General features: G+C 36.2%; 1 protein-coding gene across 2 annotated transcripts; it reads left to right on the top strand.

Moving 5' to 3' along the window:
- Positions 1-36,680: 36,680 nt before the first annotated feature.
- Positions 36,681-71,459, top strand: LOC131150619 (uncharacterized). 2 transcript variants are annotated; one of them, XM_058101457.1, is made up of 8 exons: positions 36,681-37,117; positions 47,372-47,449; positions 52,366-52,433; positions 52,528-52,668; positions 56,081-56,122; positions 70,339-70,484; positions 70,866-70,967; positions 71,062-71,459. In XM_058101457.1, the coding sequence occupies exons 2-8, from the start codon at positions 47,373-47,375 to the stop codon at positions 71,188-71,190; spliced, it is 705 nt and encodes a 234-aa protein (XP_057957440.1). In that variant the 5' UTR covers positions 36,681-37,117; position 47,372; the 3' UTR covers positions 71,191-71,459. The 2 variants fall into 2 exon arrangements, with proteins under 2 accessions (XP_057957440.1, XP_057957450.1); XM_058101467.1 differs by lacking the exon at positions 56,081-56,122.
- The last annotated feature ends 630 nt before the right edge of the window (positions 71,460-72,089 follow it).

The raw sequence follows: 72,089 nt of genomic DNA, 5'->3' as shown, positions 1-72,089 counted from the left end.
GACTTGAACCTGCGATCACATGGATGCTTGGCCGGTTCCTCACTACTAGGCCACCCACCCAAGTGGTGACTTGAGTATGAAATTAATTATAGTTAAAACATTAATAAAGATGTAGAAACATGAACAGGACCTTGAGTCCACAAATTTTGCAATATGCGTCGCTCGCACGATTTTCGCAGCATACGTCACTCTCTCTCGATTTCCGCGACACATATTGCTCTCCCTCGATTTTTGAAAAAAGCATCACTTGAGGTACGTGTTGCTCTTTCTCAATTCGCGACACACATCGTTCTCCCTCAATTTTTGCAAAATGCGTTGCTCGATATCGGTGACACGCATCACTTTCTCTCGATTCTCGTGGCACACGTCGCTCTCCCTCGATTTTTGGAAAATGAGTCGCTCGATATCCGTGACACGCGTCGCTCTCTCTCGATTCTCATGGCACGCGTCGCTCTCACTCGATTTTCACAACACGAGGTCATTCCCCTATAAAAAGGGTTTGCCCTCCTCAAATTCTAAACATCACAACTATGACGACCTCCTTAATTTTCACATTATATATATATATATATATAATAAAATCAATATTACAAATCTCAGCAGATCATAATCCACCTGGACCCGTGGGTACTAGGAATACATCATAAACACATCACGGAAGCCTTTGCAGCAGGAAACATAAATCATAAACACCTCATTATACCATACATCACAATACTAGAGTTACTACAATCACTGTATATATATGTACACAATACACAACCCAAAAGATATCTAGCGCCATCTCACAAAATACATCCGACCTTATCAAAACACTTACCCTTTTGGAAGAGCAGACCAATCGTACTAGATCAGCGAGGCTTTACCCGCTCTCCTATCAGGGGCTCTTAAAATGTTTATAAAATTCGGGTTGAGACACCTCTCAGTAAGGGAAATAAACTAATACTAGTGTGTGGCAACATGAGTATTCTGTGTTAACATATACCATACAGAACATATTCAGTAAACTGTTATGTCAAATTTGGAAAAACATATATATCATCAAAATATGGCAGAATATACTGCATTTTCATAAACATATATCATCTTATATAATAATAATACAAAAACATTCCTGGTAGGTTAGCTAACTGTTGTCATGTATAACCCCCACATGATTGAGTTGTGTGGCCCGAAGGCGGGACATGACAATGGTTGGCCAACCACTGCCAAGTCAAAGTACAGTCTATAAGTCTGATGGGTCTGCTAGACCTAGTCTGTACACCAGGGGCGTTAACACACTTCTTAAAAACCACATCGACCATCCAATCTCACACCACTTCGTATAGCAGCGTTAATACAAATATCATGATCATGATAACCATGGACACATAGCAACGGTACTGTGCAAGTGCTAGCCTAGACCAAGCCAACCAGGTTCTGATATCATATAGCATATACTGAAACTGTGATACATGAATATTTCATACCATTAATTATCAAATCATTCATATCATTTTTTTAATATATACGTATATCATGAAAATCATCGGCCCGTACGCCGGTATTTCACATTTTACCATAACTCGACCTGTACGCCGGCAAATCATATCATAGCACAGTCCGTACACTGGCAAATCATTTCCATAGCTCGGCCTGTATGTCGGCAAATAATTTCCATAGCATAGCCCGTATGCTGGCAAATCATATCAATAGCTCGACCCGTATGCCGGCAAACTTATCAAAATCTCGGCTCGTATACCGGTTTTCCATTATAAAAATTCATATCATTAACACATTCCCAGAAAACAGTATTTCGTAACAATTTCTTCTCATGCCACACCAAACAGGGTTTTTTGTATATTTAACATATCATCATTTTCAACAGTATTTTCCCAAATATAAAGTATATATAAATATATTTATTTTCCTAAAATCAAATGCTATAATAATATACATATTTTTCATAAAATACTAGCTTTGTTTATCCCCTTACCTGATTCTGAAGAGCCCATAAGAGAAATACGCCTTCACCCGCAGGGTTCCCCGTTCAACACCTTGAAAACAACATTCCCCAAGACTAAAGTTCAGTATTTCTATGCGTACAACACTTTCTACAACTGTCAAATAGCCAAATACTGAGTAGAAAACCTTACCCTAGATTTGGGATTGTTTTCAACTCAGCCCCGCCTACGATCTGCTCCGGCAGACGTTCAAAGAACTTTCCTAGGAGCATCGTGGTGGCTTCAGATCGTCGAACTAGTAGAAAATTGGCCCGAGATCTTAGAGAGAAGGGTAGGGAACCGTATAAGGAGAGAGAGAGAGAGAGAGATTTTGTACAGGAAAATGAAGTGAAAAATCATGTTTAACCCTATTTGTACTGCGGGATTTGTCGACGAGCCACGTCACCTCGTCGACGAGTCTTATAGAAAGTTCGTCCACGAATTTCAACCCTTGTCGACGAATTTTAGGCTTCCAAAAATCCTTTCTCGGTATCTTCTCGTCGACGAAAACTCTGTGTTTGTCGATGAGGCTTGGAGAATTTCCCGGGATCATCCCATCCAAAATGCAACATCGTCAACTGCCTCCTTCTGTTCCTATTTCCATTTCCCTTTTCTTTTTATTATTTAAATACCATTATTCTTCAGGTTGTTACATTCTCCCCTCATAAAATTTTGACCTTAAAATTTACTATTCACATAACTCGTCATCCCTTAACAAGAAAAGGGTCTACTTATTTTATTACTTACCCTCACTTATGGCAGAGGAATGTCGTGGTTACATTCCGGGTCTTGGGAGATTACATATACAAAAGAAAAATTCTCCCAAAACTAAAATACTACACTAATTAAACCATTATAGGTACCTGCAAAAGAAATACTACCTAACTACTTACATTTTACCTATTTAGACTCCTTGGAATAGGTGCGGATACTTCTGCTTCATTCGTTCCTCGGATTCCCAATAAGCCTCTTTAATTGTATGATTCCTCCACAAAACTTTTACCTAAGGAATCTCCTTGTTACGTAACTCCTGTACTTTCCTATCCAGAATCTATACTGGTACCTCCTTATGCACCAGCGAATCACTGAGCTCTAATTCATCATAACTGATGATGTGAGAAGGATCTAGGGCGTATTTCCTCAACATAGCAACATAGAATACGTCGTGGATCCTGGACAACACAGGTGGCAAAGCTAGCCTGTAGGCTACCGGTCCCACTTTATCTAGAATCTCAAATGGACCGATAAACCTAGGACTAAGTTTACCCTTCTTCCCAAATCGCATAACCCCTTTCAACAGAGCTATCTTCAAAAACACATGATTACCCACATTAAATTCTAGATTCCTGTAGCGATTATCAGCATAACTTTTCTGTCGGCTCTAAGCTGCACTAATCCTGTCTCTAATAAGCCGAACCTTATCACGCGCTTGCTGCACAAGCTCTAGCCCCACTACTCGCCGTTCACCCATCTCATCCCAAAATAAAGGAGAACAACATCTCTTACCATATAGAGCCTCAAATGGTGCCATGCCAATGCTGGTTTGATAACCGTTATTATATGCAAATTCTACAAATGGCATGAACTGAGTCCAACTACCCCCAAAATCCAATACGCACGCTCGGAGCATATCCTCTAACGTATGTATCGTCCTCTCAGTCTGCCCATCTAACTGAGGATGGAATGCCATGCTAAACGATAACTGAGACCTTAGAGCTTCCTGCAAGCTCTTCTAGAAACATGATGTAAAACGCGGGTCTCGATCTGACACAATCGATACTGACACCCCATGAGAACGAACTATCTCTTGAATGTAGATCTCCGCTAAACGGTTAAGGGAGTAGTTGATCTTGATATGTAAAAAGTGGGCGGTCTTAGTCAAAAGATCAACAATCACCCAGATGACATTCTGGCCATGTAACGTCGTCGGTAGTCCTGACACGAAGTCCATGGATATATGATCCCACTTCCACTATAGGATAAATAATGGCTGCAACTGCCCTGCCGGCCGCCTCTAGTGTTCAGCTTTTACCTGCTGGCACGTCAGACACTAGGCTACATACTCGCCAATCTCTCTCTTTATACCACTCCACCAGTACGACTCTCGCAGATCTCTGTACATCTTTGTACTGCCGGGATGAACTGAATACAAAGATCTGTGAGCCTCCTCTAGAATAATTTTCTTGATCTCAGTATCGGTAGGAACGCATAACTTGGAACAGAACCGCAAAGCTCCGTCGTTTGCAATACTGAATTCCTACCCCTGACCATTTTGCACTCTATCCATCACCTCTGCTAATTCTGGGTCTTCCTTCTGAGTGGCTTTAATTTGTTCTTGCAGAGTAGGTTGTACTACTAAGCTGACAATATACACAGGAGGATCACTCTCTACCAACTCTATGTCGAGTCTCTCCAAATCCATCATGATCGGATATTGGATCTCCATAATTGCCAATACTGATTCCCTGGACTTGCTGCTCAACGCATCAACTACCAAGTTTGCTTTCCCTGGGTAATTATTGATGGTACAATCAAAATCCTTAAATAGTTCCAACCACCTTCTCTGCCTCATATTTAGTTCCTTTTGAGTGAAAAAGTACTTCAAACTTTTATGGTCGGAGAAGATCTCACACCGCTCACCGTACAGATAATGCCTCCAAATCTTCAAGGTGTGTACTACTGCAGTCAATTCAAGATCATGTGTAGGGTAGTTCTTTTCATATTCTTTCAACTGCCTGGACGCATATGCCACCACCCTACCATGCTGCATCAATACACAGCCAAGTCCCTTCAAGGACGCATCACTGAAAATGACATAACCCTCATCCCCTGACGGGATGACCAACACTGGTGCTGTGACTAATCTTTGCTTCGGTTCTTGAAAAATCTACTCACAGCTGTCGTCCCACTCAAATCTGACATTCTTTCTTGTCAGTCGTGTCAAAGGCCCTAATAATGCTGAGAATCCCTCCACAAAATGACGGTAATACCCAGCTAGCCCTAAGAAACTCCTGATCTCCTGGACATTCCTCGGTCTAGCCTAATTCACTACAGCCTCAACTTTACCAGGATCCATAGAAATACCATCTCCAGATACAACATGCCCCAAGAACACAACCTTCTCAATCTAGAATTCACATTTACTAAACTTGGCGTACAACTTCTCTTCCCAAAGCATTTGCAGAACCTGCCTTAAGTGCGTCTCATGCTTCTTATAGCTCCTCGAATAGACCAGTATATCATTAATAAAAACGACAACAAACTGGTCTAAGTATGGATGAAAAATCCTATTCATCAAATCCATAAATATAGCAGGAGCATTCGTCAAACCAAATGGCATAACAAGAAACTCATAATGCCCGTACCTGGTCCTAAAGGCCGTCTTTGAGACGTCTGCTGCTTTCACCTTTACCTAATGGTAGCTTAACCTAAGATCGATCTTGGAATACATCCGTGTACCCTGGAGCTGGTCAAACAAATCATCGATACGGGGTAGAGGATATTTATTCTTGATGGTCACTTTATTAATATCCCTGTAATCTATGCACATCCTCATAGACCCATCTTTCTTCTTCACAAATAGAATTGGAGCTCCCCACGGTGATACACTAGGTCGTATAAAGCCCTTATCAAGCAAATCCTGTAACTAATCTTTTAGTTTTGCCAACTCTGCTGGCACCATTCGGTACGGTGCTTTAGAGATCGGCATTGTACCTGAAAGTAGATCAATAGAAAAATCTACCCTATGATCACGTGGCAAACCCAACAATTCATCTGGGAACACATCAGTAAACTCCTTTACTACTGGCGTATTGATGAGCTTCACTTCATTCCCTATTGTTTCCTTCACGAAGGCCACGAATCCCTGACAACCACTCAACAGTAGTCTTTTTGCCTGGATAGTTGAAACTAGCTGAGGTGGGGATTGCACCTGCGATCCTACAAACTTGAATTCTGCTTTCCCTGAAGGTCTAAATATTACTTCCCATGCTCAGCAATCTACGCTAGCAAAATTAGCTGCTAGCCAATCCATGTCGAATATAACATCAAACCCGTGCATATCTAGCATTATCAGATCAGCAAACAGAATTTCCCCTTGAATATCAACTAAACAATCCCGGAGTACTTTACTACATCTCACTACAGATCCAGTCGATGTAGACGCTAATAGTTCAGTATTCAAAAACTGTGTTTCTACCCTACATAGTTTAACACACCCCAATGACACAAACGAGTGCGTAGCTCCTGAATCAAACAATGTAATAATTTTAAAAGAAAGCATAATAACCATACCTGTCACCATGTCACCTGTCGTCTCAACCTCACCCGGCGTTAGAGTAAACACCCTGGCTAGAGTCGTATTCCTCTGTTGGCCCCCACGTGGTGCCTGATAACCTCCTCGGTATGGTCTGGGAGCTGGAACTACATCTGGTGGGGTAGGGTAATCTCGCACCATGTGCCCCGATTTACCCCTCCTGCTCGACACTCTCCCCAGTGTCTCCTACCACAAGTCAGACAGACTGGAGGACGCTGCCCTGCCTGCACCTTGCGTCCTCCCGTATCCTGCCTCTGCCCTCTGCCATGATTACCTCTCATCCACTGATTCTGTCTAGGACCCTGCGGGTAGCCCGTAAATGCAGATCTCTTCTTCTATCCCTGCTCCTCTACATCGACATGCTCACCAATCTCTGTCAAGGCTGTCCTGTCGACTAACTCAGCAAAGTCCTGGATCCGTAGCACCACCACCTGCTTGAATATACTCCATCTTAAGCCTCTCTCAAACTGCCTCGCCTTCTTCACTTCATTAGGAACAATATACGGGGCAAAACGAGAGAGCTCGATGAAACGCGCCGCATACTGCTGGACTGATAGTTGTCCCTATTTCATACTCAGGAACTCTTCCACTTTAGCCTCCCTAACAGTAACTGGAAAATATCTATCAAAGAACAATTCTTTAAACCGGTCACATGTCATGGCTATCGAAGTCACCCTCTGCTGCTCCAGTAGTCTCACCACAGTCCACCACCTCTCGGCCTCTCCTGTCAATCTATAGGTGGCAAAGAGGACCCTCTGTTCCTCAGTACACTGCAATACAGTCAAGACTTTCTCGGTCTCCTGCATCCAGTTCTCAGTGGTTGCAGGATCAACTCCCCCTAAGAATTCCGGAGGATTCATCTTTGTAAACTTTTCTATAGTGCACCCATGGCTTGTAGATGGAACACCCTGCTCCCTCAAGCTCCTAGTGATCTCAGCCATAACCTGCTGAGCCATGCTACATAGTATCACGTCAGAGTCAGTCCCAGCTGCACCTGATGGCCCTGCTCCATCACTGCCACTCGCATAGGCACTACTTCCTCCTAAATCCATCTTGAAAACAATAAACACAACTTAGAAATCCTATCCTTATAATTTACCCGCTTAACCTAGTCTCTTATCTCAATACTCTCAACTTATTTCTAATCCCTAGTCCTCTATTCTAGGAACATAACCCGACAATAGCTTACTATGGTTTTCCTGAAATTGTCACCCCAGGAAAAACACAGAAACTACCACGAAATTCCTGCCTCTAGACTATAGAAAAACACCTTAAATCATTTCCTATACTCTGGTATTGTTTCCGCTGCATTCTAAAGTCTACAGAACCTAGCAACCTATGCTCTGATACCAAACTGTGACGACCTGCTTAATTTTCAAATTTTTTTATATATAATAAAATCATTATCACAAATCTCAGCAAATCATAATCCACCTGGACCCGTGGGTACTAGGGATATATCAGAAACACATCACGGAAGCCTATGCAGCAGGAAATATAAATCATAAACACCTCATTATACCATACATCACAATACCAGAGTTACTACAATCACTGTATATATATGCACACAATACACAACCCAAAAGAAATCTAGCGCCATCCCATAAAATACATCCGACCCTATCAAAACACTTACCCTTCTGGAAGGGCAGACCAACCGTACTAGATCAACGGGGCTTTACTCGCTCTCCTATCGGGGGCTCTTGAAATGTTTATAAAATTCGATGTGAGACCCCTCTCAGTAAGAGAAATAAACTAATACTAGTGTGTGGCAACATGAGTATTCGGTGTTATACATATACCATACAGAACATATTCAGTAAACTCTTATGTCAAATCTGGAAAAACATATATATCATCAAAACATGGCAGAATATACTGCATTTTCATAAACATATATCATCTTATATAATAATAATATAAAAACATTCCTGGTAGGTTAGCTGGCTGTTGTCATGTATTAACCCCACATGACTGGGTTGTGTGGCCCGAAGGTGGGACCTGACAATGGTTGGCCGACCACTGCCAAGTCAAAGTATAGTCTGTAAGTCTGATGGGTCTGCCAGACATGGTCTGTACACCAGGGGCGCTCACACACTTCTTAAAAACCACATCGACCATCCAATCTCACACCACTCCCTGTAGCGGCGTTAACACAAATATCATGATCATGATAACCATGGACACATAGCAACGGTGTCGTGCAAGTGCTAGCCTAGACCAAGCCAACCAGGTTCTGATATCATATAGCATATACTGAAACTATGATACATGAATATTTCATACCATTAATTATCAAATCATTCATATCATTTTTTTCATATATACGTATATCATGAAAATCATCGACCTGTACGCCCACATTTTACCATAACTCAGCCCGTACACTAGCAAATCATATCATAGCACAGCCCGTACACTAGAAAATCATTTCCATAGCTCGTCCCGTACGCCAATAAATAATTTCCATAGCACAGCCCCATATTCTGGCAAATCATATCCATAGCTCGGCCCGTACGTCGATAAATCATACACATTTCTCGGCCCGTACGCCGACAAACTTATCAAAATTTCGGCTTGTACGCCGGTTTTCCATTGTAAAAATTTGTATCATTAACACATTCCCAGAAAATAGTATTTCATAACAATTTCTACTCATGCCACACTAAACAGGTTTTTCATATATTTAACATATCATCATTTTCAACAATATTTTCCTAAATATAAAGCATATATAAATATATTTATTTTTCTGAAATCAAATGCTATAACAATATACATATTTTTCATAAAATACTAGCTTAGTTTATCCCCTTATCTGATTTTGATTTTGAAAAGCCCATAAGAGAAATACCCCTTCACCCGCAGGGTTCCCCGTTCAACACCCTGAAAACAACATTCCCTAGGACTAAAGTTCAGTATTTCTACACGTGCAACATTTTATACAACTGTCAAATAGCCAAATACTGAGTAGAAAACCTTACCCTGGATTTGGGATGGTTTTCAACTCAGCCCTGCTGACGATCCGCTCTAGTAGACGTGCAGAGAACTTTCCCAGGAGCGTCGTGGTGGCTTTAGATCGTCGAACTAGCAAAAAATTAGCCCGAGATCTACAGAGAAGGGTAGGGATTCGTATAAGGAGAGAGATAGAGATTCTGCGCCAGAAAATGAAGTGAAAAATCACGTTTAACCCTATTTATACTACGGGATTCATCGACGAGCCATGTCACCTCGTCGACGAGTCCTGTAGAAAGTTCATCGACGAACTTCAACCCTCGTCAATGAATTTTAGGCTTCCAAAAATTCTCTCTTGGTATCTTCTCGTCGACGAGACGGGACTTCGTTGACGAGATCCTGAAGAACCCTCGTTGACGAAACCCTTGTGTTCATCGATGAGGCCTGGAAAATTTCTCAGGATTATCCCATCCAAAATGCAACGTTGTTAACTACCTCATTCTGTTCCTGTTTCCATTTCCCTTTTCTTTTTATTATTTAAATACCATTATTCTTCGGGTCGTTACAACAACTTTCTACCATCTTGAACAACCACATTTCGGTTTGCAGATATTAGCTCTTCCCAACTTTTCTCTTGGTTGTCTTATTACTCAAAAATGTTGCCAAATCACCCAACTCCCCAAGTTGCTGAAAGCAGCACTAGATCATCAATCCAAAGATGGAAACCCAGCAAGGCACAGCCGGAGATTTTAGAGGAGGCCTTTCGCAGCAGTCAAAGGGAACTCCCTTCTGTGGAGCAGGCTATCTTGCTTGCAGCATGACTTCGACGGTATGGTCCAATTGAGCTGAGAAATGTACGCTTTTTGTTTGAGAACCGTAGGCATAAGCGGGGATCAATTGAAGAAACCACTATTTCAACTATTGCCCCACCGATTATCCATCTTACCTTCTCCGCCACTACCGCCCCGAGCAGTACCCCTGCCATTTTCCCAACCACTTGTACCTTCATCCTTATCGACAATATTCCATCTATGAAACTTACAACTTACATCATACCAATGAACCCTAACCCTTACAATGGCAGCATCGCAGTCGCCACACTAAGGGTTTGTGATAATGTTGGCCTACTCCACCATTGCCAAGAGGTTCAAAATGCGTTGAAACTCATGTATGGGCCACCAATGGCTCGTTATGAGCATCTCCACCAAAGGCCACAAAGGGAAGATGGCAGCTCTTTCTCCCTTATCAAATAAATGGGCGTTCTCTCCCTTTTTCCAACCCAAGCCGGCAACATTACAAGAGGTCAACTCCGCCAATAAAGAACCTAGGCAGTTAGCAGTGACACCGTTAGCACTTCGATAGATTTTGACGTTGAGTTAAGGCTCTAAAGGCCAGATTTCGTTTCGTTTCGTTTTATATATATATTGTTTTAATTTATAAGACATGTATAATATATATATATATATATATGTATATATATATATATATAATTATCCTTTTCCACATGTTTTGAATTTCTTTTCCATTTCAACCCCTATTAGATCGACGATTCACACTTCAGTTCTCAAAATAAAATATTTCATCAAATTGACCCTTAATCTATTATAAGACGTAGCCAAATCGTCCATCAATTTACTCTTTCAAATAGCGCAACCAATTATATAGTACTCTTTTTAAATTAGCAAATTTTGAAGACGAAATTTTTATGAGGGGAGAATGTGATGACCCAAAAATATATATACGATTAAAGCATAATAATAATAAGAATAATAATAATAATAATAATAATAATAATAATAATAATAAAAAAAATGGTCTTTAAGTTAATACCAATACAGAAGTGCTTTTCTGTAGGATCCTTGATTCCATGTTTGAAGCCTAAGAAAGACCTTATTTTAGCGAGAGCTCAGAGACCATTGCAGCTCAGTCACTCCTTAGAGGTCGGCCTGGTCAAAATAGAATTTTATAGGATAAACAGGATAATAATAACGATTTTTAAAAAAATAAAAAAATAAAAAATTAATTAATTAATTAATTAAATGGGAGCGTTGGCAAACACTCCTATTTCTCCCACATGATCTCCATCCTCATCCCATACCTAACCCATCTATGCCCATTCCTTAATTTTAAAAAATTATAATTTCACCCCCTCCCCACACTTTTATAAATTTAATTTTTTCCCCAAAATTTTCCTATAAATAGGAAGCTCTAGACATTCATTTTTCACAAAAACATTTCCAAAGGAAGAGAAGGATTAGTGAGTGTAATGACCCGAAAATTTAAATTAATTAGAAAATATAATAAATGAAATGGATTAATGGATGATAAGGGAAAAAAGAAGGATTTTTAGAAGAAATAATAGGCCTCGTCGACAAATGTCCTATCCTCGTCGATGAGTGTCCTTCTAAAGCTCGTCGATGAACTCCAATTCCTTGTTGACGAAGAAATCCCGAGAGAGATTTTGAAACTCTGAAATTAGTCGACGAACCCGTCGACGAACCCACGTGTCTCGTCAACGAAGTCCTGCCTATAAATTGGTTGTTTTTCATTTTCAACGTAAAACTCGCAAACTCTCTCTCCTCACTCTCTCCAAAATGGTTTTTCCACCTTCTCTCCTCGGTTTGGGGCCGAATTTGACCCAATTTGACGATCCGAAACCACCATGAGGTTCGTAGGATCGTTCTTTGCAAAGTTGTAGGAACTGATCGTTAGATTGAGGGTTTTGGGAAACATCCCAGAATCAGGGTAAGTGAATTATTTTGGGATTTATTTAATGAATAATGTTGTATGAAGCCTAGGAAGTTGTAAATAAGTGTTTTTCTTAAAAGTTGAGTTATGTGGAATTTATTTAATTAAACTAAGATTTTTAGATTCAGGGTCCAAGTGAACGTTGCGAGTATCGGTTCGGGGATCCTGCCAGCGTAGTTTGAAGTTAGGTAAAGGGGAAATTATATTTTTTCAAATCAAGTTTTCATGAATTAAAATGGATTATGTGTTACTTATTTATATATGTATTTATGTGAGTTTAAAGTGCCAGCCATGTAAAACCATATTTTCTGAGCTTAGGAATGTTTATATAGCTATGTATATGTGAAAGTAAATGAATGAAAGTAAAAGGTATTTTCTGAGGAATTATATAAGAAATGAAATGTATTTTCAACATATAAATGTTAAATGTGGGTTGACCTATTTTACAGGAATATGTATGAATTTTACTGTTAAATTGTGTGGCATGAGATTCAGTGCAAATATATGTTAAGTGTATGAAATGAAGGTTAAACAAGTAAAGTATTATGAATAAAATATGATAGGGACAATGTTGCTTGTGTATGTTAAATGCAACCATGCAAATGTATGACAACTGAAAGACAGCTTTGTTAGCAGATTCTAGCGTATTTCTATGTGGACTAACTGTAGCAAATTCTAGCACATTTCTCTGTGAACTAACAAATGATGGCTAAAGACCAACTGTAGTATGAAGGAATGAAATGAGAATGTTATGCAATGAAATGACAATGGAATGACCATGAAATGAAATGATAAATGTGAACGAAGTAAATGGGAAAGAGTTACTTAAAGTGAAACGAAATGTAAAGTTTAAGTTATGAACATTAACAGATGTGTATGAATGAATAACGACGGAAAGAAATAAAGTATTATGATATTAGAAGTATTTATGTCTGTAAAACATGTTACGATTGGGTGAGGCAAACTTTTCGCCTGAGGGCTTACTGAGAAAGGCGAGTGCACTAGTAGTTTCAGATGTGGCAGTAGCTGCATAATGTATTAGGGTAGAGGGAACATATTTGTATGGGCGGGTAGATTTTCCTATCCTTAGGGTCTTTGTCGGTAAACTATTGTTGAATGCGTGAGTACGAGATCAAGTTAATACTTGAGGGCTTACTGAGTAAGGTGAGTGTCCTGGTATGCTTTAGTTGTGACCTCAGGGTTGCCTAAGTATCAGAGCAGAGGGGTGCTACTTGTATGGGTGGGTAATCACCCCTATCCTTGGGTAATTTTGTGGGTTAAATCCTTTGCATGTGTTTGATTAGGTTCAGAGAATATTTTCAATGTTATGTGATGATTTGCAAATGTAATTAAAATGATATCTATTTACCTCATGTTGGCCACACGCTGCTTTAATATGTATGTTTCTTCCCTTATTGAGATGTGTCTCACCCGAATATGATTATTTCTTTTTCAAGACTTCCTCAAGGTCGAGCTTAGGGAGCTCGAGGGTATTTAGTCTTTTGAGGAATATTAAGAAATAGGGCATATGTTGATGACATTTTGGATGTAAATATTTATGTTTTATGTTTTATGTCGTTATGTTTTAAGGATGTTGTAATAAAAATGGTTGTGAATATACTGAAATATGTTGGAGATGTATGCATCTATAGAAATGTAGGTGATGGATGAATTTTATGGATTATAGTTAGAAATAGTAAACTCTAGTATTACGGAATTATGGTATAATGTTATATGGAGATTATGTTTATGTTTTCCGCTGCATATGTTATGAATTATGGAATATCAGGATTTTATCAGGTATAACGCACCAGACCCGGGTTAAGGGTCCGGGGTGTTGCAGTGAGTGAAAGAATTAGTGGTGAAGGGAGAATTTTTGTTCTAATTAAAATTCTCACTCACCACTCTTTTCAATCTCACTTTTTTAAAAATATTCGCTGTGATCGTAGCACAATATTAAGTAAGAGGTAAGTAAATTTAATTATGTTAGACTTTTATTAAAATTCATACTCGAGTTTATTTGTAAGTAAATTTAATTATCTTAGATTTTTATTTAAAATTTATACCCAAGTTTATTTGTAAGTAAATTTTGATTATTTTTATCTGTCGTGTAATATTTAGCCAAAAGACCATATCGTCTCCTCAGGGAATGCGGTTTACTCTTAAATTTTACGTATTTCCAATCGAAAATAAAAAGTCACTGAACTCAATTCAGATTCGGGATTTTCAGGATTGTTTGAGATTTCTTTTGACAAATTAAACATACATGCAATTTAAACCCTAATCCTAGCATGCACTGAATTTAATAACGAGAAACAAAAATCCTACGTCTAATCAGCAAGAATTGAAACACACATAACAATAATTAAACGTGGTAAAAAAATCAGACTTGAATAAAACTAAACTCCAACTAAAGGAACCCATCACAACTTAATTCTAGAACCAAGAAACAAATTTGAATCCTAAAGAAGGTATTTTTCTTTTTGTATTTATTCTTTTTTTTTTTAGAAATCAAACCGAACTTAAATCAAACATAAATTAATTCAAGCAAAAAAATTAAATCTAATTATAATACCAAATAAGAAAATGAAGACAATAAATAAGCCTCAATGAAAATACCCAAACAGGATTAAAAATTAAAACTTTAATTAGAATTCTACCAAAACAAATATCAATTATCCAACCCTTAAAAAAAAGCAATGAAAAAAAGAGAACAAGAACTAAAGTACAAAGAAGAAAGAGAGAGAGAGAGAGAGAAAGAGAGAGAGAGAGAGAGAGAGAAGGTCGTGCTGTGTGACAGCTAGTGTTGTAAGTGGCCGCAGGGCTTTAGGTGTGGCTGGTGGCTGGCCAAGCGGATGGGGAAGAACCGTGGATGTGGCTACGATGCAGCGGCAGCTGAGGGAGGCTCCGGAGTCAGCAAGTCCTCGGGTCTTCTGAGCTGCAGTCAAGAGGATGACTGGTAGCAGGGGCTCGAGATGGCAGCAGTAGAGTTTTGAGGGAGCTCTCAGGTTTCCTTGGGCAGCTACAGCAGCAGCAGCAGGTCCTCTGGTTCGTCTTTCGACGGCAACATGGGGTAGTGGGTGCTATGGCCACGGTAAGACAGCAGCGGCTGGGATGCAACAACACAGAAAGAAAGAAAGAAGAGAAAGGAAAGGAAGGAAAATAGGAAAAGGAAGGAAGAGAAGGGAAATGGAGAAAGAGAGGGGAAGATAAGAGGAAGGAGAAAAGAGTGACCTTAGGACACTCACCTTTGCACTTGCATGTATTAGGAACTTGAATAGGGTGAATGTGTATTGAAACGGAACCGAAATGCACACTTTGTGCACTTTCAATCGATCGGCCAAGGCAGTTTATTCTTCCCCGGTCGATCGAAATAGTCCTGGGTCAATAGTTGACCAAGGTCTTAGTCGACCGAACTAGTATAGTTCAAAACCCTCTGATCGACCGAAACCCCCTGAGATCAACAAATTGACCATTTGGTCGACCGAGGGTCCTCGGGAAAAATCTCGACCTTCTGGTTGACCGAACCAGCCCATTCAAAATGGCCCAATTGACCGAACCTCGGAGAAATGGGAAATCACCCACTTTCGGTCAACCGAGCCTTTAGTTCAAAAACCTCCTGGTCGACTGAACCATATGAACTCTAGTCAACCGAAACTGTTATGGTCGACCGGACCTCTCGGGTTGCCCTGATTTTTACCGCAATTAAATATTTTTTAAACAGAATTAAAATATTTAAAATATCATTAAACTTTTCTAATAATTCCTAATAGGTCCCCAACGGTCAAAAATCATGTGATGTTTATATATACCCCTTCATTTGGGAAAATTAGGAAGTTGATTAAGAAAACAAATTCAAATTTTTTCTCTCAAGAAAAATACCCTCTACTACTCATACTCTTTCTACAAACACTCTAACTTACCTTCAAAAGTTACTAAATTATCTGTAAGTGTTCTTGAGTGTTTAAATAGGAAGGTTTGCTTTTTCATTATTGTGAGATTGATTCATTTTTATTGAGAGCCAAAGCAAAAGGATTCTTAGGTGACTTTGCTAATAAGTTCATCCTAAAAAGACTTTATTAGAACTTCTGAGATTGCATATTTGTTGCAACATCTTGAGAAGCTCTTATTTGCTTTTGGTTGTGAAATATTTTCAAAATCATTTACAAATATCTATTGTGCTTTATCTTGAAAACCATTTGAAGAGATATTTTTGTTTGAGGTGAAACATCTTTGTTGCAATATTTATTCACTCACATATTATTTGCTGAATACAAAGATTATATATTTTGCCATCCAAGCGTATACATATTCACGTGATTGAGATATTTCGCTGATTGATATTCTTGAGGCTTGCTTGATATTTTGTGTGAACACGTTTGATTGAATATTTTGAAATACACAGATTGTTGTTGATACTCTCACGTACTCACTACACTGATAGAAAATACATTTGAGAGTTTAACTATTTAGAGCACACTGAGCTTACATATTAAATCATCTGTGGTGTATGTGATTGAACAGTACAAATCTACTTTACTTGAAAGAACTTTTATATTGTACAATTTGATTGTAATCTGAATGATTCCAGGCGTGGCCTGAGGGGGCAGTAATCTAGTTCGGTAAGGATTGTTGTAAAGGTTGAGGTCAGCCCTATGCTAATTGACCTGGTTTGTATAGGTGTCGCTCCACCCGGTTAAGTGAGCAAGTGATAGTGATAATCCTTGTACTTGTTAGCCAAGGGGGGGACATAGGCAGTTGGTCGAACCTCAATAACATATCTGTGTGTCACCCTCTCTTTACTGCTTGCTAGTGCTTGTGTGATTGATTAAACTGCTTTATTTAATTTCTGATGTATTTATATTATTTGCACTAGATTAACCATAGGGTTGTGAACATACTGTTGTTGGGAGGAATACGTAGGGGTTAAATTTTAAAAATACCAATTCACCCCCCCTTTTGGGATCACAGTAAAGCTAACAAGAAGGAGAATGAGAAGGGGTCTACGGGGGCTGCTGTGTGAAGGAAGAGAAAAAGAAAATTTATAAAAGGGAGGAGGGCTGCGACCTACCCAATGAGGATACCCAACCCGGCTGCATGGCTGGGTCACATCAAATATATATATTTTATTATTATTTTTTTCTTTTCCTTCTTTCTTCTTCTTTTTATTTCTTAGAGAACTAGCCCCATTTTGACTCTCCTAGAGCCCATTTATCTCAAAGCTAAAAACACAAAAAATTGTAGATAATCTTTTTATCTTTCTCTAGGGTTTCGAATTGTCTCTATCAGAGCTTGGACGGGAAAGTTATGCACAAATTACGAATTGGTACCAATTTTAGCTCTCAAAAATTTTCCTGTGATAAAAAAATGCCAAAAATTTATAAATTGCTCAATAAAACCCAAATATTACAATTAGGACATCGTGTTAAAATATTGAGTGTAATTAGGTATTTAATTAAAAATATAAGCCCAATGCATGAATTAAAGTACCTAATTACGCAGTTTAAGCGCGTAATCATACCCCCCAACTAATATTTTACTTGTCACTAGCAACTAACGTGAATGATTTCAAGGCGGTATCCACAATTACTAACTCAAGCAAACATGAAATTAATGTCCATGCAACACAACCATATCGTTTCACATATAAGAATATGACTGAATTTCACACAAGCTCGTTCATATTCAATGCACACAACTCCGAAGCACGTCACTTATGTAAGTTTCATCATTATATAGCATTTAAGAACAATATACTCACATGAAGTTAACCAGCAGTACAATTTAGAGTTAATGTGGTCATATAATTTCGAGTATAAATAGGTGAAATATTGAGGTGTGTGTGATGTTTGTGAATCATTACACATAAGATACCAATGGACACCTACAGAATGATTGTTTTGATTTGGCCTAACTGGTATACCCTAAAAAACACTAAAAAAAAATAGGTTCACTCGTCATATGTAAGGAGTGTCGCGATCAAACATCCCACATATTGCAATGAACAAACGCTAAGTATATGGAGTGGACTAGTCTGAAAAGGATTTAACCTATTTGTAAGGTGTCAGGTCCTTTACCCTAGCATCTTCTCACCTACTTGCCATGTCCAACTGATACCACCCTAGATCAACTTATTCACAAACTTGGCGTGAATACATCCGAGACATTAAACGGTTGAAGAATCTTTATATGTGGAGAACATGTGTCGTGTCCTTGACTTTTTTTGGTATTTCTATGGAGCTGACATTGACATTTTATTTCATGTGCATTTCTATTTCTTATTCTTTCTTCTGCTCATTCTTCAATGTTTGTCTTTTTATTGTCACTTAGGACAATCATTACACTTCTTTTGTTGTCTTCATACCATCAATAGGAATTAAGCTCGAACAGTGGTCCATGAACCAAGTCTAACTCTGATTTGATGTTTACACTCAAAATGATGATACATGGCTCAAGGATATCTCACAAGGTGTCATAGTCGCCACGGGTGTTCTCTCAGTGCTCACAAGGAACCCTAAGTGCAATGAACCACGTGAATGTGTCTATTCAGTCTCATGAGATACCGTGTAAATACAAGAGTTAATATAGCTAGATTAACACGAGTGTACTACCAATCAATTCTTCATAGAGTTACAAAATTATATAAAGAGAAACTACACACAAGTGACTCAAGTGTGTAATTCTTAGGTTATATGCAAGTATGTGAAGGGTATAAGTCAGTGTTCATTGTGGCATAATCGTTTATCTTCAATGCTTTTTTTTTTTTTTTTTTGTTTTATGTTTTTTTTTTCAAATTATTATATAAAACCCAACAAGTATATGTGCACAGTGTCACATGCAAATGCTCACCCCCCCCCCAAACTAAAGTGGAATATTGTCCTCAATGTGAATGCATAGGGGAAATAGAAAAACTATGCACGAGAGAAGTAGGGCATACATAGGTGGAGAAGTAATGGAAAAGAGAAACTGAACTACAAGAAAATGTACCTGCAAATTAACTAAAAATAAAATAAGGTAGAACAAAATGAAAATAAGGGAAAGAAAAACATCACAGTTGTTTGGTGGAGGCTCTGGAGGAATTTCGTTTGGTGGGTGCAGGTTTATAAATTGAACAAGCGAGTCTCCAAATTTGAGCCGCCACAATGAATCGAGATTCATACCTACACGAAAGTTAGCCTCAAATGAATTAATACGTTTCAAAATACTAGAAAATACATGTGTAGATTGACTTTTTGTTGTAACAAGAAAAGATCTTTATTTAGCATATTTTTAAGGAAATTTACTTCTTCACGAACTCGTTTTGGAGGAAGAGTTGTTGGAACAGTTATTTTTAGTTATTTAGAAGCATTAGCATTAAAAGTTTTACCTGGTTCCTTAGAAGTTAGACATTCACCATTCTGCTCATTCTCTTTATCGGGTGTACCAATCATCTTACCACTGTAGGAATTGCTTCAGCATTGGGCTTCTTGACATTTATTCCAGTCGGGAGTGACGGTTCCACGGCTGCCAAACTTTGAGGATAAGGTACCACAGATTGGTACTCTTTATTAGTATCAGCCTCCTTATTAACTGACTGCTTCACTTCTAGGCCCACTTCCTCTGGTTTTTCTCTGACTTCATCTGTTTCAGTCGTAACTTCAAGTGTTGGGACAACTGGTTGTCTAATAAGCATCTCAGGTTGGGAAACTTCTTTCCCGCTTCTCGAAGTGATGGCGGCCTCCGCCGTTTCAACAGAAACATTATGTAATTGTTGTTGTTGTTGTTGTTGTTGGTATTCTTGAGGACTAGGCTGAGGTTCCATAGGAAATTCTTCTTTTTCTAAGATATCCAACCGCGTGCTTACGCATTAGCGGCGTCCCACAATTCATTTATGTCTTGAGTATACTGATTGATTTGAATTTGCATGAACTGTTGGAAGACATCCTCAAGAGACATCCCCGGTGGAGCAGGCGTTGCATTAGATGGAAATCCTGATGGCGCACAGCTCTGAGGGATTTGTTGTGGTTGATATGGAGGCGGAAGAGTGTCTGGATAATATGTTGGCTCATATGTATCTCCACCACTGATTGTGCTGATAGGTTATACTGTCATGGGTGCTTGATTGTATCGTGTATTTCATTGTGGGACACTTTCAGCTAGGTGATCAAATAATGATAGTGCCTGATCTGGTTCCTCGCTGAAGAGTTCTCCATTGCACATGGTCTGGACAAAGTGCTTGCAATCAGGAGTAAAAGTTGTATATAAACAATTAACTAACCTCCATGATTCACACCAGTGATGTGGACAAGTACTTAACAGATCCTTGAATCTCTCCTAGCAACCCCAAAAAGTCTCATCACCCTTCTGCATAAACTGAATGATCTGTTCTTGCAAAAATTGAGTTTTCTGTGAGGGACAAAATCTATGCAGAAATTCACGCTCCACATCAGACCAATTAGAGGTAGAGTGAGGTCTCAAAGAATCAAACCACATTTGCGCCCTATCCTTTAAAAAGGCAAGAAATAAACGCAATCTAATGGATTCATCAGTTCTAACACGAGAAAAAAAAATTGCAAATCAACTCGAACTCCGTTAGGTGCCGATAAGGGTACTCAGAGTCCGTCCCGTAGAACTGAGGTAGTAACGACTTCCTCCCGTGCTACATCATGAAATTAACTTCGTCATTAGGTAAAGTAGTGTAAGATGGTGTAGTGGTGCATTAAAACTGCAAAAAATCCATAAGCATGCGTGGTGCAGGTGTAACCATAATTTTTTTCAAAGCTCAATTCCTTATTTTTTTTCTTTTTCATGAGACTAATTAAAATTACGGGAAAAACACTAATTTGAGACTAAGATTGACATTCCTTGGCAACGGCGCCGAAAACTTGACTCACTCAAAAAATGAATAGCTCAGCAGCTATCCAAGTATAGGAGTTATGTCGTGTAATATTCAGCCCAAAGGCCAGATCGTCTCCTCAGGGAATGTGGTTTAGTCTTAAATTTTACGTATTTTCAATCGAAAATAAAAAGTCACCGAACTCAGTTCAAATTCGGGGTTTTCAGGATTATTTGAGATTTCTTTTGACAAATTAAACAAACATGCAATTTAAACCCTAATCTAGCATGCACTAAATTTAATAACGAGAAACGAAAATCCTACGTCTAATCAGCAAGAATTGAAACACACATGAACTTTGGAAAGCACTAAAAACGATAACTTAACACACAAACTTAAACATGCAATTAAGAAATTCAATCGAACACAAACTCAACCAAGAAAAAAAACAAATCTTTGCAATCAAGGACTTAAACAAAAATTAAAACTTTAACACTAAACAATAATTAAAAGTGGTAAAAAAATCAGACTTGAATAGAACTAAACTCCAACTAAAGGAACCCATCACAACTTAATTATAGAACAAAGAAACAGATTTGAATCCTAAAGAAGGTATCTTTCTTTTTGTATTTATTATTATTTTTTTTAGAAATCAAACTGAACTTAAATCAAACATAAATTAATTCAAGCAAAAAAATTAAATTAAATGATAATACCAAATAAGAAAATGAAGGCAATAAATAAACCTCAATGAAAATACCCAAATAAGATTAAAAATTAAAACTTTAATTAGAATTCTACCAAAACAAATATCAATTATCCAACCTTAAAAAAAGTAAGGACAAAAAGAGAACAAGAACTAGAGTACAAAGAAGAGAGAGAGAGAGAGAAGGTCATGGTGTGTGACAGCTGGTATTGCAAGTGACCGCAGGGCTTTATGTGTGGCTGGTGGCTGGCTAAGTGGCTGGGGAAGAACCGTGGGTATGGCTGAGATGCAGCAGCAGCTGAGGGAGGCTTCAGAGTCAGTAGGTCTTTGGGTCTTCTCGAGCAGCAGCCGAGAGAATGACTGGCAGCAGCTGGGAGGATGACTGGTAGTAGCGGCTCGGGATGGCAACAACAGAGTCTTGAGGGAGCTCTCGGGCTTCCTTGGGTAGCTACAGTAGCAGTGGAAGCAGCAAATCATTTGGTTCATCTTCTGGTGGCAACACGAGGTAGCGGGTGCTATGGCCACGACAAGACTGCAGTGGTTGGGATGCAACAATAGAGAGAGAAAGAAAGAAGAGAAAGGAAAGGAAAAAGAGCATGAAAGAGGAAGGAAGAGAAAGGAAAGGGAGAAAGAGAGGGAAAGAAAAGAGGAAGGAGAAGAGAGTGAGGGAGCAAGAGAAGATGAGGGAAGCAAGGAGGGGTGCGGGACTGGCAGGGAGAAGAGGGAGAGAAGGGAGAATGAGAAGGAAAGAGAAGGAGAAGGAGAAGGGGTCTGCGGGGGCTGTTGTGTGAAGGAAGAGAAAAAGAAAATTTATAAGAGGGAGGAGGGCTGCGACCTACCCAGTGAGGATACCCGACCCGGCTACATGATCGGGTCACATCAAATATATATATATATTTTTTTTTTCTTTTCCTTCTTTCTTCTTCTTTTTTATTATTTTTTTTCTTTTCCTTCTTTCTTCTTCTTTTTATTTCTCCTACCATATTTATGAATTTTATGGATAGAGTATTTCTTCAGTATTTAGACCAGTTTGTTGTGATTTTCATTGATGACATACTAGTCTACTCGAGCAGTTTTGAGGAGCATGAGACCCATTTAAAGCTGGTACTTCAGATGCTCAGGGAAAATAAGTTGTATGCCAAGTTTAGAAAATGTGAATTCTGGTTAGAGAAAGTTGCATTTCTGGGGCATGTTATATCAGAGGATGAAATTTCAGTGGATCCCAGCAAAATAGAGGCAGTGATGAATTGGGCAAGGCCGAAGAACGTTTAGGAGATCAGGAGTTTCTTGGGACTAGCGGGATATTACCATTGGTTTGTAGAGGGATTCTTAGGATTATCTAGGCCTTTAACGCGACTAACCAGGAAGAATGCCAGGTTTGAATGGAATGACGATTGTGAGCAGAGCTTCCAAGAATTGAAGCAGAGGCTTGTTACTACTCCAGTATTGACCATTGCATCAGGAGGTGATGACTATGTGATCTACAATGACGCATCCTTGAAAAGGCTCGGATGTGTGTTGATGCAGTAGGGCGGAGTTGTAGCATATACCTCCAGACAATTGAAATAATATGAAAAAAATTATCCTACCTATGATCTAGAATTGGCTAGAGTGGTTTATGGATTGAAAATTTGGAGGCATTATTTGTACGAAGAGAGATGTGAAATATTTTCAGACCATAAAAGTTTAAAGTATTTTTTCATGCAGAAGGAGTTGAATTTGAGGCAGAGGAGATGGTTGGAACTTATTAAGGATTATGACTACACCATCAGTTACCACCCAGGGAAGGAAAATGTGGCAGCTGATGTTCTAAGCCAGAAATCAGGAGGAGCAGCATAGTTAGTAGCAGTAATTCAACACCCGATTCAGTTGGACTTGGAGAGGCTCGGTGTGGAGTTAGTAGAGTGATCACCAGGCATTTATTGCCAACTTGGTGGTGCAACCTATCCTATAGGAAAGGATTAAAGTTGCTCAGAGGGATGACGCGTAATTAGTAGAGCTGATAGCTAAAGTGCATGATGGATAAGGAGAGGAATTTAGTATTTTAGATGACGGAGCTTTAAGGTTTCATACCAGGCTGTGCGTGCCTGCAGATGTTGATATCAGAAGGATGATCCTTGAGGAGGCTCACAGGTCCCTGTACACGGTACATCTAGGCAGCACTAAAATGTATAGGGATCTTTGAAAGTCTTTCTAATGGAGCGACATGAAGAGGGAGATTGCCAAATTTGTGTTGTTTGACATGCCAGCAGGTTAAGGCTGAACACCAGAGGCCGACGGGACAGTTGCAGCCACTTTACATCCCGGAGTGGAAGTGAGATCATATTTCTATGGACTTTTTTACGGGGCTACCGCCAGCATTGCATGGATAGAACGTGATTTGGGTGATCATAGATCGACTGGCAAAGATCATCCATTTTCTCCCTATTAAAGTCAACTACTCAATGGACCGATTAGCAAAGTTATACATTGAGGAGGTAGTACGCTCCCATGGTGTGCCGGTCTCTATAGTATCAGACTGAGACCCATATTTCACGTCACGACTTTGGAAGAGCTTGCAGGAGGCTCTGGGGTCTCAATTATCATTCAACACGACATTTCATCCTCAGACTAATGGGCAGACAGAGAAGACGATTCAGATATTAGAGGATATGCTACAAGCATATGTGTTGGATTTTGGGGGTAGTTGGACCCAGTATATGCTACTGGTGAAGTTTGCATATAATAACAACTATCATGTCAACATTGGGATGGTACCTTATGAGGCATTAAATGGTAGAAGGTGTCGTTCTCCATTATACTTGGATAAGATGGGTGAGCAGCAAATTTTGGGACCCGAGTTAGTGCAGCAGGGGTACGATAATGTCCGACTGATTAAAGACAGGATCAGTGCAGCTTAGAGTCGGCAAAAGAGCTATGTAAATACTCACCGCAAAAAGTTGGAATTCGAAGTAGGAGATCATGTGTTTTTTAAAATAGCACCGCTAAAAGGAGCCATGAGGATTGGGAGTAAAGGTAAGCTGAGCCCTAGGTTTATTAGCCCATTTGAGATACTTGAGAGAGTGGGTGCAGTCGCCTACAGGCTAGCTTTACTGTAACGACCTGAAGAATAATGTTGTTTAAATAATAAAATGAAAGGGAAATGGAAACTGGAAATAGAAGGAGGCAGTCAACTTCGTTGATGACATTGCACTTTGGAAGGAATGACTGAGGGGAATTATCAGGGCCTCATTGACGAAGGGAAGATTTGTCGACAAAGGCAAGATTCGTCAACGAGGAAATACCGAGAGAGGTTTTGAGCAATTTGAATTTCGTCGACGAGGAGTGGGTTTCGTCGACGAAATTATTAAAGGACTCGATGACGAGATAACGTGGTTTATTGACAAATCGAGTCCTATAAATATCAAAAGTTTAGATTTTTACTTCAAAATTAAGAAACCTCTCACTCTCTCTCTCTCTCTCTCTCTCTCTCTCTCCCTACGGTTTCTCTCTCTTTTCTCTTCGATTTCGGGCTGGATTTCCTTCGGTTCGATGATCTGAAGCCACCACGACGCTTCTGGGAAAGTTCTCTGCAAATTTTCAGGAGCGGATTGTTGGTGGGGTTGAGTTGGAAATCATCCCAAATCCAGGGTAAGACTTTCTACTCAGTATTTGGTTATTTGATAGTTGTAGGAAGTGTTATGTGTAGAAATACTGAACTTTAGTTATGGGGAATGCTGTTTCCAGGGTGTTGAGTTGGGAACCCTGCGGGTGCGGGACATATTTTCTTAGGGGCTTTGACTTGGCAATGGTCGGCCAACCATTGTCAGGTCTCGCCTTCGGGCCATACAACCCAGTCATGTGGGGGTAATACATGACAACAGCCAGCTAACCTACCAGGAATGTTTTTGTATTATTATTATATGAGATGAAATAAGTTGATAAAAATGCAGTATGTTCTACCGTGTTTTGATGATATATATATGTTTTCCCAGATTTAATAAAATAGTTACTGAATATGTTTTGTATGGTATATGTATAACACAGAATACTTATGTTGTCACACATTGGTATTAGTTTATTCCCCTTACTAGGAGATGTCTCACCCCAAAATTTTATAAACTTTTCAGGAGCCCTTGATAGGAGAGCGGGTAAAGCACCACTAATATAGTATAGTAGATCTGCCCTTCCAAAAGGGTAAGTATTTTGATAGGGTCGGTTGTATTTTATGGAAATTGTCCTAAGACATCTTTTTGGGTTGAGTGTTGTGTATATATATATATATAGTGAATGTAGTAACTCTGGTATTATGATGTATGGAATAATGAGATGTAGATGATTGTATGTTTCCTGCTGCTTAGGCTTCTGCTATATGTTCTGATATATCCCTGGTACCAACGGGTCCAGGTGGGCTATGATCTGCCAAACTTTGTGATATTGTATTTATTGTAAAAAAAATATGGAAATTAAGCAGGTCGTCACATTTACCACACATTTTATCTAGAATAAATGATGTATTTCATGTTTCGATGTTGAGGAATACGTCCTAGATCCCTCCCATGTGATCAGTTATGAGGAGATAGAGCTTAGGGACACTTTGGCATATGAGGAAACACTAGTGTAGATTCTAGATAGGAAAGAACAGAAATTGCGCAGTAAGATAATTCCATTAATAAAAGTCCTATGGAGGAATCACGCATTGGAATAAGCTTCATGGGAGCTTGAGGAAGAGATATGACATAAATACCCACGCCTTTTCAGTGGGGACCAGCAATAATCAGGAAAAGATTCAAGTAAATATGTAAAGTTTCTTTTGTGCAAGTTAGTCAGTACATGTAATAATTTCTGTTAGTAAGTTATAGGAAAATTTTATTCAGTATTGTAATCTCCCAGAACCGTAAATGTAACCACGATATTCCTCCGCCCTAAGTGAGGGTAATTAATAAGATAAGTAGCGAATTTTTCCTCAAAGGATGGTGTATAGTATGGATAGTAAATTTCAAGGATGAAATTTTTATAAGGAGGGGAGAACGTCGAGACCAGGAGAATTATAGCAATTAAATAATAAAAGGAATAAGAAAAGAGCAAATTCCAAAGGGGGACTCAGCAGGGTATCGTCGACGAACGCTCTGTGTTCGTCAACGAACAGCCTTCTTAGACACGTCAACGAGGACACATGTCTCGTTGATGAAGAGAAATCAAGAACATGTTTAAGGACATGCAGGCTCGTCAACGAACTCCCTTCTTGGGTTCGTCGACGAGGCCATATGGACATCACTCTATATATAGGCCATTCATCGAGGAAAGGTTAATTTTTTTCATTTTTTCTCTCTCTAGCTTAGTTTATCTGACTTCTCTTTATATTTATGGCTCCATTTTTTCCTGGTTCGACGATCAGAAGCAGCTACGTTGATCTTGGGGAGATTCTCCACAAGTCTACCAGAGTAGATTGTTTGTTAGGCCAACTTGGGCACCATCCCAAAATCAAGGTAAGTATGTTATTTGAGGATTTATAAAGTTGTTGGTATTTCTGGACTGAGTAAAATGTATTAGAAAGAATAATATTGGAAAAATATAAATTTCAAGGTGTTGAGCTGGGAACACCATGAGTTTAGGTTTGGATTAAATTGTGAGCTCTCAGTAAGCTAGGTAAGGGAACAAATTAAGTTAGTATATTTTTATGAAAATTTATTTATTTATTGTACAATATTTATTTAAGAAATTATGTATGGTATGGTGCAGTGTTTGGGAATACTGCTGTTAAACAGGGAAAAATATATTTAATGTTATTTTACTAGTAAAGTATGTTTTCAGGTCAGATGAAATATTTGACATAGTACCCATAATCATGTGGCATAAGTATAGATTTTTATGTAAATTATGTTATGCCAGAAAATTATGATTTCTCATATTAAATACGTTTTACGAAAGTTTTTAGAAAAAACCATAAAAAACAGTACATGAACTATGGTTTTAGAATATTATGTTAAACAGTACAAAAAATTCATGTTCGGTATGTTATGATATAACCGGTGCAGATGCCGTGAGATTCAGTCGGCGCAGATGCCATAATTATGCATGCTATATTAGAATTCAGGAAAATATGATCATGTTAGATATTACTCAGAAATACGATACAATTATGTATCAGTAATATAAAATGTACTATATGTTATCAGAACCCAGATGTCTTAGTTTAGATTTTCAGAGCACGGTACCGTAGCTATCGGTTCAAGTTCAAGTTAGTGCTACCACACATCTCGTATAGAGTGTGAGAGATGGCAATCGATGTGGCTTCAATGTAGTACAGGTGTCCCCCTGTCAGTCCGGACCAGGTGGGGCAAGCCAATTGTACTTACAGACTCATGTTTGACTTAGCGTGGTCGGCCAACTATTGTTAGGTCTCGCCTACGGGCCGCATAACCCGATCATGTAGGGGTAATACATGACATCAGCTAGCTATCCATCATGGGTATTATTTCAGTATTGTACAATTATAGAAGATGTTTTACATGATTATAGAAATTAGTACGATATTTATTATAATATATATATATATATATTATGTACAGTTCATGTTTAAGCACGACAATATTCACGTTGTCATACACTGATATTAGTTTATCTCCCTTACTCAGAGGTGTCTCACCCTAGTATTACAAACATTTTAGGAAATCTAGATAGAAGGGCAGATAAAGCTCCGCAGCAGTAGAGGTTGACCGAGCTACCCTGTCAGAAGGGTAAGTAGTTGAGGCAGGGTTAGATTGGTTTTTGGGTTATGACCCAAGGATACTTTTGACCTTTTTGGGGTTGTATGTATATATAGGAATTTATGGATTTTAGTAGAATTCTGGTATTGTGACTGGTGTTGTAATCATGATATGTAATTTATGTTTTGTGCTTCTTAGGAATTAGATGTGTATGACGAGTATATCCCCGGTACCCATGGGTTCGGGTTGATTGTGATTATATCCGTATAGCAGGGTATCAGAGTTATTATGAATGATATTATAATATATATATATATATATATATATATATATATATATATATATATATAGCACAAATAGGCAGGTCGTTACATTTGTTTTTCCATGAATTATTAATTTTGTTTACTTCAAAGTCACTTTCTTCTTTAAAATTCAATTCTAAATTATGAATAGCTTCTTCTTTTGTTAAAGTATTAATGGTTTTGTTCTTGTCTTTATATTTTTTAATAATCTCTTCTATTTTTCTTGTTATTTGGTCATTTTGAGTTTCAAAACTAAAATTAATATCTTTGATTGAGAAGGATTTGAATACAGGTTCTTGCTTTTTGACTTGTTTACTTGATTTTCCTTTTTCAAATGTAGAATTAAACCTTATATTTATTGCTTCTTCCAAGAGATTTTCAATTCTCGTGGATTGATTTGCAATTGTTTGTAGCATTTGATTGGTATAATTATTTTGACTTATTATTTGATCAATTTCATTATTTGTTTCTTTAGCTTTTTTGTATGGTGAAGCTATGACTTTTGTTCCTTTGTATTCTATTTTGATTGAGTCTGTGGGCGGATGTATTGAAGATATATTATTATCATCTAAAAGCTTCCAATTTCTATTATTATTATGAATAACATTGACCATTTGTCTATCTTTTATAAATTTGAAAAATAGTATTTTCTTTTGAGTTTTTTGCATTTCTTCTGGCCATTCAACTTTTTATTTTTCTCTTTCTTCCTTATCATATTTTTTGAAAAAATCATCTCTATTCCTTTGACTTAATTTATGCTTATAGTCTTCTCTAAGGACTTCCATATTTGGTTCAAATTTTTTTCTTATACTCAATAAATTCTTTCTTTGATTTTCTTTTAAGACTTTTCTTTGATCTTCATCTAATGCTTGAGACATAATTGGAGAAATTGATTCTTCAGAATCCTCTTGATAATATCCTTGTGGGATTTCAGGTTCAAAATTAATCCTTTAAGTTTATAAAACTTAGTAGGTTATGTATAAATACTCGAAATACTTTTTCTTCCCAAATCCTCTGATATTCTTGAACTTGATGATTGTTCTAGACTTCTACTTTTTGTTATTAAGGATTGAAAATTAATTTTGACATTTCCTCCTGGGTCTTGAATAATACTTGTAGCCATTGTCTTTTGAATTGTTTGAATTTTCTCATCATTATTTTCATTTAACTCATTAAATTCTCATTCTCCCCCAGTTTGAATCTCATGCTAAAGAAGTTTCTTTGGTTGAGATACTAACGAGGTACGTTTATTATTGGCTTGCAATAATAAAGTTGATCCTTTTGGACTTTCGTTGATAGCATTTGGAAATACTGTTGAAGTTGTTAATTTGTAATAAACTTTGTAGATCATTTCAAGATTTGAAGATCTACTATCCATATTATAGTTTTTTGTTTGAACATCTAATGTTAAAAGTTTGTATATTGACTAGACCTAGCAAAATGGATAAAAATCCGTTAATCCGAACCACATTCGACCCGTTTTAACCGACTTATAATCAACTACTTGCTAAGTGAGTCGAATATGATTTTTCATTTTCATATTCGCCTCCTTAGCGGGTCGGGTTGGGTTTATCTGGCGGATATCCACCAACCCGCTTAAAAGCCTATTATTAATTAACCCATAAAAGCCTAACAGACCACTGCCTAAGTGCCCAGAGGCCAAAGGCCAGTGCCCGCACAACCCATACGCCACACAGACACAACTAACAGTAGGGGTGAGCATAATTCAGGGAAACCCAAATTAATCGATTTAACTGACCGAAATTGGTCGATTCGATTTGGGTAAAAAAATCAGTTCAATCGGTTCGATTGGGCTTCACCAAAATTCACTGAATCGGGTTTCAATTCGGTAAACAGGAAATATAAATTCGGTTAACCGATTTAATAATTAATTAAATTTCAAATACAAATTAATATATGTTAATTTGTTAGGCATGGGGGAAAAAAGGCGGAGCCGAGGAGGGCTATTGGTAGTAGGGTTTACTGTTTAGTGGTCCGCTATCCTCTCCACTCTCCAGTCTCCTCTATCTCAGCGCCGCAGGCTCGGGACTCTGGAGTCTAGTTTGGGTTCTCCCTCCACTTCTCCTTCGGTCCTTCTCGAGTTGTCGGCTTCTCCACTTCTCAGTTCTCCCACTTCAGTCTTCAGTATGGCCCTTTTCGGCAGTTCGATAGTTGCAGAAGTTCGGCTCTTCCATTCCCTTCCGCTCGCCTGACGTCCCTCTTCGGCTCACCTGACGTCCTCTTCACAACTTCACCTGACGTCCCAATTCCTGAATCTCTCTTAGTTCTCCCTTTTCGTGGTTTCATCTGTCCCGAATCCCTCTCAGTTCTCCCTCTTCACGACTTCATTTGTCTTGAATCCCTCTTCTACTCTTCGCGTGGCAACGACTCTTCACTCAAGTACCTTTGACCTTCCCCTCTTTCGTCGTTTGATTCTTCTAGTTTTTTTTTTAAATTCTTTTTGTTTTTAGTTCTTATTCTGCTTGCCCACTCATTATCAGCAAAGCTTTTCTTGGTTAGATATTGTATGGCATTCGTGAGCTTATGTATTTAGCTTAGAATCTTAGATGGTGTTTTCTTTTGGCTTATGGCTCATAATGGTGCTCTTATTTTGAAATGTGTTTACTTAAATTATAGTAAAATGATAAGGTATAGCTTTTATGGAAATTTGGTGGCTGAGTTATTAGATCTGCTGGTTCATTTATTTGTTGTTCTTGGAACTGATCCTGTTGGTATGGTCTGCTATGATATTGTTAGTTATGATATTGTCAGTTTGAAGGAGTTGTGTAATTATTGCATAAATATGTTGTGTTGGTGTTTTCTGCAATGTACATTTGGAGAAGGAAAATAAATTTACTCACTTTATTATTGCGCTTTACCCTTTTTTTCAAAAATTAAAGGACAAATGAGTGATGACTTATCTATGGATGTGGAGGTGGCTAACTTGGAAGCTAATCTCCAACATCAACCTTCAAATCCCAACATGACGAGTGAGAGTCCTACTAATCCTCTCATTGAATCTAAAAAAAAATGAGGAAGAGAATGAGACCAAGATCTGAAGTGTGGGATCACTTCACTAAATTTGTGATCGAGTCTGGTGAAATTAAGGGTATGTGTTATTATTGTCATAATGATTATTGTGCTGATCCTAAAAAAAATGGTACGGGCATACTTAAATATCATATGGTTAGATGTGCACAAAATCCATATGTTGATGGAACAAAGTAGTCACAATTAAATTATCAACTAGCCTCAAAAAATGTAGAGGGCACAGAGGCAACTCTTATAAATTGGAAATTTAGCCAAGAGGCAATTAGAAAGGCAATGTCTAACATGCTTACTGTTGATGAATTGCCTTTTAAATTTGTAGAGAATATGGGGTTCAAACATCTTATGAAAGTTGCATGCCCTTATTTTAGAATTCCATCAAGATTGACAATTTATAGGGATTGTTATGACCTTTACTTGGAAAAGAGATTAAAGTTGAAAAAGTTTTTGAAAACCTCCTCTCAAAAGGTTAGTTTTAAAACTGATACATGGACTTCTTTGCAAAAGGTAAATTATATGTGTTTGACTGCACACTTCATAGATAATGATTGGAAATTGAATAAAAGGATTCTTAACTTTTGTCCAATTTATAGTCATAAAGGTGAATAAATAGGTATGGCCACTGAGAGGTGTTTGCTTGACTGGGGAGTTGATAATGTGTTTATAGTGACCGTAGATAATGCAAGTTCAAATGACATTGCAATCGCCTACATTAAAAGAAGTTTCAAATTGGAAAAAAGACATTCTAGGCGGCAAATTCATTCATATAAGATGCATTACACATATAATTAACCTAGTTGTGCAAGATAGTTTGAAAGAAATAGGAGATTCAGTTGCTCGTGTTAAAGACGCAGTTAGATATGTTAGGCATTCACCAGCTACATTGAAAACTTTCAAGTGTTGTGCAGAAGTAGAGAAAGTAGAATGCAAAAAGATGTTATGTCTAGATGTGAGCACTCGATGGAATTCTACTTATCTGATGCTAGACACGACTCAAAAATATGAACTGGCTTTTGATAGGTTTTAGGATGAAGATCCTTTATTTAGAATTGAGCTTGATACTAGGGATGGCATACCAAGTAGATTTGATTGGAAAAAAGTTAGAAACTTTGTGATGTTTTTGGAGCACTTGTATGAGCTCACTTTACAACTTTCAAGTCCTTTGTATGTTACAAGTAATTCATTTTTTGATTAAATTAGTGGGATTGATTGTCTTCTAAAAGAGTGGGAAAGTAGTGATGACCTGGAGTTGAGTTTAATGAGCATGAAAATGAAGGATAAATACAACAAGTACTGGGGAAACATTGACAAAATGAATATGTTGATTTTTGTTGCATCCATTCTTGACCCTAGACGTAAGTTGGGATTTGTGCAATATGCACTTTCTATGATGTATGAAGGTGACAAAGGTTTATTGTTGGGGAAAAAGGTTCAGGATATAGCATTTGATCTGTTTGGTGAGTATAAGAAGTTGTCACAATCTGAAAATGAAGAATCAAACAAAAGTGAAACTTCAAGCTCCACTAGTTCCATTGGTCAAGGAGAATGTTGAATTAGGTGTAATCCCAAGAGGGGGGGGGGTGAATTGGGTATTTTAAAATTCCTTGAATCTATTTACCATTTAATTCCTACTTGTATATTTAGCAAACCAATCTTAGGGGTTTATAACAAACAAAAAATTCAATTTACCAATGAGTTCTTATTTCCCAATTGATTATGTGCAATGTTATTCAACCTACACATGCAATATGAACAATTTAAATGTAATGCTAAAAGTAAAGAGTAAAGGGAAGAGAGAAGACAAACACAGTTTTTACAAGGTTTAGCCAACTCAGCTTACGTCCTCGCCTTGAGAACCCACTCAAGGATTTGACTAAAATCCCTGCTCCTTAAATTGGGACTGAGTTTCCCTTACAATTTGCTGCTTACAAGAGGTACAACTCTTCCTACTCCGTTGCTTACAAGAGATACAACTCTCTCCTCAAACACCGGTTCACACACCAAACCGTGTATACAATAGAATCTGTAAAAACACTCAAAAATGCTTCCAAACAAAAGCGTGAGTACAATTCAAATTCCTAATACATTAACATATGATATAACTTGAAGCTCAGAATGTATCAAACGATACAATCGTTTATGTATAATATGCTTCAACACACAATTCTCTTTTTATCAAATCTCCTAAAATGTTTGTATCAATCAATACTTTGGAGAAACTTAGGTTAAATCTTTGAATACAAAAATAGCTTTGAAGATTGCAAAGATTTGACACACACATTGTCAAAACAATATTTCTCCCAAGAGTTCAATCTCAATGTATCTATGTGATGAGAATACCAAGTGTCAAATACTTGATATAAGATTTTCAAAAAATATCCTTCAATATGTATAGATCTAGTTATGCACTTCTTAGGATATCTAATCAACTAGTTTAGAAGTAACCAAAAAAGCATGTTTTTAACTTTGAACACACTTGAACGATCACTCTTTAAATAATGGCCAAATAAAAACTTTCTCAAGTATTCAACTAGTCAAAAACAATCTTTATGTGAATATGAAAACAAAAACTCAATATCAAGTTTCTCTAAAGATATTCAATGATAGATGTTGATATGAGAATCCCTTGAAAAAGCTAAATGAATCAACCAAACCTTAATACCAAGAGGAAATAAAATTGTGTGAATAAAAACCCTTTTGATTTCTGGAGTAGATTTGCCTAAGCTTGATAAGAGTAAGTTGAAGTGCAGGCAATCGTATAACAAAGTGCTCAACGTTCTCAATTCGCTTTCAAAAGGTGTTCTCTTTTCTTCTTATTTTTCTTGGCATTCGAACTAGGGTTTAGATATTCAGTATATATAGTATCTTACCCTTAGAATTGATCTCAACCGTTGGATCATAAGATAACTCGCGTGTTTGATCAATTAAAATTACATTTTTAATCTTTCCCGCTAGTTCAGACAACTGAGGTCAAGAGCCCAGACGATTGAAGTCATTTTTATCCTTCAAAAAATTAGCCTGGACACAGGGTCAGACGACCGAGGTCAAGGTTCAGTCATCTGAGGTGCTTCTGCCAGTTCTTGTTTTTCATCCAAAAATCTTCAGACGACTGAGCTTATTCTTCAGACGTCTGAGAAAATTCTTCAGTCAACCGAACTTAAGGTTCAGTTATCTGAAGTTCCAAATTTTTGCATATTTACTTTCCAGTTCAAAAATCTGTTTTATTTTCTTTCTTGGCAATTTTATAAAAACATTTTTCAGGGTTTTGACATTAATTTTAAGTCCATGAATGTCTCCTAATGATGTTCATGAAATGTATGAGTCATAAAGTCATTCTAAGGTATATGTCGAGCCTCGAATTAAATCATACGAAAATGTAAATACATGAGGTCTAAGTACCCATTCCCAAGATGTGCTTAAATTTTGCCGCTTGCATCTTGATTCTCGTACTCTTTGAGTTCCATGGATCTTGCCAAGATATGTATGCTTTACTTTAAGGCTTTCATGACTCGTTATCCTCGTGCATACTTAATATAGTTCGTATTCACAAACTCAATGTACATATCAAATACCAAGTGATTTGTCATTATCAAAACTGGATTGGACTCGTAAAGTCAATAGAGAAGTAGCACAACGAAAGTTCAAAGCTTTGTATCAAAAGTACAAGACTCAAATTGGAGGTGGAGATAATAAATTAGAGTTAGATAGGCATTTGGGGGAGGATTGTGAAGAGGACATGGAGTGCTTTGATATTTTGGAGTGGTGGAGGCTAAATAGTCCAAGGTTTCCCGTCCTTTCGCATTTGGTTTGTCATGTTTTAGCAGTACCTATCTCTACAGTTGCTTCAGAGTCTGCTTTTAGCACCGATGGGTATGTTATGGATGCCTTTAGGAGTTCTTTGACTCCTAAAATTGTGCAAGCTCTTATATGTACACAAAATTGGATCCGGGGTTCATGTACTCCAATTAAGGTTGAAGAAGACATTGATGACCTTAAAAATCTAGAAAAAGGTAATATTATATTTACATATTATCAAAAATTTTCATTTGTTCATTGAATGATTAATTATTACAACTTACAAATGCTTCTATACAATTTTTTAGAGTTGTCAAAGGTTGCATTGGAGTCCACAATTGGTGAATAAACCAATCAAAGAAAGACAAAGAGTTAGTTTCATATTAAGACTATGCGTAAGTGTTTTGTCATAGAAATTACATGTTATCAATTATCATTATTAACAATATATAATTTATTGTTTTGACTTATTGTTGAAAACTTAGAATTTTAATGGTTTGTCATTTTCATATATTTACATGTTACAGTATAGGCCACAGAAGCTGAAGAGTGGGAGTTTGTAATATAATAAGCCATGAAGTGGTTGCTGATGTATGAAGCATTGAAAGCCCAAGTTTTTGCTTTAATTTTTCAGAAACAATTTGCATTTCATGTTTGTTTTTTGTTTTTATTTTGCACAAACTATTTAAATTGGTCTGTAATATCATATTTGGGACTTTAAACTCTTGAACTCAAAGCCAAGCAGTTTAGCAGATGCTGTAGATGATTAAATTTCATGTTTTGTATGTGATTATGTTTTTTTAGAAGAATTTCAGGATAGTTTTAGGAAGAATTTTAGAATTAGATTGATTAGAATTTAATGTTTGGTATGCTTATTAGATTTTATGATTTTATCTAAGCAGTGTTCTATTTTTAAATTGATTAGATTTTATCAGGATCAGCTCGCCAGATCTGAGCCTCTGAATCTAATGGTTTCAATATGAATTTTGTTTCTTGAGAATTAAGAGTTGCTCAATTAAGCTCATGGTGGATAATGTAATGGTGTAAATTTCACTTCCATAAACTAATAGTAAAATATTTTTTTTATTAATAAAATGAAAAATGCAAAATATATATATTTTTAAATAAAATCAATAAATGAGCTATAGAATTGGTAAAAAAAATTATAATTATATTCTATTTTTAATAAGTAGTTTAAAATAATTTCAGTTAAATTCGGTTAATCGAATTATCCGAACAAGTAATTCGATCGGACGAGGTTCGATTAATATCCCTTATTCAATCGGTTCGGGATTAATAAGAATTTTCGGTTAATTCGGTTAGTTAACCGAATTTCACCTGACCGTTCATCCCTAGCTGAGAGTTCCCAGTCCCGCGCGGCCCCTCCCACTCCCAGCCCAAGGCCACCCGACCCAGCCGAGTCCCACTGTCCCAGATTCTCAAATGAGCCAGACTCCATAGCAGAACAAGCCCTAGCCCTCTTCCGGCACGAAACCCTTCTTCTTCGACCCTATTCCCGCACGAAACCCTTCGTCTTCCACACTTCGAATCAGCAGGAGCCCTTCGCCGCTTCGCGAGTTCGTCAGAATCAGCAGCAGGAGCTTCGTGAGTTGGCCTCTGACACTGCGAACCCGCAGGAGCCCTTCGCGAGTTTGTCAGGAGCTTCGTGAGTTCGTCGTTGACATTTCCAACCAGAAGGAGCTCTTCCCAAGCTCGTCTTCGAGCCTTCGTGAGTTCATCTGCTTCGAAGTTCGAACTCGTAAGTCTTCTTTCTCTTCTTCTTCTTCTGCAGCTCTGCTTCTTCCGCTTCTCTGTTATTGCATATTAGAACATTACATATTTCTACAGAATTTTCTGCTTCTACACAAACAAGAAGGTAGGGCAATGAAAATTAATTTTTGTGAGAAGGAAAAAAGAAAAAAAATACTTCTGTATTTTGTTACTGTTGTGTGTTTTACTTTCCACTGCGGTATTACCGTGCAATTGCTTGCAGCTGGTAGCTTACATCCCTTGAGCAACAGATAGAGAAGCCTTTGACATGTGCTTGGATGTCCCAATTACTGGAGTAATTATTATGATTTTTAGTTTAAATGTTGAAGCTTCATGTCAATTTTGTTTTGATTTGGTGTTTGTTGGTGGTCGACTTTTGAGTTGGTGATTTTATTTACCCTTGGGTGTACTTGATGGCAAGAAATATTGTGGGGGCTTTTGTTGATTTCTCTCTAGTCAATTTGATTGTGAAGTGAAAAAATAAGGAATCATCTGTAGTTCAGATCTTGAAATTATTTATGAATTTTAAAAAATTACAGAAATTGAAATTTAAGTCTTGAAATTCATGTTTTCACCAAAATCGTGCTAGGCGTTGGATCATCAGCCTCGAGTCCGCAGTTGGGCTTGGGTGTCAATAGTTTTGCCCTCCTCTTGCCCATCATTTGGGAGTAGTTTTGCCCCCGCTTCGGCTCTTTAGACTTCTTGATCAAACTAGGACACTTATTTTCTATTTCCTTTTGAAGTTCTTTTTGGGGTTACCTATTGACTGCTACTGTTTAATATAATTTATTTATGTTTAAAAAAGTTTTGGTTAAACTCATTTTACCCGCCATTATTGGTTACCCTTTATATTAATCTATGAATTATTTTATTGTGTGGTAATTTATTCCTTTGAAAATTTTTGCTTTAGTGAATTCATATATTATGATCTGATTTTTATTTTTATTTTAATTATTTTGATGTTTCAAGAGATTGCGTTCTCTCCTTTAGATATCTCTTTTTGAATGATTCCTTGCATAGATGCATTCTCTTTTAGTGCACTACACAAGGAACTATGCTTCATGGTATGAAATTGAATCTATTTTATTGCTATTTCTTCCTATTTGGTTAACGTGTCCTTATTTTTGTAAAATAATTTGTAAATGCTTTGTTGTTATTGGTGTAGTTAAAATTACTTAGCCACCTAAATTTGAAAAAAAAAAAAAGATTCTTTCATTTTTTTTTCTCCCACTTTTACGACCTTTTTTCTCCTTTTTTCTTTCTTACCAAACACCCATTTATGAAATTATTTACAACTGTCACTCACACAATCAATTAAAATTTTTTTTTTAAAAGCAACTTTAGTTAGTTGCTTCTAGCTTGTAAATTTGATGCAAGTTGTTTCTTTTAATTTGAGTAAATTAAAAGTAATTGGATCACGCTTTGATACCATGTTGAGTAATTAGGTAAAATGGGAGACCTAAACTCAATGATATCTCTTCCTCTATTTATAATATATGCAAGTACAATAGGAATGATCATAATACCTTTGCTAACTCACACTTATTGCTAACAAAACTCTTTAGCACAATAATAATGCTAAAAGACTAAATAACCATTTACAGTATGTTTTGTAATTTTCAAAAAAGGGGCCACAAAAGTTTCACCAATTGTTTGTTTGGGCATTTGAAATGTAGGCCAAGTAGTGCACCAGTGAGGAGGATTGAGTTAGTTGTTGTTAATGGTAGTAAAAGGGATAGAGATACACCTAAAATAACTTGGAATGAGGTAGTGAGAAAAGTTCTAATTGCTTTTAATCTAGACAAGAAAAATGCCCTTTATTGTGTGAATTAGCAGAAAAGGATTCATATAGCCGACCCTACTTAGTGGAACTTAAGGCTTGTTTTTGTTGTATTTAAGTATTGTAAAAAATTAATACATATCAATACTATCTATCTATTTACAGCTTGAGATTTTAGAAGCTTCCAAATCCCGCCTGTGCACGGTAATTAAAAGTTATATTCTCTTTTTTGATAGAAAAAAGTCAATATTCTCTTATTCACTCCCTAAAGCCTGAGTCCAATTCTCACACTTGAAGCGTTAAAAGATAATTAAAAAAAATCCTAAATATAAGAGGCTATGCATTTTTTTTTAATTAACAACATGTGCTGCATAGATGATTAAATTTTCCCTCAGTTACCTCATGAATGAATCTCTGTTTAAATATAAATCTATGGAAAAAGTTAGATGACTCTCTTAACCAGGGAGCAGTGGGTTTCTTCCAGTGCTTTTTTTCTACACTTATCTTCACCTCTGATCATCTTTCGTCTTTTCTTTTGTCTTATTCAATGGTTTTTCCTGAATCTTTTTTATTTTTGAGGTGTCAACTTTTTTCGTTTTTCTTTTTGTACTTTTTCAACCTTCTTCCTTATTTTATTCTGTTCAAGTAGAAACTGAGGCTCTCATGGTTTTTGACTATTCTTTAAAGATGGAAAGAATTTTTTTTTGATTTTGATAGAATGGAGAATGGTTTGATTCGTATTTATGAGATTGTGGATAGTCAATTTACCTTTTTGGTGCTGAAAGCCAATAATTTTCTGTGGTTTTGTCACTCAGACTAAGGATTTTTGGTTGGGCATTTGTCATTTGGATATTGGTGGCTTACTGCTTAGAGTGGAAGGAGGTTTTGTTCATCTAAAGCTACTCTGGAACAAGTGGGGAAGATTTCTGTGTTTGGAAAGTTACAGAGGAGTAACTGGTAGCTCTCTTCTTTTTACAGAGGGTTTGGATGCAGATGGATGGTGGAAGCTCTTCTGTGCTTTTAAAGTTTTTGTTAGTTGTGAAGATATATTCTTGAAGGATACAGGATTGATGTTTTATGGTGGTGATTGTGGTTCCACAAATTTGCGAAGAATCGAGGAAAATAGGAGTGTTTAGTTGTTGAGAAGGCTGAATGTCTCTTTTGCTGAAGCTCTTCGATCTGCTGTGACAAAGGAAGCCATGGTCGCCAGTGAGGATTTGGTTCGAATCACAGGTACCAGAAAAATAATCTGGGATCTATCTTCTTTGATGGTTGGTGAGGATTTGGTTCGAAACTGCAGGTACCAAAATGTGAATAGTATGGAATCTTCGTTGATCAGTGGGTATTTGGTTTGACTACATGCACCATATAGCAAATAATCTGGGTTCATCTTGTGGGCGAGGGTTTGATTCGTATCAAGGGTACCAGCTTGCGAGTTTTAGGGTTTTCCATTCGTTCTTGGGAGAAAGGATGGGAAGAGGAGGGATTTTAAGGAGAGGGTTGGTTTTGTTAGATTTAAACCAGTTGGGTAGTGTTTTTACTGTAACCGGTCTAATATTGTTGGGCCTAATGAAGTTAAAATGGGGGCTGTGGTATATCAGTTTGGGCTGTGGTTAAAAAGACAAATCTTGATGGAAATACTAGGATTAATGAAGACAAAGTGGCAGAACATATGTGTATGGTTCATTCTAATGCTGAAGCTAAACAACATTTTTTTTAATAAAAAAGGTGAGTGCTAGAGGGAAACAGTAAGGATGGGTATGATGATTTACAAGGGTCTGTGGAAGTCGATTCTCAAAGTGGCGATGAAGGTTTTGTAAGATAAAAATTTGTGCCTTCTAATAATTCACAGATGATTATTCCTGTGCATAAGGCAATTTCTTCTCTTTTATTTTCTTTGGATGGCCTTAAAAAAACAAAATGATGAGCAGCATAAATATTTATCTTTGAAAGAGGATGAGGTTGGAAAGGAAAGCCTTTATTAGTCTGATGATGATTTGGAGAGTTCATGTGAGTTTGATAAGGGTTTATTGTTGGATTAGTTGATGGTGGAACATGGAATAGTTGACCGTTTTTTGGATTTTTCACCAGATAAGTCACAACATGAGGTACTATCTCCTAAGGTGCTAGACAATACGGTGGGAGATGAAGTTTTTGAAAGGACCTCTAAATATGCTAAGGTTAGCGTTGAGCATTTGAAGAGCACAAATAATCATTTAGGGCCTGTTTGGTTATTTTGGTATCGTTGTTGTTTCTTGTTTTATGTTTCTCCAAAGTGAAAAAATAGATTTTAAAAATGCGTTTGTTTCTGTTGTCAGTTTTCTATTTCTGTTACCGGTTTTTAGTTGTTTGCCAAAAAATGGAAAATAAGATTTTATGGTTTTCAGCTTTTTGGCAACTTGTTGCCAGAAATTTTAATATCCAGAAATAGTTTTTTTGTATTAAATTATTCATTTTATACACTTTTAAATTAAAACCAAAACTAAATGATCATATAAGTTTAAATATAATTCAAAGAAAAATATACATAAATTTTAAAAAATAATAATAAAGTCAATTACAAAATTCTTTTACTATTTTTCAATTGTCATGTCCAATAAAATTTTTATTGTAAAGTAAATTTTGAAAGTAGAACAATTAAGTAAAATAATTATAATAAAATTTATTTTTATTATACTAATTCTTTAATGTGTATTATTTGTAATTTTATTGTTTTAATCAATGTTTTAAAAGGCGAAGGCGTAAGGCGAGGCGTTCTAACCCTTAAGAGGCGAGGCGTAAGCATTAAGGCGTTCGGGCGTAAGCCTTTTGAGAATTTTATTTTTTGATAAAAATATGTTAATAAATTACATATATTTTTACAAATAAAGAAAAATTAACAAAATCACAATAAAATGTTTAAAAATCATATATAATTTGTAGATTCCTTGTTTGGCATTCAAAAATTTCTAACTTTAATTCATTACATAGATCATGACAACAAATAGCTATAACATTATAATGTTCAAATTATTTTCAAGATCTAAGATACAACTCTTAGCTATTTTGGAAAGGTTGAGGTTCAAAAGTTTTTGAAATCAATTCATATTATGAAATTCCTTTTATATATACAAGGAGTCAAAATTTTCTAGCCGAATCTAACTTTGGATTAACATGCCCTAAATGTATAAGACTTAACTAGAAAGGTGCAAAAGGCGTGCCCCTTGTACTAATGCGTAAGCCTTAGTGTGTAACGCTTTAGCCTTTTTGGGATTTTGCATTTTGGATTGAGCCTCAAGGCGAGCCTTGATTGAGGCTTTTAAAACATTGATTTTAATTATGTTTTTATAATATTTTGATTTAAAGATGAAAAAGAGCATTTTTTAAATTAAAATTAAAATTTTTGTTAGTTTTATAAATGTTAACCAAACAAGTTGCTGGTTTCTAGTTTTTAGTTTCTGTTTATGATTTTTGGTTTTCATTTCTCTAATTTTTGATAGTGATACCAAATTGCCTTTTAGAGATTTAGTTGAAGAAGGGGTTTTGCATTTCATTTCCTCTAGTGCTTGTCATCTTGTTCAAATTGGTAATGAGTCTACTCCAGTTGTTCAGGGTGGTTAGGCTGAGAATGATTTTTCCATGGAAAATAAGGGGATCCCAATACACAAAGGGGTATATTACCGATTCCTTGTTCATCAAATTGTATTTTTAATTCTTTGTGCCAAAAGGATACATCTTATACGGGTACGGTGTCAAATATGCGAGGGTTCCTGCATCATTCTGGACGTGGGCAGGTAAAGACGTTAGTTCAGGAAACTAGGATTAGATTAGCAACTTGGAATATAGGGACACTTACGGGTAAAAGCATGGAAATTGTGGATACAATGATTAGAAGAAGAATTAATATAATTTGCCTTCAAGAAACTTAGTGGGTGGGGGAGAAAGCTAGAGAAATCGATAAATCAGCTTTTAAACTTTGGTATACTGGAAAAGAAAAACATAAGAATGGAGTAGGCATTATTATAGACAAAAACTTAAAAGATAGCGTTGTGGATGTAATTAGAGTAAGGGATAGAATTATAAAAATTAAAATGGTATTAAGACAAGAGATAATAAATATCATTAGTGCTTATGCTCCTCAAGTTGGCTTAGTAGAAAATCTTAAGAGACAATTTTGGGAAGATATGGATATATTATACAAGGCATACCAGGGACTGAGAAAATATTTATAGGAGGAGATCTGAATGGACACATTGGAAGAGATAATAAAAATTATGAAAGGATACATAGAGGATATGGATATGGAGACAAAAATGAGTCTGGGGAGATGATCTTGGACTTTGCTATGTCATATGATTTTAGTATAATGAATACTTGCTTTAAGAAGATAGAAGAACACTTAATAACCTTTAAAAGTGGACAAAATAGAAGTCAAATAGATTTTTTTTTAACTAGGAGGGTAGATCGTGTATCATGCAAGGATTGTAAAGTTATTCTAGGTGAAAGTCTAACCACACAACATAGAGTCTTAGTGTTAGATATATGCATTAAAAAATGGAAGAAAAAGGATAAAATAAACCAGTGTAGGAGAACTAGATGGTGGAACCTAAAAGGAGAAAATATAATAAAATTTAAAGATAAAATGATCAAAGATGGGGATTGGACCTTAGAGGATGGGATAGATTCAAATACTCTTTGGAATAGATTAGCTAACTCTATTAAAAAGATAGCAAAAGAGATTTTAGGCGAATCAAGGGGAAGATTCTCAAATAGCAAAAAAAGTTGGTGGTGGGATAAAGATGTACAAAAAATCATAAAGACAAAGAATTTGGTATAAAACGTGGCAAAAATGTAGAAACAATGATAACTTTGAAAAATATAAGGAGGCAAGAAAAGATGCAAAAAGGGCTGTTAGTGAAGCTAAATATAGATCATTTAATAGTTTGTATGATAGATTAGGTACAAAAGAAGGGGAAAGAGATATATTAAAACTTGCTAAAGCTAGAGAAAGGAAGAACAAGGACTTAGGAAATGTAAAATGTATAAAAAGTGAGGATGATATTGTCTTGGTTAAGGACAAAGATATTAAAGAAAGATGGCGAAGTTACTTTAGTAAGTTGTTTAATGAAAACCAAATAGAAGGCTTAAATTTAGAATTGTCAAATGAGGAAAAGACAAAAAATATAATATTTATTCGAAAAATTAGAGTTAACGAAGTTAAGTTTGCACTAAAAAAGATGAAAAATGGGAAAGCTATGGGACCAGATAACATCCCAATTGAAGTTTGGAAATGCTTGGGTGAGAACGGAATTATATGGTTAACTAATTTATTTAATACAATTGTAAAAACTAAGAAAATGCCAGATGAATGGAGGAAAAGCACTTTAATACCTATATACAAAAATAAAGGAGATATTCAAAATTGTAATAACTATCGTGGAATTAAACTTATGAGTCATACAATGAAACTATGGGAAAGAGTAGTTGAACAAAGATTAAGGTTAGAAACGAAGATCTCAGAAAATCAATTTGGTTTTATGCCTGGGAGATCTACCACAGAAGCTATTTATCTTTTAAGAAGATTAATGGAAAAGTTTAGGGAAAAGAAGAGGGACTTGCATATGATATTTATTGACCTTGAGAAAGCATATGATAGGATACCTAAGGAAGTTTTATGGTGGGTTTTAGAAAAAAAGGGTGTATGTTGTAGGTATACCGATGTCATTAAGGATATGTACGATGGAGTAATGACTAGTGTAAAGACTATAGATGGAGAAACTAGAGAATTTCCAATTACCATAGGTGTACATCAAGGATCTGCTTTGAGTCCTTATCTTTTTGCTTTAGTGATGGACCAATTGACTAGGAGTATTCAAAAGGAGTTCCATGGTGTATGTTGTTTGCAGATGATATTGTATTAATTGACGAAATTAGGGATGGAGTAGAGGCTGAGTTAGAATTATGGAGAGAAGCTTTGGAATCTAGAGGCTTTAAGATAAGTAGAAATAAAACAGAATATATGAAATGTAATTTTAGTAATGATAGGAGGAATATTGGAGACAAAGTTAAACTTGATGATGAAGAAATAAATAGTACTTGTAGATTTCGATACTTTGGATCTATTATGCAAGTTGAAGGAGAAATTGAAGATGATGTAATGTATAGAGTTAAAGCAGGTTGGGTAAAATGGAGAAGTTCTTCAAGTGTTCTATGTGATCGTAGAATACCCTTAAAATTGAAAGGGAAGTTTTATAGGACAGCTATAAGACCAGCTATGCTATATGAATCAGAATGTTGGGCGACGAAGAAACATAATATCCAAAAAGTAAAAGTTGCCATGGATGAGTGGTATAACATTAAAAGATAAATTAAGGAATGAACATATTCGTGGTAAGTTAGGTGTAGCTCCTATAGAAGATAAGATAAGGGAAGGACGACTCAGATGGTATGGACACTTGCAACGTAGGCCTTATAGTGCACCTGTGAGGAAGAGTGACTTAGTTACTGTGGGAGGCAGTAGAAGGGGTAGGGGTATACCTAAAATAACTTGGGAGGAGATAGTGAGTAAGGATTTAATGTCTTTGAATCTATCAAAAGAAATGGTCCATGATCGCATAAATTGGCGGAAAATGATTCATATAGCCGACCCCACTTAGTGGGACTAAGGCTTGGTTTTGTTGTTGTTGTTGTTTATGAGAGAGACAACCGAAATCCCAAAGAACTCCTTGAGGGGGTGGGAATTAAGATGGTGAGCTTTTTAGGAAAAGAAATGAAAGTAGTAGTTTTCCTTAAGACTTGTGAGAGGAAGAAAAAGGTGGTGCAAAAAGAATTGAACAAGTTAGCTACTTTGGTGAATTATGGGGTGCCAAGAATCCAGGATAGAGGTGGGGTGGGGGGGGGGGGTGAATTGGTTAAGTTATGAAGATCATTAGTTGGAATATTAGGGTGTTAGGGGATGTGAGAAAGAGGGGCCTTATTAGGGAAATTATGGATAGGAGTTCTCTTGATATTGTTTTTAGTGCAAAAGACACTAACTTTCCCTAAAGTTTGGCAAAAAGACACTCATCGCCCCTATGGTTTCAAAAATCCCAAGGACTTCCCTTGAGATTTCAAAAATTCCATAGACCTCTCCTAACATTTGATTTTTGAAACACTTACACTCCTCAAAAGGTTTGACTTTTTGCAAAATATAAGGGAAAGTTTGTCCCCTTTTAGCAAATCTCAGGGGAGGTTCCTAAGATTTTTGAAACCTTAAGGGGGGGTGTGTGTTTTTTAGCCAAACTTCAGGGGAGGTTAGTGTCTTTGGCCCTTATTTTAATTCAAGAAACTGAACTTGAAAGTGTGGATGGTGGTGTGGTTTGTAGTATTTGGGAGGGTAAGTTTAAGGACTGGGAGGTTCCTCTTTCTCAAGGGGCAAGTAGTAGAATCCTTATTTTGTGGGATACTCATTTAGTTGTCATAATAGATAGTCTTGTGGGATTTTTTTCTTTGGTTTGTTGGAAGTCAAAGGTAAGGGTCAATGGTGGTTCTTGTTCATTGATAGTCCTTTTGGACTTGCTCTTTGGTCTTATAATTGGGATGAGTTATTTGCTGTTTATGTTTTTCATTATCCTAGGTGGGTTTTAGGGAATGATTTTAATATGGTGAGATTCCTTAGGGAAAAGAAGGTGGGAGGTTAACTTCGAGTATGAAGAATTTTGATAGTTTTATTAGAGATTATGGGTTGAGTGATCTTTCTTCGGGTAATGAGGTTGCTAGTTGCTTTGATAGGTTCTTGTTCTCTTGTGAGTAGAAGGATGAATTTCCTAAACTTTCTTATGGGTTTTACCTAGGCCAGTGTTGGATCATTTCCCTATTCCTTTAGAGTCTAGTAAGTTCAAGTTGGGGCCAACTTTGTTGAGATTTGAAAATATGTGGCTCGGTCATGGGTCCTTTCAATCTTCAGTTAGGAATGTTTGGAGTGAAAATATTGAGAATGGTTGGGAAGGTTTCAGGTTTATGAAGAAACTAAAGCGCCTTAAAGAAGAGTTGAAAATTTGGAATAATGAAGTTTTTGGGGGATTTTAGGCTAAGAAAGACAACATTTTAGATGAGATAAATTTGTTGGACAGAAATGAAAAAGAGGGGAGTCTTTTGGAATGTGGTATGGTGAAAAGGTTAAAGCTGATTAATGATTGAAAGGAGGTGATTTTTAGGGAGTTGGGTATTTTGAGGCAAAAGACGAAGTTTAAGTGGGTTATGGAAGGTGATTGTAATTCAACAATATTTTGGCTACTGGTTTGAAAGCACATTGGACAGTACTGTAGATGGTGACACTTTTTATTATTATTTATAATTCTGCTTATTTAAATTTTTATGATATTTCTGTTTTTTTGTTTTTATTGTTGTTGTTTTGTTGAGTGTGCATGTTAGTTTGATGCATTTTAGCTTTGCCCATTAAGTGCTTTATCTTAATGTTTCAATTTTATTTGATATGTTATGCAGAATGGAAGATAATGATGGCAAATTTGTAATAGCATCAAAGGAGACAATATCTACGATTTTCTCAGATTTTTTAACACGGTAATCTATACCATAACCATTTTTTTTTTTAGAAAAAATCAACGAAAGTAGTGTACCACTAAAGAAAGAATGCTAAGAGAGGCATTAGCATCGCACAAGCTTTTCTACCGTTATTGTAGGCTGCATTTGGTATCATTTTTGTCGCTGGTTTTTCGTTTACATTTCGTACAGATGCAAAAATCAAAAACAAAAATGCGTTTGGTTGTATTGTTGTAGGTAACCCAAAGAAAATGGTTTCTTCCTAGTTTCATTAGAAGATAAAAATCACTTTTTGTGGTTTTCATCTTGTTGCGCAATGGTAGGAGGCTTTTGTTTTTAAAAGCTGGTGCAGCAGAAGGATTCAGTGTTCGAATCCACACAAGCATGCTTTCTGCATATCTTTTTTTTTTTAGTTGAATCCTTCTAGGGCTTCTGGTTATTTCTTTCCCACAGCAGAGCCCTCAAAGCCGGCATAGGCCATTTGAAGCTGTTACTACTAGGTACATGAGCAAACATAATTCCCTGAACCAGATGATGGTAACCCATCCTATCCACACAAAACAAGCAGTCATAGGCAAGCATAATTCCCTAAACAATCTAGGCTTGTGACACTTAGCAACAAGGCAGGCCTCCAAACGAGCCAATGAACCATCGGGATTGACTTTCACATTGTACACCCAACAATAACCAACAATAACTTATTAAGTGGAAGAGGTACCAAATCCAGAATATCATTATCATTTAGCACATGCATCTTTTCAACCATTGCAATCCTCCACCCAAAATGGGTTTCAAAAATAGATTTTCGAAGAGCAATTGAATACAGAGTACTAACAAAACAATAATATGAGGGTGACTAGAAATCATAACAAACAAAATTAGAGATTGGATGTCAGGTAGAAGTGAATTTACCTTTCCGAACAGCTATTGGAGGATCAACATCATGAGAAATAGGATCATCTAAAAGTGAACTGTTAGAAATATAATCGAAGGAAAAATATTTACTAGTAAAAATTAATATTAGATAAAACATAAATACTTATTAAATAAAACATAAATACTTATCTAAAGTTGAGGCATGAAAGGATCATTGTCCTTAAAGCCAATTTCGTGGCTATGGAGAACATTTCTTGGTGCATATAGTCATTGCGCGCACGACCTCTAGGATTATTCAATTGGCCCAGTTTTGTGTGCACTCACAAACACCAGAGCTATAGGAGATGTAGTGCCATTTAGTTACCCAACATAATATAAATTTCAATAAAGAGTAGAAGATAAAAGTTATTTTGAAGAAAAACCGTATCTTGAAATGAAGCTTGATCACAATTTATATAGGTAAAAAATTAAGTATAACTTCCAGCATTATAAATACAAAACTGTTAAAGTAGTAGTTAATATCTTAAAAATGTTAAAACTAATATATTATATTTAACATATATTTAATTAAAGTAAAAATCAGTGACTGTTATATAATATTTATTAAATAGATATATATATATTTTAATCTGAAACATCCACCATTAATACGGTAATACTAATAGGAACTAGAGGAGCAGACATAAAAGCTGGAGGAGGCTGTTCTCGCTTGAGTCATCGTGCGTTTACTTGCAAATTGGGATGATCCAAGCAACGAGAAGGACTCAATCTAGATGAAGATGTAGGAGGATTGGGCATAGATAATAGGTTAGGATCTGGAAACCAAGGCAAAGGAATGGGCTTATCAAGGTTAGCAGAACTCAAGGAATTAGAGTAGTATGGTGTAGACTAAAAAAGGTGAGATAAGTAGAGACAAAGAATCAATGTAAAGTAGGGTTATGATATCAACATCCCTTTTGAATATAAGAACATGCCAGAAAATTACATTTGATAACACAATGATCCAACTTATCCGTTCTTGGAGTTAATTGATGGACAAATGACACACAATCGAATAGACGAGGAGGAGGGGAAAACAAAGGAGCTTCAGGGAAGATAATTGATAGGATTTTATCAAGAAGGACAAAGGATGACATTTTATTGATGAGAGAGCAACCGGTGAGCATGGCATTACTCCAAAAAACTTTGGGGACATTCATTTGATAAATAGTGTTTGAGTGACTTAGAGAATATGTTTGATTTTTCCACGTTGCAACTCTATTTTTTTGTGGAGTGTGCACAAGACGACTGATGGATCATGCCAAAATTAGTCATATAAGTAGTGAATTGGGTACTAAAGTACTCCTAAGCAGTATCATTATGAAGTATCTTGGTTGGCGTATCAAACTAAGTCTTTATTTGAGAACAAAAGGCACAAAAGGTATTAAACAACTTAGAACGATCTTTCGTCAAATACAACCAAGTCATCTTGGAGTAGTCATCGACGAATGTAACAAAGTATTGAAACCCCCAATTTTGACGTGACACGACTAGGGCCCAAACATTGGAATGGACTAGCGTGAAAGGTCTAACCGCTTGTTTGTTGACTCGAGAAGTGAAGGGAGCACGATGATGTTTCCTAATTGACGAGACTCACACACAAGATTAGACGCTCTGGACTCAAGGAAGGAACTAACTATTTCAACTTGCCCAAGGATGGATGACCAAGGCGACAATTGATTTGAAATGGCGTAGCTGCACTGTGGAGGCAATGGGAGGAGTACGACTCAAAGTAGCGAAGTCCACAAGCCGTACGTCTTGTGTTGATTGTCTTCCTCATCTTTAGATCCTAAATAAGCACAAAATCAAGAAAGAAGGTTACATAACAATTTAGTGGCTTTGGAAGCTTACTTATTGACATGAGATTGAAAGGGGATTTAGGAATATATAAAACAAAAGAAAGAGGGATGAGGAAGTAGGTTTTATTCTTCCTATCCCCTTACTGTAGTAGTGAAGCCATTATCAAGGGTAACTTGAGGTAGACTTATAGGATACTCGAGGACAAAAAAAGTAACACATGTCATATGGTTTGTGGCAGTAGAGTCCATAACCCAAGAACTAGTGGGAGAGATATTAGATGACATAAAGATGGTAGAATTACCCTTCTGAGCAAAAGATGCAATGTGATAAGATGCTTGTTGGGATGCCTGATATTGTAAGAACCTTGAATACTCTTCCTTTGAGATAGTTATAGTATGATGCTCACCTGAATAATTGTCTGATGAGGGAAACACACTTTTGGTAGTTGGGGTTGCCATCCCAACACACAAACAACCTCAATATAGCAGAAAATCAGAAATACACAGCAAACAAAATGCTCTTGGGGTTCATAGACTCCATCCCAACACTCACAAACACAACCAACAAAAAAGGTGAATTTCCGGACCAGCTGAAAAAACCACAGATAATGTTAATCATTCAATCAACCACAATCTAGTCATCAACACCCAGACATAGCACTGTCACAACCCCTAAAATATTATCCTACACAAGACACCAATCAATCAAATGCTAGGCAACCACAAATAAACTTAATTGCTGAGTCAACGACGTGCGAATCACCAATAACCAGACATAACACTGCCGTAACCTGACAAAATCAATGTATGTCCTCTGCTTCAAGAGACTCACCAATAGCTTTTACTAATACCGAATAACAACTAATGGATTGCCATGAGTGCATCATCGAAAAAGGTTGGATCTTTGAACAAAAAACATGCCCAACAGCTAGATATTATGGTCTATGGAAAAAATCAAGATATTCTGGAGAAACAATGCGGCAAAAACTGGCCAAGAACTCTCTTATGCACCAGTGTGTGGGGTCAGGACTGCCGTTAGTCAGCTGACACGTGGGGGCATGTGGGTTGGTCTCCGGTGATGAGATTGTACAGGGCTACTAATCGGCGGGTTCTGTTTTTGGATATGTGGTTGGTTGTCAAATATGGAAGGCTTTTGATGATTCTAAGAAAGGCAGCGACAGGGTGCTTTCTGCCGATGGCTGAGTTTTGGTTTGGTAGTAGGGTTTAGGTTGGATCTTGCTCTGCTACCATGTTGAATGATTGGGTAAAACGGAAGACCTAACATCAACAATAGGCCTCTCCCTCTATTTGTAATATATGTCAAGTAGTGCATACCAATGACCATAATACTCTTACTAACTCATATATACTAACATAAGACTAACATAATTCTAGCACATACTAATATGTGCAGTGTTTGCATTTTGTGGACTCTATGGCTTGAGAAGAATGCGGGAATTTTCAAGGATCAGGAGACTTCCCAATTTTGCTTCAGCAGGAAGTTATTATTCTTGCTTCTTTTTGTGCACATTCCTTTGGGATTTTTAGATGGTTATTGCTTTATGATCTTCAAGGAGATTTGGAAAGCAGCCTATTGTTATTAATTTTTTGTTATTGTGGAGGATGCCTTATCCTCCATCTCTTGTATTTATTTAGTCTTAAAGATATCTTCTTTTGTTATCTAAAAAACAAAAAAAATAAAAATTTCCATGGTTGCACCTTGAATGTAATGTGGATATTCAAATTTGGTAAATGCACTTTAAAAAATTTTCTTTAATGAGTGTGAATTTCTGTTTTAACTTTAAAGGGCATGCTTTTATTTCTACATTAATTTTCCATTCAAAGCTAAGAATTATTGTATAATACTCTATTCCTATCATGATTCCCATTTTTGCATTATAAAATGGTTTGTGTCGCCAGAGTTTTGAGTTAAAATGTTTTAATTATGCTGGAGGAGTGGTTATTAAATTGAGTAATTACTATTTAGCATTTCTTTTGGAGTTGGGGGGGGGGGGGGGGGGTTTAAAAATTTCTGTTTTCAATCATTTTACCTCCCATCAGATGCTTTTCATTCCTTTCAATTGTTGATTGCATATAATCAGAGGCAACCTAGAGAGGAGCCACTGAATCCATTCAGTTTTTAACAGTTTTCAGGATTGCTAAACAAGCCCCAAGTATTTAATTTTGTTAGTGCATTTTTTTAATATTGTGTTCCCATGGCAGGGTCACAAAGTTTGAAGAGTTAGTGGCTGTGGGGAGTAAATTGCTGGATGACTTTTCACAAGGACTAGGTGAGTGTTTGGATTTTGCTTATCATTTTCAGAAAGGTGATGAGATTCTTTTGCATTCCTTCAGTAACATTGTTTCCTCTATGTTGTCATACAGAGTTTCTTCGGCGTTCTCCAATAAACACAAAATCTGAATTGGTTGAGAAGATACTTAAAGTTAATGAAACTAATCGGGTTAAATCATATGTTCAGGCAGGCTGTATCAATGCTTGTGATGGTGTACAAAACGTAAGCAAGTGTAAGTATTGGAAAACAATGGAGATCTTACTTCTTGTAAGAAGCTGTTTTCTTTTAATCAATCATAATTTTTTGGAACTATTTATTAGATGCTAGTCTGTCAAAGATAGAGTTTTTTTCTTAGCAATACTTTTATCACATTGCTTCCATTGGTTACCCCCCTCCCCCTTTGTAATTAATGCTAGCTTTATGTTTTCTACACACAAACAGAGACAGATAGACAGACAGACAGACACACACACACACACACACACACTCAACACATATAGAAGCACTGATAGAAGTGTTTTACACTTTTTAATTGGACAAAAAATCCCTTCTTTATTTACTCAAGTTTCAACACTTCCTCACTTTCTCATTTGCCTGATTTGTAATGTGATTTCACCAAGGACACCTTCTAAAATGGAGTCCTAAATTTAAAAGATAAATAAATTGAGTAGGTTGTCCAAAATCCATTTTATCTATCTTTTTCCCTCCCTTGAACGTTATTCCAAGCATAACCAAGCTTTGTATTCTAGCTCTAGGGATATGCTGTCTCCTTATTTTGTTGAAAATTTTTGAAAATATTTCAGAATTAAAGATCAATTTGTCCAAGAACAGGGTCGGGCATCAACTTGGCGATAAAGACTTGGAGGCTGTGGCTACTTAGATTTGCAGCTTTCTTATCTTAGTCTCCTTCTTGAGGGTACAACCCTAACTCCATATTTTTTTTGGTCCTTGTGATCAAGAGGTTTGGTACGAGGTTGAAAGTGTGGAGGAGGGCATACTTATCCCCGAGTACTCATATGTGCCTCCCTCTCCAACATCTTTATTTACTTTTCCTTTTGGATTCCCCACATGTGTAGCTAGTGCTCATAAGAGGTTAATGTGTCTTCTTGGAAGAATAAGAGACATCACCTCATTAGTTGGGAGGTTGCTGGAAGACCTAAATCTGGGGGTGTTTGGGGCTTCGTAACGTGGTAAAAAGAATTTCTCTAGTTGGTAAATGGTTTTGGAGGTTCCTGGTAGATTTTAATTCCCTATGGCACAAGGTGATAAGAAGAAAATGTGGGGTCCATTGAAATGGGCGGAGGACTGGATTGGAAGGAACAGAAGCTACGCACAAAGAGGATTCCATTGGTAAAAGTTTTGTGGCGCAATCATGTAGTTGAGGAAGTTTTGTGGGAATTAGAGGAACAAATGCGCTAGAGATATCCACATCTGTTCAGTGGAGCCTAGAGCTGAGTTAGTAAGTAAAAGTAAATAATGAATGTATTTTGATTTGTATAGTGTAGGGTAGGATAGATAATGTTTTGGCTCTATGGTATGAATGGTTTTCAGAGAATTTTCTTTGAATGGTTGTAATCTCCCAGACCCCTCCCTTGTAACCACGGTATTCCTCCGCCATAAGTGAGGATAATTAATAAAGTTGTGGTGTTTCTCCTTAAGGATGGAAAATGTGATAGATGGCAAATTTCGAGGACGAAATTTTATAAGGAGGGAAGTGGCATTGTCTCTCATGCAAGCCCTTAGAAGTTTGTTTCTTGGGTTCCATGACTGTTCTTTCCTCTCACCCGTTTTAGAGTGGGTAATGGGCTTGATGAAAATAGGCCTTGGTTTTGGGAGGACGTTTGAGTGGGTGAGAACTCTTTGGAGTTGATGGTGCCTCATCTGTTTAAGTCTCCTACTCTTCATAACACACCTTATCGTTTGTCTTTTCTTTCTTTTTCTCTCTTTCTTCTTCTTCTTCTTTTTGAAAGGGGGACTGTTGTGGGAAATTTTCTTTCTCAAAATTTCCATTTCTCTGGGTATATCAATGGAAGAGCATTGACGAGCTTACCACCTTGCTTCTGACATTGGATTTGGGAGGGTGATCCTTCAGGTCTCGTCTTTTAAATCTTTTTTCCTCTTCCTTCTAGAAATCCCTCCAACTTCTTCCCTTGGAGCCACATCATTTGGATAAGGTTCCTTTTAATATTCGGACCTTCATGTGACTAGGACTGTCAAAAGAATTAGTAGTTTAATACGCATGGCCTGTTACATGCTAGACCACCCTACAAATCTCTTAGTTCTGATATGTGCTTGTTGTGCCATGGGTCCAAAAAAACAAATACTCGCCTTTTATTTCTTTTTCTGGTGGTAAACAATCTTTAAAATCCTCTCTTTTCTTTTTTTGGTGAAGCTTAGGTGGCACCTTGGAATGTCTTATATTTCTTGCTCGTGAGACATTGGGATTTTTGGCACATGTTGGAAGGGTTGTGTTTTATGATGTTGTGCAGCATTCACCATCTGGTGGACCCTTTGAATCAAGAGGAATGCGAAAACCTTAACAATTGTGTAACCCCTCTTAGTTTGTTGTGACTTATGGAATAGGCATTTTTTGGGCCTATTCATTAAGGTATTTTGGGGTTTGTCGCTGTCCAGCCTTGAAGGGATCGGAAGGCAGCTCTATTGTAATTTTCTTGTTTTCTGCCTGTTGTCGTTAGGAGGACATATTGTCCCCCAATCATTGTATTTTGCTCATTTCTTTAAATATTTTTTTCTTGTCCAAAAAAAAAAGACAAAAATACAAGCCATCTTCCAAGAATCTACTAAAACAACTACAATAGTACTGCTCTCCAATCCCCTTGAAGGTCGAACAGTGACATCGACCCTGGAAGAATGTGCCTAAAGTGAAGCTAGAATGACAAGTCTATCCCACTACATATGTAGAAGTTGTTTGAGCCTTAAAAATTCTCAAATTCCTCTTTGATCCAAAGGGTCCACAGTATATCCATAAAGCCCCCTCTTTCTACTCTTTTTAAAGCCCTGGAATCTCACTAAAAAGAAGTTGCCCTCCTTTTGGACACCATCCATGCTACCCCAAAGCAAGAAAAAAAAAGGATTGCTCTGAAGTCAACTTGGTCCCCAACAATATAGAAATCATCCAAAATATATTTTCATTGATTTTCACCTTCTAACACAATGGTATTATTCTTGGAGTACTAAAGAGTGAGTTTAAAAATATAATTATTCGGTAAGTTAATCAGTAATTAATTTTTATTTTTATTTTAATATATTTAATTTTTATTCTTTTCCATTTTCATTAATCTAACCAAATGAGTTTCTAGTTTTCAATATTTTGTTTTTGTTCTGGTTTTTAGTATTCATTCATGATTTTCATTTTCATAATTTTTAACATCAATGCTGAATGGATCCTTAATCTTCGAGCAATCTTTAATTGTAACTAAATGAACTAATTTCAATAAAGAAAAGCCTGCCTATTGCTTTCTTGATCTGTTTATATTTTTTGTTGCCATGCATTTCTATTCTTTGGATTTTTTTTTTGGGAATTCTAAGTGTAGTTTTTTTTTCTTTATTATGTTTGCAATTTATTAATCTGGCACAATATGCTATTTTTTTGGTCATAATATGGGGCAATGTGCACACAGAAGTACATACAAGTCTATGTGGACTTCGTGATCATCTAAGTAAAGGTAACATTTTTTTTAAAAATAAAGGTTACTTTTTTTTTTTTGCCCTTATATCTTATTTTCTTGTCCGTGCAATTGATTTTTAACTTTCCACACCTTACTTCCATTCTGCATTTGGAGAGGTTGTTTCTGCGACCTTCTGGTTAAGGTGCCATTAGATTGAGGCTTATATGGAGGATCTAAATTTCTTGTTTGAAATGCTCGAGGAATCTTGGCTTGTGCTTTGCTTTTAATTTTTAATTTTTATTTTAATAATTCAACTTGATGCTTGATGATATCAACCTGTCCTTGAGCTTCATAAATGCTTTCTTTCAATAGATGCTTGATTTTAAGATATATGCTTATCTTTGAGCTCCCTAGTTGCATATAATTTACTTTCATCCTTCTTTGGGTTGCTTTTTAGTTATATTTTTCTTCAAATGTTCTCTCCTCTTGTCCGCATTGGGACTCTCTTCTATATTTTTATAAAATTTATTTCTCTATTGTTTGCCTAATATGCAGCATATAGTTGTGTTCACATAATTCTTTTGGTATGATTAGTACTATCAATGTATTGATTTTTTCTATACATATACTTGATAGTTGATGCACATTTCTCTATATGCATTGTGCTTTTGCTATTATTTATCTTGAATTTTGTACACAATGATTAGAAGCAAAACTAATATAATTTGTCTTCAAGAAACTAAGTGGGCGGGGGAGAAAGCTAGAGAAATTGATAAATTAGGATTTAAACTTTGGTACATCGTAAAAAAAAAAAATCATAAAAATGGGGTAGGAATTGTTGTAGGCAAAAACATAAAAATAACATTGTAGATGTAAATAGAGTAGGGGATAGAATTATAAAAATCAAGATGGTCTTAGGCCAAGAGATAATAAATATCATTAGTGATTATGCTCCTCAATCAGGCTTAGCAGAAAATCTTAAGAGACTTGGGAAGATATGGATAGTATTATACGAGGCATATTAGGGACTGAGAAAATATTCATAAGAGTATATCTGAATGGACACATTGGAAGAGATAATAAAGTTTGAGAGGATACATGGAAGATATGGTTATGGAGACAAATATGAGCCTAGGGAGATGATCTTAGACTTCGCTATGTCATATGATTTTATTACAATGAATACTTGTTTTAAAAAAGAGAGAAGAACACTTTATAACCTTTAAAAGTGGACAACATAAAAATCAAATAGATTTTTTTTTTTCTTAACTAGAAGGGTAGATCGTTTATCATGCAAGAATTGTAAAGTTATCCTAGTTGAAAGCTTAACCACATAATGTAGAGTCTTAGTGTTAGATGTATATATTAAAGAATGGAAAAGAAAGGATAAAGTAATACAGTGTAAGAGAACTAGGTGGTGGAACCTAAAGGGACAAAATATAATAAAATTTAAAGATAAAATGATCAAAATGGTGATTGGACTACAGTGGATGGGTTAGATACAAATACTCTTTGGAGTAGGATAACTAGCTCTATTAAAAAGATAACAAAAGAGATTTTAGGTGAATAAAGGGGAAGATTTTCGAATAGCAAAGAAAGTTGGTGGTGAGATAAAGATGTCCAAAAAGCTGTAAAGACAAAAAGAATTTGGTATAAAACGTGGCAAAAATGTAGAAACATGGATAACTTTGAAAAGTATAAATAAGCGAGAAAAGATGCAAAAAAGGCAGTTAGTGAAGCTAAAGATAGATCATTTATTAATTTATATGATAGATAAGATATAAAAGAAGGGGAAAGAAATATATTTAAACTTGTTAGGGCTAGAGAAAGAAAATGTTGGAATTGGTGTATTCCCAAGAGGGGGGGGTGAATTGGATATTTAAAAATTTATGCCTAGGTATAACTATCCAACAGCAGTATATACACAACGTAGGGTCTTTCTAAGCATACACCAATCGCGCAGATAAAAGTAATATGCGGAAATTAAATCATGCACAACATTCACAAGAAATCGAATATAACATACATGTGTAAGAATATAAACTGCTGGAAATTAAAAGTAGACACACGATATGTTATCAGGTTTCGGCCAATATTGCCTACGTCTCCACCTTAGCTCACAAGCCCGAGGATTCCACTAATGCTCACTTAACGGATGGAGCGGCACCGGTTACAACCAGGTCAAATTATTAGGGTTGACCTCAACCTTTACACTTTCTCCTTACGGGGCAGAGAAGACCCTAACAACTGATTCTTGCGGGTTAGATCAACACCCCTTCAGGCTACGCCTGAAATACAATAATGAATATAAAATTTTGCGCACAATTTAAATGCTTCTAAACAAGCAGATATGTACCACAATTCAGCACAATAATAATCAATGCACTTCAATATGATAGGAAGTATAAGCTCGGTGAAGATATATGAAACTATTCTCAATATAATGTCAATATGCAATTGAAGTGTGAGAGTGAGTTAGCAAAGTTTCTTTGAAACAATATATATAAATATGTCAACCACAAATAAGGTTTCAAAGATTTCCAAGAGTATAATCAATTATCTCAAAAATGATTTCCTAGAGTTTTTGCGCAAGAGATATTTGGCAAACAAGCTTGTCAAACATATTTTTTACAAAACACAAGACAAACTCAAGAGTCTTGCAATAAAAATGCAAAGACTCACAAGCTAATAAAAAGTTTCCCCACAAAATGAATTTATTGATTAAATCAAGGAGGAAAATTTTTGGGCTTAACTCTCAATAAAATCAACAATCAATTACACAAATGAGAGTATAAGCTTGTATAGGGAATGTAGGATATCTCACAATACTCTCACTAAATAAGATTTTTCAAGGAATGAGCAAAGGAGGAGTATTTAGGCTTATATATGAATGTGGAGCTCAAAGAAATTTAGAGAGAAAATTTCTTAATCAAATATCTATTCCCATCTTAATTTTTGCAAATGAGCTCATATATATAGACATACTCAAAATTTTGACCGTTGGGATAGTGGGAATTATTAAAAATGTTTTAAACAAGTTTAACTCAAAATAAACCTGTTTTACCATTAATAACCCGTGGTAAAAATTGGCCAACCTGAAAGTTTCGGTCGCCTGAGCCATAGGTTCGGTCGTCTGAACACTCACAGAAGGAAAATGCTTTTTTTGCATTCGGGTGCCTGGTGAAAGGTTCGGTTGGTTGAGTCTAAGGCAATTTCCAAACTACTCGTGGTTCGGTTGCCTGGTCAATAGTTTGGTTTGCCGAACTTTAGAGTTCGGTTGCCCAGAGTAAAAATGAACTCAAGGTTCGGGCGCCTATGGAAGGTGAAAAGTGACCGCTCTAAGGTTCGGTCGACCGTGGACATTCAGCTCAAATTTGATCGGTTGCCCGAGCCATGGTCAACAATTTGACTTTTCAACTGTTTGGTTGACCGAAGGGTTTTTAACGCGCACGGTTTGGTCGCCCGAAGCCCTTTTAAACTTAAGAATTTGGTCCTGTTTTTGAGTGTGGTTTACCCCTGTTTGCATAGTTATGGATTGTAAGATATAGTAGATTTTCCTAAGTGAATGTGAAGGGACTTATGGTCTGTCTACGGCTTAGGCTTTTTAATTTAGCTTAAAAACCTGGCGTCGGTCGATCGAAGTCTTGTCTAAGGTCTTTGAGCTTATAGTTCCTACCATGCATTAATTATTATAGACCTTGGATTATTATTATAGACCCAAGAATAATAAATGCATTTACAAGTACAATACAAAAATGCCTTCAATCTTTTTGCCTCCTATTAAGCCATCATGAAGTATGATCTTTGTGGTCTTTATGGCTCCATTGTGTCCTTACCATCCGTGCATGCAAAGAATTAACCATTTTCAAAAGCTCAGTGCATAGGTAAGAAACTTATGCTTTGTCAGCATCAAAATAGGGATTGGACTCAAAAAGTCAACAAAAAGAATAAGGATTTAGGTAGTGTAAAATGTATAAAAAATGCTGATGATATTGTTTTGGTTAAGGACAACGACAACAACAAAACCAAGCCTTAAATCCCACTAGGTGGGGTCGGCTATATGAATCCTTTTTTTCTAATTTATGCGATCATGAACCATTTCTTTTGACAGATTTAGGGCTATTAAATCTTTAGTATCTCATTCCAAGTTATTTTAGGTCTACCCCTACTCCTTCTATTGCCACCCACAGTAATTAATCCACTCTTCCTCACTAGCGCAATATGTGACCTAGGTTGCAAATGTCCATACCTTATGAGTCATTCTTCCCTTATCTTATCTTTTATAGGAGCTACACCTAACTTACCGCGAATATGTTCATTCCTTAATTTATCTTTCAATGTTATACCACTCATTCATCTAAGCATTCTCATCTCGACAACTTTTACTTTTTGGATATTCTGTTTCTTCGTCACCCAACATTCTGATCCATATAGCGTAACTGGTCTTATAGCCGTATTATAAAACTTCCTTTTAATTTCAAGGGTTTACTCAACTTGCTTCAACTCTATATATTATATCATTTTTAATTTCTCCTTCAACTTGCATAATAGATCCAAGGAATTGAAACCTACAAGTGCTATTTATTTCTTCATCATCAAGTTTAACTTTGTCTCCAATATTCGTCCTACCATTATTGAAATTACATTTCATATATCCTGTCTTATTTCTACTTATCCTAACGCCTCTAGATTCCAAAGCTTCTCTCTATAATTTTAACTTAGCTCTAATCTGCCCCTAGTTTCATCAATTAATCTAATATCATCAGCAAACAACACACACCATGGAACCTCATTTTGAATACTCTTACTCAGTCATCACTAAAACAAAAAGATAAGGGCTCAAAGCAGATCCTTGATGTACACCTATGGTGATTGGAACTTCTCTAGTTTCTCCATTTATAGTCCTTACACTAGTCATTAATCCATCGTACATATTCGTAATGACATCAGTATACCTACTACATACACCTTTTTTTTTTTTCTTTTCTAAAACCTTCCATAGAACTTCCCTAGGTACCCTATTATATACTTTTCCATTAATGTTCTTAAAAGATATATAGCTTTTGTGGTAGATCTCTCAGGCATAAAACCAAATTGATTTTTTGAGACCTTCGTTTATAGCCTTAATCTTTGTTCAACTACCCTTTCACATAGTTTCATCGTATGACTCATAAGTTTAATTCCACGATAGTTATTACAATTTTGAATATTTCCTTTATTTTAATATATAGGTATTAAAGTGTTTTTCTTCCATTCATCTTTTAGTTTTTATAATTGTATTAAATAAATTAGTTAACCATATAATTTTGTTATCATCCAAGCATTTCCAAACTTCAATTGGATGATATCCGGTCCTATAGTTTTCCCATTTTTCATCTTTTTTAGTGCAAACTTAACTCCAATTTTGCGAATGAATCTCATATTTTTAGTCTTTTCCGCATTTTCAAATCTAAGTTTAAGCCTTCTATTTGGTTTTTATTAAACAACTTACTAAAGTAACTTTGTAATCTTTCTTTTATGTCTTCATCCTTAATCAAGATAATATCATCCTCACTTTTTGTACATTATACATTTTTTAAGTCCTTACTTTTCCTTTCTCTAGCTTTAGCTAGTTTAAATATATCACTTTCCCTTTCTTTTGTATCTAATCTATCATACAAACTATTAAATGATCTATATTAGATTCACTAACAACCTTTTTTGCATCTTTTCTTCCCTCTTGGTACTTTCAAAGTTATCAACGTTTCTACATTTTTGCCACTTTTTATACCAAATTTAGCTTTTTGGATATTTTATCCTACCACCAACTTTCTTTGCTATTCAAGAATCTTCCCCTTGATTCACCTAAAATCTCTTTTGCAATCTTTTTAATAGAGCTAGTGAATTTACTCCAAAGAGTATTTGTATCTATCCCATCCTCTATAGTCCAATCTCCATCTTTGATAATTTTATCTTTAAATTTTATTATATTTTCTCCCTTTAGGTTCCACCACCTAGTTATCTTACACTGGTTTATTTTAGCATTTTTCTTCCGTTTTTTTAATGCATATATCTAACACTAAGACTATATGTTATGTGCTTAGGCTTTCACTTGGAATAACTTTACAATCTTTGCATGATAAATGATCTACCCAAAAGTTAAAAAGAAATCTATTTGATTTCTATTTTGCCCACTTTTAAAGGTTATTAAGTGTTCTTCTCTCTTCTTAAAGCAAGTATTCATTATACTAAAATCATATGACATAGCGAAGTCTAAGATCATATCCTCAGACTCAGTTTTGTCTCCATATCCATATCCTCTATGTATCCTCTCATAACTTTAATTATCCCTTCCAACGTGTCCATTCAAATAATCAGATTTCCTCCTATAAATATTTTCTCAGTCCTTGGTATGCCTTGTATAATACTATCCATATCTTCCCAAAATTGTCTTTTGAAATGTTTTGCTAAGCCTATTTGAGGAGTATAAGCACTAATGATATTTATTATCTTTTAGCCTAGTACCATTTTGATTTTTATAATTCCATCCCCTACTTTGTTTACATCAACAACGCTATCTTTTAAGTTTTTGTCTACAATAATTCCTACTCCATTCTTATATTTTTCTTTTCCAGTGTACCAAATTTTAAATCCTGATTTATCAATTTATCTAGCTTTTTCCCCCATCCACTTAGTTTCTTGAAGACAAATTATATTAATTTATCGTCTAATCATTGTGTCGACAATCTCCATGCTTTTACTTGTAAGTATCCCTATATTCCAAGTTGCTAATCTAATCCTAATTTCTTGAACTAACTTCTTTACCGGCCCACGTCTAGAATGATGTAGGATTGACACTGATCTTGGGCGCCGACACAGCGTGTCGCTTCGGAGCGACGACCTAACCCATCCTCGCCCACTTTTCGATACACTTGGGTGGTACAAGTGCAACACATCGCTCGTAGGGGACCTCCCAACAAATATTCGGTAATGATTCATATCATAGTGATCTGACAATTTTACGCTGGCTGTCAACTACCTAACGCAACCCTCCTCCTTTACCCGGGCTTTGGACCAGCTTTGTGTGAAAAAAATTATGACATTAAGTGAGGAAAATTGGGACTAGCTAGTTAAGGAAAAAGACATAAAAGAAAGATGGCAAAGCTACTTTAGTAAATTGTTTGATGAAGACCAAATAGAAGACTTAAACTTAGAATTGATAAATGAGGAAAAAATTAAAAAAATATGAGATTTTTTTTGCAAAATTAAAGTTAGCAAAGTTAAGTTTGCACTAAAAAATATGAAAAATGGAAAATCTATAGGACAGAGTAACATCCCAATTGAAGTTTGGAAATGCTTAGGTGATAATGGAATTATATGGTTAACTAATTTATTTAACACAATTATAAAAATTAAGAAAATGTCAAATGAATGGAGGAAAAACACTTTAATATCTATATACAAAAATAAAGGAGATATTCCAAATTGTAATAAATATGGTGTAATTAAACTTATGAATTATACGATGAAACTGTGGAAAGGGTAGTTGAACAAAGATTAAGGCTAGAAATGAAGGTCTTAGAAAATCAATTTGGTTTTATGCCTGGGAGATCTACTACAGATGCTATATATCTTTTAAGAAAATTAATGGAAAAGTTCAGGAAAAAGAAGAGGAACTTGCATATGGTATTTATTGACTTAGAGAAAGCGTATGATAGGGTACTTAGGGAACTTGTATGGTGGGTTTTAGGAAAAAAGGGTGCATGTAGTAGGTATACTAATGTCATTAAGGATATGTGCGATGAAGTAATAAGTGGTGTAAGGACTACAGATGGAGAAACTAGAGGATTTTCAATCACAATAGGTGTGTACATCAAGGATTTGCTTTGAACCCTTATTTTTTTGCCTTAGTGATGGATCAACTGATTAAGAGTATCCAAAATGAGGTTTCATGGTGTGTGTTATTTGCTGATGATATTGTATTGATTGATGAAATTAGGGGCGGAGTAGAGGTTAAGTTAGAATTATGGAAGAAGTTTTGGAATCTAGAGGCTTCAGGATAAGTAGAAATAAAACAGAATGTATGAAATGTAATTTCAGTAATAGTAGGAGAAATATTGAGGACAAAGTTAAACTTGATGATGAAGAAATATATAGCACTTGTAGATTTTGATACCTTGGATCTATTATGCAAGCTGTTAGAATTGGTGTGATCCTAAGAGGGGGGGTTAATTGGGTTTTAAAAACTTTTTGGTTAATTTAAACATTTTGTCGATTCACCACAAATCATATCTCATTCAATGTACACGCATATATGTGAAATAATTAAACTATGAGTTCAGACATACACGTGTGCGGTATATCTCATTTAAATTAATCCTGTGTGTATGCAAGATGGTTATAACAAAACATGAACAAGCACACACATACTGAAATTAAAGTGCGGAAAGTAAATGAGATAAGGAGAGAGTTACACACAGATTTGTTATCGAGGTTTGGTCAAACCAACCTACGTCTCCGCCTTGGGCATACCCCCCAAGGATTCCACTAACCCTGCTCACTTATGGGGGGAGCAGAAACCATTTACAATTTCGGGGCGGACATTCCCCAGCTCATCGGGTGGAGCCAACACCTTGCACACTTTCCTAGGAGGGTGCATCTTCTAGTTTTCCTAACTGGGTCTGAACCAACCAATCCGGTGCTCTCCTAACCGGGTATGAGCAAATCCGGGACTATTCACAAGGCTAGTCTCCCTCTTTTGACCACACATCGGGAATACAACAAATATTCAATAAAATTTGTGTACAATGACAAGCTTCTATACTAAGTAGATGATGTACAACAGTATAGCTCAATACATGCACTCTAATATGATATGAGTTATGCTCTGTAGAGTAAGGGTGCTTTTCAAAAAATGATTTTGCAATCTTTGAAAAAAATGTATATGATAAAAAGCTTCAAAGATTTAAACCCTACATAAAATATTCTCCTAAAAATATCTTTCAAATACGAACCGAATATATGGAGAAATATCAAAGCAAACTCCCAAAATGATTTTCAAAATAAAAAGAAAATGAGAGAGTTAATGGCTTGAATGAAAAACAAAATGCCTATAAAAATTATTTTCTTGTAAAGATGGTTTTCAAAGAATAATGAAGAGAGTTGGAAAGTATAAAAGATTTGTCCCAATAAAAGAGTTTTGCAATAAAAACATGTTTTGGGGGAACTTTGATTAGGATAAAATTAGAGAGAAAAATTGGCTAATCAAAATTACTAATCTAAGTTATGAAAGGGGTATATATGGAGTTTGGGAAATTTTTGACCGTTAGGTACACGCTGGGTATTATTAAAAGTTTAATTAATTTTTAAATCCATTTTAGCATTTAAAAATACCGCAACCCAAGAGGTTTGGTTGCTCGAACAGACACAAGTCTATTATTGGGTTCGGGTGACTGAATGCAAGTTCAGGTGGCTGAACCTAGGGTGATTTTCCATTCGTTCGTGACTTCGGGCGCTTGGTCCATAGTTCGGGTTGCCGAACTTCACCATTCGGTCGTTCGGTCTTATTTTGAACTACAAGTTTGGTCGCCCAGGGGCAGTGGGAAAAGTTACTTTGAGCGTTCGGTCGACCGTAGACAATCAGTTCAAATTAGGTTCGGTCGCCCGGGTCTCAGTCAACTTTTTGACTCTTTACACATTCGGTCGCCCGAACCATTTTAACCTTCTAAGTTCAGTCGCCCGAAGTCCTTTCAAAATTCAAGCTAGGTCCTGATTGACCTTATCAGTTTTGTCCCTATAATTATAAGTATGATATTTAATCTTTTAGGGATTTTTCATTATGTGCATGGGGGCCTATGGTCAGTCTACGACCTAAGCTTTTTAATTTAGCCTAAAAACTTGGTGTCAGTCGACTGGAGTTTTTTCTATGGTCATTGAGTTCCCTATGGTCAGACTATGGCCTTTGAGCAAAAACCTATCATGCATGAGATGTAGTTATTGCAAACCACAATATTACAGACCAAATAATAACAAAATTCATTATACAAAATAAACAATAAGTCTTCTTCTTCTTTGCTCTTCTAAAACTTGATAGAATATGTCAGGAATATGTGCACTTTACGTCCTTTCTGGCTTCCATTTTCTTGCCTTATGTGTGTGTTTGAATTAAATACATGTTCAAGTACTGAGTGCACACATAAGTAACTTGCAGTTTGTCATTATCAAAACTAGGGATCGGACACAAAAAAGTCAACACAAGCTGAAGGAGAAATTCAAGAGGATGTAATGCGTAGAGCTAAAGCATGTTGGGTAAAATGGAGAAGTGCTTTAAGTGTGTTTTGTGATATCGTAGATTACCCTTAAAATTAAAAGGGAAGTTTTATGGGACGGCTACAAGACCAACTATGCTATATGGATTAGAATGTTGGGCGATAAGAAACAAAATATCCAAAAAGTTAAAGTTGACGAGATGAGATTGCTTAGATGGATGAGTGGTATAATATTGAAAGATAAATTAAGAAATGAACATATTTGCGGTAAGTTAGGTGTAGATCCTATAAAAGATAAGATAAGAGAGGGATGACTCAGATGGTTTAGACACTTGCAACGTAGGGCCATATAGTGTGCTAGTGGCCATATAGTGCGCCAGTGAGGAAGAGTGAATTAGTTATTGTGAGAGGCAGTAGAAGGGGTAGGCGTAGACCTAAAATAACTTGGAATGAGATAGTGAGAAAAGATTTAATAACACTAAATTTGTCAAAAGAAATGGTCCATAATCGCATAAATTGGCGGAAAAAGATTCACATAGCTGACCCCACTAAGTGGGACTTGAGGCTTGGTTTTGTTGTTGTTATTGTTGTTGTTGTTGAATTTGTACATATTGTCATCCAAATGCCATAAATATCCCGATACAATACAATGATGAGTTGTTTGGCATATTTTTTTGGACTCAAAATTCTTACTTCTTTCCATGTATCTCCACAAGAATGCTTAATACTTGGCTTTGTAAATATGTCCAGGACTGCTGTCTTTTTTTTTGTTTTTTTTTTTTTTTTCAAATGGTTTATTGGTAGTCAATAAACATTTTCAGAAATATGTCTAATTAGAAAGATGGGCCTTCTCTCGTGGAACTTTACTTATGCTTATATAATTATATCTGCATCCAGGGTCCATGCATATAGATTTGGATGTGTAGTCGTTCCATACTTCCAATGTGCATGACCCAACCTGCCTACAGGCTATTTTTATTCTTTATTCTAGCTATTCAGTTTTAGTTCAAACTTGGTGTTTGTCAACGGTTCTCTCCACTAAAATGTAAGAATGATAGGATGAATAGAAAAAAGTTAGCATTTGTTCTACTTTATCATTTTATTAATTTATATAATATCGCATAGGAACAAATATAGTATGAATTAAAACAATATCCCTTACTGGAGGTATTTGTTTGATGATTTGAGAATTTCTACCTAATAAACAGTGCGTGTTTCCGCATCTCTGTGGACTGGGCTGAGGTTCACGAGTTTAAAGCATTGACATTGTTCACTTGAGCATTGGCATAGCCTGCTTGTATTCACACGACACGTGTGAAAGGATACCTTATAATTGCATGTGAAGCATTAACATTCTCTAACGTGTGTGCTGGGGGTACTTGTGCTATGTTTTAGGTCGTGTATTCCTTATAATATCGTTATTCCTTTTGTGAAAGTGAATGCATTTGTAGTTCCCCAGGAAATTTTTTATTTCTACATGTATGCTATGAGTGTGTATTCTCATTGCACATCTAAAGGCTGCAATATAATGATGAGTTGTTTGACATATTTTATTGGACTTAATTCTTAGTTCTTCCCATATGTATCTCCACAAGAATGCTTAAAACTTGTTATGGTAAATGTGTCTAGGATTGCTATATTTCTTTCGCAAAGGTGTTATTGATAGTCAATAAACATTTCTGTCTAAATAGAAAGATGAGCCTTCTATTATCCACATGAAATTTGTGAAGGATACCTTTTTTGTTTTTTTGGATAACAAAAGGAAACTTTATTGAAGAGGCATCAAGGGGATGCCGGCCCATGGTACAGTAAATCAAGCACCCTGAAGGGTGTCACACAAATCAAAGATTACATCATATTCATTAATAACAGGTGTACTATGCTACATCATATTCATTAATAACAGACCAACTATGCCCAGCTATTGACCGCAGCAAACCAGTGTTCTTTGCTGTTTTGGATTGTTGAGGTTGACTTTTTGAATGTTCACCTATTCCTCTCTTTCCAAATGCACCAGAAAATTGCAAGGGGAATGAGGGACAGCCTTTCTCTTTTCGTTTGTTGCCCGAATCCCTTTCCAGGCCCAGAGATCCCCTCCCACAGAGTTAGCGATAACCCACCCCCCACCTTTGTCCGATCAGAGTCCGCGCCATATTCCAGAGATACTTGTCCAAGCGCAGTGAAGGAGGATGTGCTACAGATTTTGTGTCAGCCATGCAAAGGGGACATCTGTTAGCTACTGACAGACCCCTTCATTGCAAATTATCCATAGTCAAAATCTTACCATGGGTTGCCTCCCATGCAAGGAAGGCAACTTTTGTGATGGGCTGCTGTCTTCCAAATCTGAGTCCAAGGGAAATTGAAGCTGTATGGCTCCAAAGGGAAGAGCTTCCTGTAGAAGGATCTAACAGTGAAGACCTCCTCCTCCTAGAAGGCTCAAATAGGAAGATCAGTGCTATTATGGTGTTGGAAGCTGTAAAAATCCGTGAGCTGGTTGAGATCCTATCTTCCACATTTCTAAGGAAGGGGGTTTTCCAAAAGAGCCCGTCTTGTATGTTGACTGATGCAGACATCTTTAACACTTGCCAAATTATAGATGGCTGGAAATAAGACATCAAGAGCTTCTTAATTGTGCCATGAGTCATCCGAGAAATAAATGTTGTCCCCACCGCCCCACTTGAAACCTGATACAAGAGGCAAAATCGTTCCAGCCTTTCCAGATGAAATTCCCCAGCCCTACCCCATGTAGTCCTTTGTTAACCTAGGAGATCCAATGTTATGTTCAAGTTCATATTTCACAGCAATGATCCCACGCCAAAGATGGTCTTTCTCAATCATGGATCTCCATAACCATTTCCCTAAGAGGGCTTTATTGAAAATGTGGTGCCAAGCCTCCTAAATGAAATGATTGTTTCACTATACCCCATTAACATTCTCTAAATTGTCTGCTGGGGGTACTTGTGCTATGTTTTAGGTCTTGTGTATTCCTTATAATATCTTTATTCCTTTTCTCATATTACATCTACAGGCTGCAATACAATGACGAGTTGTTGGCATATTTTATTGAACTCAAAATTCTTAGTTCTCTCCATACATATCTTCACAAGAATGCTTAAGACTTGTTATTGTAAATTTGTCTAGGATTGCTATCTTTCTTTAGCAAAGGTGTTATTGGTAGTCATGCCTACAGGCTATTTTTTTTTCTCTTTAATTTAGCTAATTATTAGTCTCGTTCAAACTTGGTGTTTGTCACAAAACGGTTATCTCAACTAAAATGTAAGAATAAGAGGATAAACAGGAAAAATTTAGCATTATATTGCACCAGTAATATAGTATGACTTGAAATAATATTTGACATTGTACCCTAACTGGAGTTATTTGTTTGATCATTTGAGAATTCTACTTAATAGATAGTGCGAGTTTCTGCATCTCTATAATTTGACAGCTGTTCACAAGTTTAAAGCATTAACATTGGTTCGCATGAGTACTGGTATAGCTTTATTTGTATATGTTGATTATGCTCATGAAACTTGTGAAGGGTATCGCATAATTGCATGTGAAGGGTACCTTATGCATGATTTGTCTGCTATTTTGTATTAATTGCTCTGTTTTCTACTTTAATTTCTGTTTTTTTCTCATTTTTGAAGGATTCCTTATTATATTCTCCTGTATTATATATTCTTTCTCTATTAATTTACTTCTTTGTTTGTAGTAAAAAAAATAATTAAGAAAAAAGCTGGATTATCTAATTTGCATGCTGGTGGTACACGTGCTATGTTTTTTTGTCGTGTATTTCTATTGGCTACTTTATTCCTTTTGTGAAAGTGGATGCATTTGTAGTTCTCTAGGAAATTTTTTATTTCTACTTTTAGGTACAAGTGTGTATTTTCATTGTACATCTACAGGCTGCAATTTTATTTCTCCCTTGCAACATGTTATCATTCTCTGGGTATGTTTTAGTTATTGGAACTATATCTTTCTTGGTTTTGATACTTGTTTATTTGAGATTATTTTCATGATTTGCAGCCAAATGCATATTAAGCGAACTTGAATGTCTCATGGAGGATGTAGCTGGTGAATTGCATAGTGCAAATGAAAATCTCTCTCCACCATGGGGTGAAGAGTCTGGAGATGTGTTGGATCTACAGGCAACTACGTCCGATGAGATAGGGGTGCTTAGTTTTTGATACATCTTCTAATTTATTTTATTTATGTTATTAATGCATAAATGTCTCGTACAGCCGTGCTTTCTTTGGTTGGTTTTTTGCTTGTTTAGTTTCTGATTGTGTTTTGTTTTGTGTTTTTGAGCGCATATGGAATATTATTCTATATATTTTGTATTATTTGTTTTTTAAAATTTCTTCTTTTACCAAGCCATTAAGGAGATTCTTCTAGTTAGCTGTTTCTGATCTAGTTTTAAGTTTTAATGGTGAATATTGGGTCTTTTGCTTATTAAAAATTTAAAGTAGATGGAAGAGCTGTTATCTTTCTTAGAAATTATCATCCTGCTTGGACACAACAATCCTTACGAGTTTAAAACTTATTGTTGTTAGGAGGAAAAGGTGCTATCTCATCCTAGCAAACCCGAAACGACTGACTATGCTGCCTTGATGGCGATCATTTACAGTATGTTGAAGCAAGACTATTCAATGCAGGTAATGAAACTCCTCCACTTGCATCCTGCATTTTTTTTCAGTAAAAGGATTCTATCGCTGTAGAACCGTGAGCATTGTCACTTCCTTTTTGCAGGAAAGAATGGTCAATTCACTAAACCACAATTCATCGTCTGGCGAATTGGAGAGCTACAGCCTCATGTGGTCTTTGCGTCCTTTTATAAATGATGAAATTATGCATCAAGCTTGGAAATTAATTCCATGATTGCCATAGGTTTTTGAACACTAGCCATATTTTTGCTGTGGTGTTCACTTTACAATTTATAATTGCAGATTAGGAACTGATGTTGATTTAACATTTTTTTTTTTTTTGAAATAAACCTCTGAATTATGTCCATAATTAGTTGTATAGCTGTGGAAATGGTTCGAAGTGCACCAAGAATATTAACACAAGCTTCACATACTTTATGGGTGTGCATAGATGATGAATGGTTCAAGCACTTATATGTGGCATTTGACTGCATATTACAGGAATGATGGTGACTCTGTTTCCTATTGCTTGTTGCATGTATTTTTGGTAAGAGTTATGATTGGTTTTGATTTCTGCACAATCTTATACTTTGATTCATATGATGGATGATGATGTATTGATGAAGTCAGCATGCTTAACGCTTTGGGAAAGAATTAGAGTGCATCAAGAAGAAAATTTCAATAGATAAATTAGTAGAAAGAAAGAAACACTAGAATGAAACTACATAAGGATTTGAAAAAAAAAAAGAAGAAAAGAAAAAAGAAAAGAATAGTATTCTTTTTTTTATTTTCTATTTTTATTTTATTTTTGCTTAGGCAATCGTTAGATTTGTTTTAAATAAAGTATAAATTAATATTTGTTATAAAATATGTAGAAAAAAAAAATAGATATGAGATATAAATTTACGTGGTTTGGCTATGCTTATTCTACGGGCGGATGGGATAAAAAATTTTACCATCTTGGGAGAAATTATAAGATGATTTGGAATCGGACTTATATAAAATATTGGAATCGATCTTCATATAAAATATCTCCAGTCTTGTACAAGATATTTCTCTTGTCTTTATCTATCTTATTTTTATATGCCTACTTACTTTAAGCATGCAAATGTATATTCAAGTATGCAATGTGTC

This window comes from Malania oleifera, chromosome 1, assembly GCF_029873635.1.
Source record: "Malania oleifera isolate guangnan ecotype guangnan chromosome 1, ASM2987363v1, whole genome shotgun sequence".
In the NCBI taxonomy this organism is placed as follows: Eukaryota; Viridiplantae; Streptophyta; class Magnoliopsida; order Santalales; family Ximeniaceae; genus Malania; species Malania oleifera.
Note: the sequence above shows the minus strand (reverse complement) of the source record. Positions and strands in the feature narration are given on the sequence as shown.

Coding starts and splice junctions, on each gene's coding strand:
- LOC131150619 (XM_058101457.1), top strand. CDS start 47,373: ATGGAAGATAATGATGGCAAATTTGTAATAGCATCAAAGGAGACAATA. Junction 56,123..70,338: donor TCGTGATCATCTAAGTAAAG/GTAACATTTTTT, acceptor CATGATTTGCAG/CCAAATGCATATTAAGCGAA. Junction 70,968..71,061: donor AGCAAGACTATTCAATGCAG/GTAATGAAACTC, acceptor TCCTTTTTGCAG/GAAAGAATGGTCAATTCACT.